Source organism: Callorhinus ursinus, unplaced genomic scaffold (genome assembly GCF_003265705.2).
Source record: "Callorhinus ursinus isolate GAN/ISIS: 27379988/994484 unplaced genomic scaffold, GSC_fseal_2.0 scaffold62, whole genome shotgun sequence".
NCBI classification, from domain to species: domain Eukaryota; kingdom Metazoa; phylum Chordata; class Mammalia; order Carnivora; family Otariidae; genus Callorhinus; species Callorhinus ursinus.
Genome location: NW_027397124.1, coordinates 6,675,250 through 6,747,338, shown reverse-complemented (window position 1 = coordinate 6,747,338; position 72,089 = coordinate 6,675,250). Strand labels below are relative to the sequence as shown.

The 72,089-nt window shown below is 37.3% G+C and overlaps 1 pseudogene; it reads left to right on the top strand.

Moving 5' to 3' along the window:
• The first annotated feature begins 36,566 nt into the window (after nucleotides 1–36,566).
• On the top strand, nucleotides 36,567–50,471 carry LOC112834383 (E3 UFM1-protein ligase 1-like; annotated as a pseudogene).
• Nucleotides 50,472–72,089: the final 21,618 nt, after the last annotated feature.

The following is a 72,089-nucleotide window of genomic DNA, read 5'->3' as shown; positions in this document are numbered from 1 at the left end:
AGGTCATATGATACATGTCTTTCTCTGATTGACTTATTTCGCTCAGCATAACACCCTCCAGTTCCATCCACGTCGTTGCAAATGGCAAGATCTCATTCCTTTTGATGGCTGCATAATATTCCATTGTGTATATATACCACCTCTTCTTTATCCATTCATCTGTCGATGGACATCTTGGCTCTTTCCACAGTTTGGCTATTGTGGACATTGCTGCTATAAACATTGGGGTACACGTACCCCTTCGGATCACTACATTTGTATCTTTGGGGTAAATACCCAGTAGTGCAATTGCTGGATCGTGTGGTAGCTCTACATCCAACTGTTTAAGGAACCTCCATACTGTTTTCCAGAGTGGTTGCACCAGCTTGCATTCCCACCAACAGTGTGGGAGGGTTCCCCTTTCTTCGCATCCCCGCCAACATCTGTCGTTTCCTGACTTGTTAATTTTAGCCATACTGATTGCTGTGAGCTGGTATCTCATTGAAGTTTTGATTTGGATTTCCCTGATGCCGAGCGAAGTTGAGCACTTTTTCATGTGTTTGTTGGCCATTTGGATGTCTTCTTTGGAAAAATGTCTGTTCATGTCGTCTGCCCATTTTTTTTCCCTTTTATTTTTTTTTTAATTTTTATTGTTATGTTAATCACCATATATTACATCATTTGTTTTGGTGTAGTGTTCCATGATTCTTTGTTTGTTCATAACACCCAGTGCTACACGCAGAATGTGCCCTCTTTAATACCCATCACCAGACTAACCCATCCACCTACCCTCCTCCCCTCTAGAACCCTCAGTTTGTTTTTCAGAGTCCATCATCTCTCCTGGTTCGTCTCCCCCTCTGACTTACTCCCCTTCATTCTTCCTCTCCTGCTATCTTCTTCTTTTTCTTTTTTCTTAAAATATGTTGCGTTATTTGTTTCAGAAGTACAGATCTGTGATTCAACAGTCTTGCACAATTCACAGCGCTCACCGTAGCACATACGCTCCCCAATGTCTATCACCCAGCCACCCCATCCCTGCCACCCCCAACCACTCCAGTAACACTCAGTTTGTTCATGAGATTAAGAATTCCTCATATCAGTGAGGTCATATGATACATGTCTTTCTCTGATTGACTTATTTCACTCAGCATAACACCCTCCAGTTCCATCCACGTCATTGCAAATGGCAAGATCTCATTCCTTTTGATGGCTGCATAATATTCCATTGTGTATATATACCACCTCTTCTTTATCCATTCATCTGTCGATGGACATCTTGGCTCTTTCCACAGTTTGGCTATTGTGGACATTGCTGCTATAAACATTGGGGTGCACGTACCCCTTCGGGTCCCTACATTTGTATCTTTGGGGTAAATACCCACTAGTGCAATTGCTGGATCGAATGGTAGCTCTAGTTTCAACTGTTTGAGGAACCTCCATACTGTTTTCCAGAGTGGTTGCACCAGCTTGCATTCCCACCAACAGTGTGGGAGGGTTCCCCTTTCTCCACATCCCCGCCAACATCTGTCATTCCCTGACTTGTTAATTTTAGCCATTCTGACTGGTGTGAGGTGGTATCTCATTGAGGTTTTGATTTGGATTTCCCTGATGCCGAGCGATGTGGAGCACTTTTTCATGTGCCTGTTGGCCATTTGGATGTCTTCTTTGGAAAAATGTCTGTTCATGTCTTCTGCCCATTTCTTGATTGGATTATTTGTTCTTTGGGTGTTGAGTTTGATAAGTTCTTTATAGATTTTGGATACTAGCCCTTTATCTGATATGTCATTTGCAAATATTTTCTCCCATTCTGTCGGTTGTCTTTTGGTTTTGTGGACTGTTTCTTTTGCTGTGCAAAAGCTTTTTATCTTGGTGAAATCCCAATAGTTCATTTTTGCCCTGGCTTCCCGTGCCTTTGGTGATGTTTCTAGGAAGAAGTTGCTGCGGCTGAGGTCAAAGAGGTTGCTACCTGTGTTCTCCTTTAGGATTTTGATGGACTCCTGTCTCACGTTTAGGTCTTTTAACCATTTGGAATCTATTTTTGTGTGTGGTGTAAGGAAATGGTCCAGTTTCATTCTTCTGCATGTGGCTGTCCAATTTTCCCAACACCATTTGTTGAAGAGACTGTCTTTTTTCCATTGGACATTCTTTCCTGCTTTGTCAAAGATTAGTTGACCATAGAGTTGAGGGTCCATTTCTGGGCTCCCGATTCTGTTCCATTGATCTATGAGTCTGTCTTTGTGCCAGTACCATACTGTCTTGATGATGACAGCTTTGTAATAGAGCTGGAAGTCCGGAATTGGGATGCCGCCAGCTTTGCTTTTCTTTTTCAACATTCCTCTGGCTATTCGGGGTCTCTTCTGGTTCCATACAAATTTTAGGATTATTTGTTCCATTTCTTTGAAAAAAGTGGATGGTATTTTGATGGGGATTGCATTGAATGTGTAGATTCCTCTAGGTAGCATTGACATCTTCACAATGTTGGTTCTTCCAATCCATGAGCATGGAACGTTTTTCCATTTCTTTGTGTCTTCTTCAGTTTCTTTCCTGAGTATTTTATAGTTTTCTGAGTACAGATCCTTTGCCTCTGTGGTTAAATTTATTCCTAGGTATCTTATGGTTTTGGGTGCAATTGTGAATGGGATCGACTCCTTGATTTGTCTCTCTTCTGTCTTGTTGTTGGTGTATAGGAATGCCACTGATTTCTGTGCATTGATTTTATATCTGGCCACTTTACTGAATTCCTGTATGAGTTCTAGCAGTTTTGGGGTGGAGTCTTTTGGGTTTTCCACATAAAGTATCATATCATCTGCAAAGAGTGAGAGTTTGACTTCCTCTTTGCCGATTTGGATGCCTTTGATTTGTTTTTGTTGTCTGATTGCTGTGGCTAGGACTTCTAATACTATGTTGAATAGCAGTGGTGAGAGTGGACATCCCTGCCCTGTTCCTGACCTTAGGGGAAAAGCTCTCAGCTTTTCCCCATTGAGAATGATATTCGCTGTAGGTTTTTCGTAGATGGCTTTTATGATATTGAGGTATGTACCCTCTATCCCTATACTCTGAAGAGTTTTGATCAAGAAAGGATGCTGTACTTTGTCAAATGCTTTTTCTGCGTCTATTGAGAGGATCATATGATTCTTGTTCTTTCTTTTGTTAATGTATTGTATCACGTTGATTGATTTGAGGATGTTGAACCAACCTTGCAGCCCAGGGATAAATCCCACTTGGTCGTGGTGAATAATCCTTTTAATGTACTGTTGTATCCTATTGGCTAGTATTTTGGTGAGAATTTTTGCATCCATGTTCTTCAAGGATATTGGTCTGTAATTCTCCTTTTTGATGGGGTCTTTGGTTTTGGGATCAAGGTAATGGTGGCCTCATAAAATGAATTTGGAAGTTTTCCTTCCATTTCTATTTTTTGGAACAGTTTCAGGAGAATAGGTATTAATTCTTCTTTAAATGTCTGATAGAATTCCCCTGGGAAGCCATCTGGCCGTGGGCTTTTGTTTGTTGGGAGATTTTTGATGACTGCTTCAATTTCCTTAGTGGTTATAGGTCTGTTCAGGTTTTCTATTTCTTCCTGGTTCAGTTTTGGTAGTTTGATACATCTCTAGGAATGCACCGATTTCTTCCAGGTTATCTAATTTGCTGGCATAGAGTTGCTCATAATATGTTCTTATAATTGTTTGTATTTCTTTGGTGTTGGTTGTGATCTCTCCTCTTTCGTTCATGATTTTGTGGATTTGGGTCATTTCTCTTTTCTTTTTGATCAGTCTGGCCAGGGGTTTATCAATCTTGTTAATTCTTTCAAAGAACCAGCTCCTAGTTTCGTTGATCTGTTCTACTGTTCTTTTGGTTTCTAGTTCATTGATTTCTGCTCTGATCTTTATTATTTCTCTCCTCCTGCTGGGTTTAGGCTTTATTTGCTGTTCTTTCTCCAGCTCCTTTAGGTGTAGGGTTAGGTTGTGTATTTGAGACCTTTCTTGTTTCTTGAGAAAGGCTTGTATTGCTATATCCTTTCCTCTCAGGACTGCCTTTGCTGTATCCCAAAGATTTTGGACAGTTGTGTTTTCATTTTCATTGGTTTCCATGAATTTTTTTAATTCTTCTTTAATTTCCTGGTTGACCCATTCCTTCTTTAGTAGGATGCTCTTTAGCCTCCATGTATTTGAGTTCTTTCCGACTTTCCTCTTGTGATTGAGTTCTAGTTTCAAAGCATTGTGGTCTGAAAATATGCAGGGAATGATCCCAATCTTTTGGTACCGGTTGAGACCTGATTTGTGACCTAGGATGTGATCAATTCTGGAGAATGTTCCATGGGCACTAGAGAAGAATGTGTATTCCGTTGCTTTGGGATGGAATGTTCTGAATATGTCTGTGAAGTCCATTTGGTCCAGTGTGTCATTTAAAGTCTTTATTTCCTTGTTGATCTTTTGCTTAGATGATCTGTCCATTTCAGTCAGGGGGGTGTTAAAGTCCCCCACTATTATTGTATTGTTGTCAATGTGTTTCTTTGCTTTTGTTATTAATTGCCTTATATAATTGGCTGCTCCCACTATTATTCCATGTTATGAACTATTTGGGTCATTTCCAGTTTGCGACTATTATAAATAAAGCTGCTATGAACATTCCATGTACAAGTCTTTATTTGAATGCATGCTTTCTTTTCTCTTGAGCAAATACCTAAGAATAGAGTTGCTGGGTCATATGGTCAATATCTATTTGGCTTTGTAAAAAACTGACAAATTATTTTCTGAAGCAGTTGTATATTCCTTTCTCATATGTGTTGGCTCCACTTCTTCCTCATCCCCACCAACATTTAATATAGTCAGGCTTTCTAATTTTAGCCACTCTAATGGTGTTTTGGTCACCTGTACTGGTAGGATGGACCTCCAGCTAAAGTTTGGTTTGGATTTCACGATTGATGGTGTCACACACAGACAGACCAAGGAGGTAGGAAAAGGTTTATCACATAATAAGACTTTTCTGAGGAGACCAGGGCAGGCTTCCTAAGCTGCTTTAAAATTAGCTTGAGAGAGCAAGAAAAGGAGAATGGCTTGGGGTTTTAGTGCATGTTAAAGGGTGGGGTTGGGGTGAACGTTTCTCTAGATGGGCTGTGGCTGTGTGGTTTAAACTTCCTGCTGGCACTAATTCTGGGAACACCTGTTTTGTTTGGGTTTTTGTCTTTAAATTCACTTTCCCAGTTGTGGGGCAGAAAGGGAAGAGGAAAGGATGGGCTTGAAAGCTCTTAGCAATCAAACATCAAAATTGAAGTCAGGTGTTTTATTACAAATGATCATGCAATGATATTTTGGTGCTAGTTTGTATTTTCCTAGTAACTAATGATGTTTAACTTGAGCTTACATGCCATATTTATAGTTAAAAAAACATTGGTGAGCCATTTGAATTTACAATTAGGTTTTATGCTTGAAGTTGCACCCCTGGTGAAGTTCCTTTAATACAACCTCTTTATTTTCTTCTTTTTAAACAGTTTTTTTCTTTACAACTCGTTTTATTCCCCCCTTCAGCTTTATTGAGATATATTTGACAAATAGAAATTGTATATATTTAAGGTGTGCAATTTGATGTTTTGATAAGCATATACATTGCAAAATAATCACCACAATCAAGCTAGTTAACATATCCATCCCCTCACATAGTTACTATTTCCTGCCTCCCTCCCTCCCTTCTTTTCTTCTTTCCTTCCTTCTTGTCCTTCCTTCCTTTCCATTCTTCCTTCCTTTTTTGTGGTGAGGATATTTAAGATCTACTCTTTTAGCAGATTTCAAGTATATTGTTCAGTATTAATTATAGTCCCTTTGAAGATATATCTTCAAAACTTACTGATCTTGCATAACCAAAACTTTGCACCCCTTGAACATCTCCCCATTTTCACCTCCCTCCAGCTCTTGAGAACCACCATTCTACTCTCTGCTTCTATGAGTTGGACTATATTAGATTTCACATATACATGAGATCATGCAGTATTTGTCTTTCTTTGAATATATATCCAGAAGTGGGATTGCTGGATCATATGGAAATTCTATTTAATTTTTTGAGGACTCTCCATACTGTTTTACATAATGGCTGTATGAGTTTATATTCCCATCAGTGTACAAGGGATTCTCTTTCTCCACGTCATCTCCAACACTTATTATGTTTTGTTTTTGTTAACAGCCATTCTAACAGGTGTGAGATATCTCACTGTGGTTTTGACTTGCATTTCTCTGATGATTATTGATGTTGAGCACCTTTTTATATACCTATTGACTATTTGTATGTCTTCTCTTGAGAAATGCCTATTCAGGTCCTTTGCCCTTTTTAATTTTGCTATTGAATTTTATGAGTTCTTATAAAATTTGGACATTAACTCCTTATTGGATATATGGTAGGCATATACTGTCTCCCATTCCGTAGGTTGCCTTTCACCTTGTTGATTGTTTCCTATTCTGTACAGAAGATATTTAGTTTGATGTAATCCCACTTGTCTCTTTTTGCTTTTGTTTCCTTTGCTTTTGGTGTCATATCCAAAAAAACCATTGCCAGACCAAAGTCAGGAAGCTTTTCCCCTATGTTTTATTCTGTTTTTTTGGCTTCAGGTCTTACATTTAAATCTTTAATCCATTTTGATTTCATTTCTTGTGTATGGTGTGATATAAGGAACCACTTCCATCCTTCTGCATGTGGATATCCAGTTTTCCCAGCACTGTTTATTGAAGTAACTATCCTTTCCCCGTTGTGTGTTTTTGGCACACTTACTGAAGATCAGTTGACCATATGTGTGGATTACAAATGATCATGCAATGATATTTTGGTGCTAGTTTGCATTTTCCTAGTAACTAGGAATTGATTTCTGGGCTCTCTATTCTGTTCCATTGGTCTGTTTTCTTGTTTTCATGCCAGTGCAATACTGTTTTGATCACGGTAGCTTTGTAATATATTTTGAAATCTGGAAGTGGGGGGACACAACAACATTGTTGTTGTTGCTGTTATTGTTTTGTTTTGTTTTCCTCCAAGATTGCTTTGGCTATCCAAGGTCTTTTGTGGTTTCATATGAATTTTAGGATTTTTTTTTTCTACTTCTGTAAAGAGTGGCATTGGCATTTTGGTAGGAATTCATTGAGTCTTTAGATCACTTTGTGTACTATGGACGTTTTAATAGTATTCTTTCAATCCAAGAACATAGGATGTCTTTCCATTTATCTGTGTCTTCTTTAATTTTCTTCATCAGTGTTTTATAATTTTCAGTGTACAAGTCTCTCACCTCTAAGTTTATTTCTAAGTATTTTATTATTTGTGTTGCTATTGTAATGAGATTTTCTTAATTTTCTTTTCAGACAATTCATTGTTTGTATATAGAAATGTGACTGATTTCGGTATGCTGATTTTGTAGTCCACAACTTTACTGAATTGCTTTATTCGTTCTAACAGTTTTTGTTGTTATTTTTTAAAAAGATTTTACTTATTTTTAGAGGAAGAGAGAGCAAGCGATAGTGGGGGGAGGGGCAGAGGGAGAGAGAATCTCAAGCAGACTCTGCACTGAGTGCGGATCCAAGACAGGGCTTAATCTAACTCACCTGAGATCATGACCTGAGCTGAAACCTGGAGTCAGATGCTTAACTGACTGAGCCACCCAGGAGCTCCTGTTATTGTTATTATTGTTGTCTTTAGGGTTTCCTACATCTATGATTGTGGCATCTGCAAACATAATTTTACTTCTTTTTAGATTCAGATAACTTTTCTTTCTTTTTCTTGTCTAATTGTTCTGTCTAGGACTTTCAGTGCTATGAAGTAGTAAGAGGGGATATCTTAGAGGAAGAGTTTTCCGTTTTTCCACATTGATTATATTCACTGTGAGATTTTCATATATGGCTTTATTGTGTTCAGGTAAATTCCTTATATACCTATTTTGTTGAGAGTTTTTATCATGAATGGATGTTGAATTTTGTCAAATACTTTTTCTATTGAGATGATCGTATAGCCTTTTTCTTTCATTCTATTAATGTGGTATATCTCATTGATTGATTGCATACGTTGAATCAATCTTGAATCCCAGGCATAAATCCCGTTTGGTCATCGTATATGGTCCTTTTAATGTACTACTGAATTTCGTTTGCTAGTATTTTATTAAGGATTTTTGCATCTGTGTTCATCAGGGATATTGGCCTCTAGTTTTCTTGTGATTTTTTTGTTTGACTTTTGTGTCAGGTTGATGGGGCCTCATAAAATGAGCTGGGTGTTCTCTCTTTCTATATTTTGGAAGAATTGAAGAAGGATTGGTATTAATTCTTTGAATATCTGGTAGAATTCACATGTGCAACCATCTGGTCCTAGGCTTTTCTTTTTGGGGAGGTTTTTTGATTACTGATTCAATTTCCTTATTTGTTATTGGTCTTCTCAGACTTTCTTATTTCTTCTTGGTTCTTGGTTCATTTTTGATAGGTCATATGTGTCTAGGAATATATCCATCTCTTCTAGAATATCTAATTGGTTGGCATATAATTGTTTATAATAGTCCTTTATGATCATTCCCCCCCCCCCGAGGCATCTATTATAATGTCTCCTCTTTCTTTTCTGATTTTATTTGCGCCTTCTCTCTTTTTTAACCTACATGGCTAGAAGATCGTTGAGTTTATTTTTTCAAAAAACGAATTCTTATTTCTGTTATTTTTTTCTATTGTTTTTCCATTCTCTTTTATTTCTGCTCTACTGTTTATGATTTCCTTCCTTCTTCTAATTTTGGGCTTAGTTGTTTTTTTCTAGTTCCTTGAGATATTGGGTTAGATTATTTATTCAAGATATTTCTTTTTTAATGTAGGCATTTATTGTTATATAACGTCCTCTTAATACTGCATTTGATGCACACCCCATATTTTGGTATGTTGTGCTTTAATTTGCATCGATCTTGAGATATATTTAAAATTCCTTTTTGATTTCCTCTTTGACCTAATGGTTGTTTGACAGTATGTTGTTTAGTGTCCACACATTTTAAAATTTTCCTATTTTCTTTATTTCTAGTTTTATTAAATTGTGGTCAGAAAATATACTTGGAATGATGTGGATGTTCTTAAATTTGTTAAAACTTGTTTTGTGACCTAAATGTGTGATCTGTCCTGGAGAATGTTCTTTGTGCACTTGAGAAGTCTGTGTGTTCTGCTGGTTTGGGGTAGAAGGTTCTATATATGTCTCTTAGGTCTATTTGGTCTATAATGTTATTCAAATCAACTGTTTAATAATTAATTTTCTGTAGGGATGTTCTCTTCATTATTGAAAGTAGGTGATTTTGTTGCCTACTGTTACTGTGTGCTGTTCATTTCTCCCTTCAGATCTATCAATATTTGCTTTATGTATTTAGGAGCTCTGATGTTGTGTGTGTGTGTGTGTGTGTGTATTTGTTATATCTTCTTATTGAATTGACCCTTTTGCCCCTAGAGACAGTTTTTGACTGTCTATTTTGTCTAATATAAATATAGCAACCCCTGCTTTCTTTTGGTTACCAGTTGCATAGGATATCTTAAGCTACCTCTTTACTCTTAGCTTATATGTGTCCTTAAATCTGAAATGAGTCTCTGATAGCATAGCACTGGATCTTTTTTTGTTTATTTGTTTGTTTTTTATCCATTGTCTTCTGGTTGAAGATTTTAATCTATTTACATTCAAAGGAATTTTTGTTAGGTAGAAACTTACTATTGCCATTTTATTAATTGTTTTCTGTCTGTTTTAGAGAGGTTTTGTTCTTCTCTTCCTCTCTTACTAGCTTCCTTTGTTGTTTGATGATATTTTTTGTGTGGTGATTTGCTTTGATTCTTTTCTCTGTATCTTTTGGGTATATATTATAGGTTTTTTTCTTAGTGGTTACCTCAAGATTTGCATAAAAATCTTGTCATTATAACCACCTATTTTAATTTTTGTACAAAAACACTACATTTTTTACTCTCTTCTCAACACATTTTGTGTTCTTCTACTCAGAGATTCCTTCTTTTTATATTGTGTATTCATTAATATATTTTTATCCTTTAATTTTTATATTTGGGTTAAAAGTAATTTACATGCTATCATTACACAATTACAGTATTCTGTATTTGTTCATATAATTACCTTACCAATGAGATTTATGCTTTCATATGTTTTTGCATTGCTCTTTAGTGTGTTTTCACTTCAATTTGAAGACCTCTCTTAAGCATTTCTTGTAAGGCAGGTCTAATGGTGACAAACTTCCTCAATTTTGTTGGTTTGGGCAAGACTTTATCTCTTCTTCATTTTTAAAAGATGGCTTTGCCAAGTACTCCTCCCCTCTCCTGGCCTGCAAAATTTCTGTTGAGAGACCTGCTGATAGTCTTATGGGGGCAGGGGTCCCTTATATGTGATGAGCCATTTCTTTTGCTGATTTTAACATTCTCTTTGTCTTTGACTTTTGACAATGTAATTACAATATGTTTCATTACAGACCTCTTTGTGTTCAACCTACTTGGCATCTTTTGGGCTTATTAAATCTGGATGTCTGCTTTCTTCCCCAGATTTGGGACTTTTTTGGGGGGGGTCATTATTTCTATAATAAGCAGCTGCTCTTTTTCTCCCTTCTCATTGTGGGACTCCCATAATTTGTATATTGTGTTTCTTACTAATGTCTGATAAATCCTATAGGCTTTCTTCCCTCTTTTAATTTTTTTTTCTCCTCTGACTGGATAATTTCAAATATATCCTTGAGTTCACTGATTCTCTCTTCTGTTTGATTCACTCTGCTGTTGAAGAGCTCTATTGCATTTTTGTTTCATTCATCTCTAGAATTTTTGTTTAGTTCCTTTTTAGGACTTCTCTCTCTTTGCTGAACTTATTTTGTTCATGTATTGTTTTCCTGATTTCATTCAGTTGTCTTTCCATGTACCCTTGTAGCTCACTGAGCTTCTTTAAATCAATTTTTTGAATTCTTAGTCAGGCAATCTATTTCTCTAGGGTCAATTACTGGAAATTTATTGTGTTCATTTGGTGACATCATGTTTCCTTTTAATGTTTTTTCATGTTTCTGTAGCCTTGTGTTGGTGTCTCTACTTTTGAAGTAACAGTCACCTCTTTCAGACTTTACAGACTGACTTTGGTAGGAAAAAGACCCCCTGCAAGTGAGCATGAGGGACTTGGCTAGGTGGTGTGCATGACAGTGGGTCAGTACTGGGTCCAGTATTAGGTCTGAAGACACTGCTTCCAGGAGTGCATGAGGGCACCAGTCCTGGAGGTGGAGGGTGAGGGGGAAGTTGTCTGTTTCAGGGGTAAGTGCAGTATTTCCAGGTCCATAGTGTGTGTATGAAGCACCAGAGCTGAGGTATGGGATATAAAATCTCTGACCCTGGGGATGCATAGCAGTGTCTCTGGCCCTGGGTTCAGGAGTGCAGTAGTGGTTCTGGCTCTGGGTAGCTCTGTCAGCTGGGGTCAGCATCAGTAAAGACTGAGGGATTATTTGACAATGAAGATTTCAGACCGGTATAGCAACATCAAGAGCTGCCAGGGTCCTCAGTGGCTAAGGCTGCTTGAGTTCTCCTGTTCTCCCTTTCTCCTGCAGAGGAAAGTCATGGCTGAGGCAATCTCTTGGTGCCAAGTTATACTGGCTTGGGGGATGAAGTGGCCAGGTAAAATTCCTTCTACACTTTACTATGCAGCCAACCTGTGTTTTTGTGTTTCACTGGGTTACTGCAGCTTCTTAATTGTACTCCAGATCCCTCCCAGATCTTCATTAATCTGTGAGTAGTTGTTAAATGACTGTTTGTGTGAGGAGTTTGGGTTGGACCTCCTAGTCCACCATGTTGCTGATATCCTAGTTCTATCTTCTTTATTCTTATTATTATGTAAATTATACTTAGTTTATCTTTATATCTGTTTTATTTTTATATATATATTCTTTAGTAAAGTGTTTGGCCAAATATTTTACAATTAAAAAATTAAGTTCTTTACATTTTAAAAAGTTGGGTTATAATTGACCTATAATATGTGAGTTTCAAGTGTACCACACAATGATTTGATATTTGTGTATATTGCAAAATGACTGCTACAGTAAGTCTAGTCAACATCTGTCACCAAACATACTTACAATTTTTTTTCTGTGATGAGAACTTTTAAGATATACTCTTAGCAACCTTCAACCTTTTGTTTTCATATTATTGAGTTTTAAGTATTTTATTTTTGGGTTCTGGATAGTCCTTTATCAGATACATGAGCTTCTGATATTTTCTCCCATTCTGTCCCTTATGTTTGCATTATTTTAACAGTATCTTTTTAAATGTTACATTAGCTTTAGGTGTACAACGTAGTGAATCGACAACTCTATATGTTGTGCTATGTTCACCACAAATGTAGTTACCATCTGCCCTGTCACCCTACAGTGTTATTACATTACCACTGACTATATTCCCTATGCTGTACATTTTATCTCCATGAGGTATGTCCCATTCCCATTCATCCATTTTGCCCATCTCTCCACTGCCCTCCTCCCTGGCAACCACCAATTTGTTCTCTGTCCTTATGGATCTGTTTCTGTTTTGTTTGTTTTGTTTTTTAGATTCAACATATAAGTGAAATCATATGGTATTTGTCTTTCTCTGTCTCACTTATTTCACTTAGTATAATACCCTCTAGGTCCATCCATGTTCTTGCAAATGGCAAGATCCCATTCTTTTTTTGGGGGGGGGGGTTGTTTTCATTGGAAAGCTTATTATAATATCCAAAATGTCTTCTGATTCATTAATCAAATAAAGTAATTGTATTCCATAACCAGTTTGCTCTTAGTTTTTATTATACAGTAGTTGAGTAGTTAAGAATGTTCACTCGATGATGACTGAAAATAGGAACAGATTCATAGCTTATTAATGTAGATGAACTCTTAAGGTCTTCCGGTGCAGTACCTTCACCATAGATAAGGAAACAGGTAAACCTCAAATCAGTTTAAAATAATAATGAAACCAAGGCAGAACCATTTGGATTAAAATGTTTATTTCACTCACTAAAAACTTCCTGACAAACTACTGTATGAAGATTTCTAGCTTACATCTGAATTCCCCAAAACATTTTTTAAATTTTCTTTTATTATGTTATGTTAATCACCATACATTACATCATTAGTTTTTGATGTAGTGTTCCATGATTCATTGTTTGCGTATAACATCCAGTGCTCCATTCAATACGTGCCCTCTTTAATACCCATCACTAGGCTAACCCATCCCCCCGCCCCCTCCCCTCTAGAACCCTCAGTTTGTTTCTCAGAGTCCATAGTCTCTCATGGTTCTTCTCCCCCTCCGACTTCCCCCCTTCATTTTTCCCTTCCTACTATCTTTTTTTTTTTAACATATAATGTATTATTTTTTTCAGAGGTACAGGTCTGTGATTCATCAGTGTTACACAATTCACAGCGCTCACCATAGCACATACCCTCCCCAATGTCTACCACCCAGCCACCCCAGCCACCCCAGCCACCCCATCCCTCCCAACCCCCACCACTCCAGCAACCCTCAGTTTGTTTCCTGAGATGAAGAATCCCATTCTTTTTTATGGCTAATATCCATTGTGTGTGTGTGTGTGTGTGTGTGTGTGCATGTGTGTACACACATACCACATCTTTTCAATTTATTTGTCTATTGATGGACACTGGGGTTGCTTCCATATCTTGGCTATTGTCAGTAATGGAGTGCATATATCTTTTTGAGTTAGTGGTTTTGTTTTCTTTGGGTAAATATCCAGTAGAGAAATCACTGGATCATATGATATTTCTAATTTTTGAGGAAACTCCATACTATTTTCTATAGTGGTTGAACCAGTTTATAATCCTACTAACAGTGCACAAGGGTTTTCTTTTCTCCACATCTTTACCAACACTTGTTATCTCGTGTCTTCTTGATGATAGCTATATTTAGAGGTGTGAGGTGAGCTTATTGTGGTTTTGATTTGCATTTCCCTAATGATTAGTGATGTTGAGCATTTTTCAGGTATATGTTGGCCATTTGGATGTCTTCTTTGGAAAAATGTTTATTTAGTTCCTTCACCCATTTTTTAATTGGATTTTTTTATATTTTTGTTATTGAAATATAAGATTTCTTTATGAATTTTGGATATTAACCCTTTATCTGATACATGGTTTGCAAATATTTTCTTCTGTTTTGTAGGTTACCTTTTCATTTTATCCATTGTCTCTTTTGCAGTGCAGAAACTTTTAAATTTGATGCAATCCCACTTCATTAATTTTCTTCTGTCCCTGTTGCCTGTCTTCTTTGTTTCTCATCCAAAAAATCATTACCAAGACCAGTGTCAAGGATCTTCTTCCTCATGTTTTCTTCTAGAGGTTTAGTTTCAAGTCTTATGTTTAAGTCTTTGATTCATTTTGAGTTAATTTTTGTGAATGGTGATGGTGGGAGTCTAATTTCATTTTTCTGTATGTGGTTTTCCAGGTTTCCCAGCACCATTTGTTGAAGAGGCTATCTTTTCTTCATTAGTGTACTTGATTCCCTTATCAATATTAGTTGACTGTCTATGTAGGGGTTTAATTCTGAGGTCTCTATTTGGTTTCACTGGTCTGTCTGTTTTTATGCCAGAACCATAATGTTTTAATTATTATAGCTTTGTAGTACAGTTTGAAAGCAGGAAGTGTGATGTTTCCAGGTGGTTTTTTTTTTTTTTTTTCTTCTTCTTCTTATGATTGTTTTTGCTCTTTGGGGTCTTTTGTGGTTCCATATGAATTTTAGGATTTTTTTTCTCTGTGAACATTGCCATTGGGATTTTTATAGGGATTGTCCTGAATCTGTAGTTGGCTCTGGCTGGCCTGGACATTTTAACAATATTAATTTTTCCAGTCCATGAACACATGATGTCCTTGCATTTGTTTTGTCTTCTTCAGTTTCTTCAGTAAAGTGTTACAGTTTTCATTCTACAGATACTTCACTCCCCTGGTTAAATTTAGTCCTAGGTATTTTATTGTTTTGATTCTTTTGTTCATGGAATATCTTTTTCTATTTTTTCACTTTGAGTCTAAATGCATCCTTAATTCTGAAGTGGGTCTCTTATAGTTAGTAGTTTATAGTTGGGTCTTGCTTTCTTTAAATACATCCAGTCACTTTGTGTCTTTTGATTAGTGAATTCAATCCATTTACATTTAGAGTAATTACTGATATATAAGCACTTACTAATGCCATTTTATTAACTACTTTCTGAGTGTTTTATATTTCCATTGTTTCTTTTTCTTTGTTTCTGCCCACTTTTGTCAATTGGTTTTCATGGTGGTATACTGTTTCCCCTTTCTTTGTCTTTTGTGAATCTACTCTAAGTTTTTGTTTTGTGGTTACCATGGAATTTACATAAAGCATCTTATAGAAAAGACTGATAACATTTTAGACTGATAACAACTTATCTTCAGTCACCTATAAAGGCTTCAGCCTTTTCCTCTTTGTGTTTGTATTAATGATGTCACAATTTACCTCTTCTTATGTTGTGTTTTTGTTAATAATTTATAGTAGCTATAGTTAATTTTACTACTATTTTCTTTTAATATTTGAACTATAGTTGAGTGGGTAATACACTATCCTAATAAAGAGTTACATTTTTCTAAGTCTGACTATATTTTTCACCTTTACCTGTGTGTTGTGTACTTTCATATGTTTTCTCTGTGTTGTTGCAAATAGCAAGATTTCATTCTTTTTTTTATGGCTGAGTAATATTCCATTGTGTATATATACCACATCTTTACTATTCATCTATGGATGGACATGTGGGTTGCTTCTATAATTTGCTATTGTAAATAACGTTACAATAATCATAGGGGTGCATATATCTTTTTGAATTAGTGTTTCTGTATTCTTTGGGTAAATACCCCGTAGTGAAATTGCTGGATCATGTGGCATTTCTGTTTTTAATTATTTGAGGAATCTTCATACTGTTTTCCAGAGTGGCTGTACCAGTTTGCACTTCCAACAACAGTGCACAAGTGTTCCTTTTTCTCCACATCCTCTCCCGTGCTTGTTGTTTCTTGTGTTTTAGATTTTAGCCATTCTGACAGGTATGAGGTGATATCTCATTGTGGTTGTGATTTGCATTTCCCTGATGATGAGGGATGTCGAACATCTTTTCATGTGTCTGTTGGCCATTTGGATTTCTTCTTTGGAGAAATGTCTGTTCATGTCTTCTGCCCATTTTTAAATGCAATTATTTGTTTTATTTTTGGTGTAGAGTTTTATAAATTCTTTATGTATTTGGATACTAACCCTTTATCAGATATGACATTTGCAAATATTTTCTCCCATTAAGTAGGTTGTCTTTTAGTTTTAATGATTGTTTCCTTTGTTATGCAGAAGCTTTTTATTTTGATGTAGTCCCAATAGTTTATTTTTACTTTTTCCCCCCCCCTTGCCTCAGGAAAACATATCTAGAAAAATGTTGCTACAGCTGGTGTCAGAGAAATTACTGTCTGTGCCCTCTTCTAGGATTTTTATGTTTTCAGGTCTCACATTTAGGTATTTAATCAATTTTGGGTTAATTTTTGTGTATTGTGTTAGAAAGGGTCCAGTTTTGTTCTTTTTTTAAATTTAATTTAATTTAATTTAATTTTTTTAAAGATTTTTTATTTATTTGCGAGAGAGAAAATGAGAGACAGAGAGCATGAGAGGGAGGAGGGTCAGAGGGAGAAGCAGACTCCCTGCCAAGCAGGGAGCCCGATGTGGGACTCGATCCCTGGACTCCAGGATCATGACCTGAGCTGAAGGCAGTTGCTTAACCAACTGAGCCACCCAGGCGCCCTCCAGTTTTGTTCTATTGCATGTCGCTGTCCAGTTCTCCAACACCATTTGTTGAAGAGACTGTCTTTCCCCATTTTATATTCTTGCCTCCTTTATCAAAGAATAATTGACCATATAATCATGGTTTTATTTATGAGCTCTTTATTCTGTTGCATTGATACATGTGTTTATTTTTGTGCCAGTACCATACTGTTTTGATTATTACAGCTTTGTAATATATCTCAATATCCAACTTGTTCATGGTAATGGTTTTTGTAATGTATTCTTAGATTTGGTTTGCTAATATTTTGTTGAGGAGTTTTGCATCTATGTTTATGAGAGATATTGGCCTGTAGGTTTTGTTTTGTTTTGTTTTGTAGTGTCTTTATCTGGTTTTGATATCAGGCCAACCTCATAGAATGAATTTGAAAGCTTTCCTTCCTCTTCTATTTTTTAGAATAGTTTGAAAAGAGTAGGTATTAACTCTTCTTTAAATGTTTGGTAAAATTCACCTGTGAAGCCGTCTGGTCCTGGACTTTTGTTTGTCATGAGTTTTCTGATTATTGATTTAATTTCATTGCTGATAATTGGTCTGTTCAAATTTTCTAATTATTCCCGATTCAGTTTTGGGAGGATTTGTCTGTTTTTTTTTTTTCTAGTTTGTCCAATTTGTTGCCATATAATTTTTCATAATATTCTCTTATAATCCTTTGTATTTATGTGGTGTTGGTTGTTATTTCTTCTCTTTCGTTTCTGATTTTATTTGAGTCTCTCTGTCTCTCTTTTTTTGATGAGTCTGACTAAATATTTATCAACTTTGTTGATCTTTTTAAAGAACCAGCTCCTCTTTCCATTGATCTGCTCTATTGTTTTTTTAGTTTTTATTTCATTTATTTCTGCTCTAGTCTTTATTATTTTCTTCTACTGGTTTTGGGTTTTGTTTGTTCCTCTTTTCCTCACTCCCTTAGGTGTAAGTTTAGGTTGTTTATTTGAGATTTTTCTTGCTTCTTGAGGTAGGCCTGTATTGCCATAAAATTCCCTCTTAGAACAGCTTTCGTTGCATCCCAAAGATTTGAGACTGTTGTGTTTTCCTTTTTCATTTTCTCCATGTGATTTTGGATTTCCTCTTTGATTATTGGTTGACTCATTCATTGTTTAGTAGCATGTTATTTAACCTTCATATATTTGTATTCTTTCCAGATTTCTTCTTGTGGTTGATTTCTAGCTTCATAGGGTTGTGGTCAGAAAAGATGCATGGTATAACTAAGATCTTTTTGAATTTGTTAAGACTTGTTTTGTGGCCTATTATGTGATCCATTCTGGAGAATGTTCCATGTGTCCTTGAAAAGAGTTTGTATACTGCTGTTTTAGGATGGAATATTCTGAATATGTCTGTTAAATAATGTGTTATTCAAAGCCACTGTTTCCTTGTTGATTTTCTGTTTGGATGATCTATTTATTGATGTAAGTAGGGTGTTACAGTTCCCTACTATTATTATATTACTATTGATTACTTCCTTTATGTTTGTTATTAGCTGCTTTATGTATTTGGGTGCTCCCATGTTGGGTGAATAAATATTTACAATTGTTATATCTTCTTGTTGGATTGTTCCCTTTATGATATATACTGTCCTTCTTTGTCTCTTGTTACTGTCTTTGTTTAAAATCTGTTTTGTCTGATATAAGTATTGCTACCCTGGCTTTCTTTTCACTTCCACTTGCATGTAAGTGCTTTTCTACCCCTTCACTTTCAATATGCGTGTGTCTTTAGTTTCTGAAATGAGTCTCTTGTAGGCAGCATATAGATGGATCTTGCTTTTGTATCCATTCAGTCACCTTATATCTTGTGATGGGAGAATTTAGTCCATTTACATTCAAAATAATTATTGATAGGTATGTACTGATTGCCATTTTGTTACTTGTTTTATGGTTGTTTTTGTATTTTTTCTCTGTTCCTTCATTCTCTTGCTTTCTTCTCTCACAGTTTGCTGGCTTTCTTTAGTGATACACTTGGATTCCTTTCTCTTTATTTTTTGCATATCTATTGCCAGTTTTTCATTTGTGATTATCATTAGGTTTATATATAACATCTTATGCATATAACAGTCTATATTAAGTTGATTGTTGCTTTAGTTCAAACCCATTCTTTACTCCTCTCCGCCAACATTTTAGGTATATGGTGTCATATTTTACATCCTTTTATTTTGTGAATCCCTTGACTGATTTTTATAGATATACTTACTTTTTTTTTTTTTTTTTTTTACTGCCTTTTACTGCTTTTGTGCTTTCTACTTTTCTTACTCCTACTTATGGTCTTTCCTTTTCACTCAAAGCGTTCCCTTCAACATTTCTTATAGGGCTGGTTTAGTGGTGATGAACTCCTTTAACTTTTTTTGTCTAGGAAACTCTTTATCTCTCCTTCTATTCTGAATGCTAGCTTTACTGGTTAGAGTATTCTTGACTTCAGGTTTTTCCCTTTCAGCATTTTGAATGTATCATGGCACTCTCTCTGGCCTGCAAAGTTTTGGCTGAAAAATCAGCTGATAGCTTTATGGGGTTTCCCTTGTATGTAACTGTTTTCTTTTCTCTTGATGCCTTTAAAATTCTCTATCACTACTTTCTGCCATTTTAATTACTATGTTTCTTGGTATGGATTTTGTTGGGGGCTCTCTGTGCCTCCTGTATCTGGATTTCTGTTTTCTTCCCCAGTTTAGGGAAATTTTCAGTTATTATTTCTTCAAATAAATTGCCCCCTTTTCTGTCTCTTCTCCTTCTGGGACCCCTGTAATGTGAATGTTATTATGCTTGATGGCGTCACAGAGTTCCCTTAGTCTGTTTTCATTTTTTATTATTACTTTTTCTCTCTCTTGCTCAACTTGATTGCTTTCCATTACTCTGTCCTCCAGGTTCACTGATTGGTTCTTCTGCTTTCTCTAGTCTACTATTTATTCCATCTAGTGTGTTTTTAATTTCAGTTATTGAGTTCTTCATCTTTGATTTTTTAAAATGTTTTCTATGTCTTTGTTGAGGGTCTCACTGAGGTCTTCACTCTCTTCTCAAGTCCAGTAAATATCTTTATGACCATTATTTTAAATTTCCTATCAAGCATATTATTATCTCCATTTCATTTAGCTTTCTTGCTGTGATTTTGTCCTGTTCTTTCATTTGGGACATATTCTTTTGTCTCCTCATTCTGTCTAAATCTCTGTGTCTGTTTTTATGTGTTAGGAAAGTCAGCAATGTCTCCTGCTCTTGAAAGTAGCGGCTCTATGAAGAGTTCCTGTAGTGCCCTACAGTGGAATGTCCCCTTCACCAGAACTTGGTGCTTCAAGGGTGTCTCCTATGTGTGTAGTGTGTGCCCAGTGTGTGGCTGAGCTGCATTTGCCTTCAGTTCAGTCATCTGCAATGGCTCTCTTTGCCTGTTGTGGGCAGTGTTTGGTCCCTATGTCATCAGTGGGTCAGTCTGGTCCACCTTGGGCTTGAGCTGTGTCAGACTAGGCGTTTGCCAATGTTGCAGTAGCACTGAACTGCAAGGCGCTTTCCCTGTATTGTACCTTGAGAAGCATTTGTTTTTGGGCAGGTCCTGTAGTCAGACCAGATGTCTGCCCCCAACCCACTGCTGGGGCCAAAGTTGGATTGCCGTGTGATTATCTTTCCCTCTCCCCAGGGCAGGAGTCACTTTGGAGCTGGCCCCTGTCAGGGCTATTTGCACACTGCCAGGCTTATGGCACTGCTTCGGATGGGCTCTAGCCAAAGGCATATTGAAGGGGGGGCAGGTCTGCTGCATCTTAGTGGGGCTGTTTGTTGTGCTCTCTCTTCAAGGGCAGGGACTCTGACTTCCCAGCTCTCTCAGAGCTGAACTCACTGATTTTTTAAAGTTCCAGGTGTTAAGCCCCACTCATTATTAGACCCCTTTGGTTTTCAAAGGCAAATGTTATGGGGATTCATCTTCCCCGTGTGGGCCCCCTGTGGGGTTACTCTTCTCCCCTCTCTGAGCCTACAGCATCCCTCCCTCCTGCAGACAGTCCTATGGGACTGTTTAGCTCCCCACCACATCTCCACCTTTCCTACCCTCTGAGATGTGGCCTATTCTCTACATTTAGCTGTGGAGAATCTGTTCTGCCAGTCTTTAGGTTGTTTTCTGGGTTATTTACACTGATGCGGGTGTTATCTAGTTGTATTTGTGGGAGGAGGTGAGCTTAGAATCCTCCTACTCTGCCATCTTTCCCGGAAGTCCCCTCAGCTGTTATTTCTTTAAATAGACTCTCTGCCCACTTCCCCGCTCTTCTCCTTCTGGAACCCAAATTATTATTATTTTGTCTTTCTGATGGAATTCCATAGCTCTTGTAGGCTTTCTTTACTCTTTTAAAATCTTAGTTCCCTTTTTTCTTCTATTTGTGTTATTTCAAAATTCCTATTCTCCAAGTCATTTAATTTTTTCTTCCTCCTGGTCTGCCCTGCTACAGGCACTTTGTATTACATTTGTCTTCTCATTCATTGAATTCTTCAGCTCCAGAATTGCTGTGTGATTCTTTCAAATAATTTCAATATCTTTGTTTAAGAACTCATTTTGTTAATATACTTTATTCCTGATTTCATTGAATTGTTTTTTGGAGTTTTCTTGTAGCTTGTTGAGTTTCTTCATAACAACCTTTAAAAATAATTAAGGTTATTTAATTTTCTTTTTTAAATTTATTTTTATTTTTTTAATCTTAATTCCAGTATAGCTAACAGACAGTATGATATTAGTTTCAGGTGTACAATATAGTGATTCAACACTTCCATACATCACTCAGTGCTCATCACCTATTTCACCCATGTCCCCTACCTAACTCCCCTTAATATTTTCTAATAGCCACATTAAAAAGATAAGAGGGAAAAAGTGAAATTAATTTTAATAATATATTCATATACATATTTTAAAGATAATTGAATTTTTATTTCATTTTTAGATAGTTATGCATCACATACCTTGTAGGTGCTGGGTGATATAAGGGTGACAAAAGCAACATGGCTTCTGCTGTCATAGAACTTACAATTTTGGGGGAGAAGATAGACATTAATTGAAGGTTTACAACAGAAAAAAGTCCAAATATCTAAGTGGGAGTGTTTCATTCAAGACCATAACAACTATTTTGAATTTTTAATCAGTTAGATCACAATATTTTGTGTCACTGAATTTGTTTGCTTAAGAATTATCATTTTCTTTTTGTGATGCCATATTACCTTGATTTTTCATATTCTTTGTAGTTATGTGCTTATGCTTTTGCATTGGAAGTAGCAGACACCTTTAACTCTTTGCCCTTTTCCTTTGGCAGATGGAGTGTTATGTTCTATGGTGTTGTTATTATCTGAGGGTTTTTTTTTTTTCTTTCTTCTCTATCTCTGTGAAAGGGTATCTGCCTCACTTTTCTTGTCCCCTCTTGTGGATGAATTTTTAAGCTTTTATGTCTACTCTGGTTCTTATAATTCACCCTGCTGGATATTGGAAACCTCTCGTCTTTTCCATCAGGTGGCACTATAGTTCCAGTTTGTGGTCTGCCCCTTGCCCACCAACCTTGGCCTGTTTTCTTAGCCAGCTCCCTTGTTCTCCCAGGTGAACTCCTGATCATGCACAAAGAGCTGGTAGCAGAGCAGGGGGAGGTGTGAGTTTAGCACTTCAGCACTTCATGCATTGGGGTACCCCTGGACCTAATAGAGAGATCTCCAGAGGTGGTACTCCCAGAGGCTTGTGGGTGGACTTTCTGCTGAGCACAATCTAACACTGTTTGAAATTCATATCTGCCTCTTTCTCAATATGCTCCCTCCCCCCCCACCCCTCTTCCCCTTCCACCTCCCCTCCGCCCCCCCGCCGTTTTAGAGCTTCCACCTTAGTACTGTGGGTATTGATGGGGGAGAAATGGGTTTCTTCAGCTGAGTTCCACCCAACTGGTATAGTTAAGCTGTCACTCACCACTTTCCTATTTCCCTGTGGGAGAGGTTACTTCCTGATTAATCAGTCCGTGTCAGAGTTTCCTTGAGAGAGGGGTGGCACTGGGAAAGTTTCTCTTACTGTCTCCACTGCAACCAAATTTGTATTTTTCTTTCTCCCCACAACCACCCTCTGCCCAGTGGTGTCCTACAGTCTCCCTTTGGGAAGCCTGGACTTCTGTAGATTCTCTCTCATGCATCAGTACCTGTCCAGGATGGCACTAACCTGGTTTTTGTCCTGACAGCAATGAGAGGGGTCTATGCCATCTCACTGGCTCCATGGTTCTGCAGCCCTTACAGAGGTTTGTCTGTATCTTACAGGCTGGGCTGTACTCAGGGGCAAGATTCCTAAAGAGTCTCTTGGGGTAAAGTATTGGGTCCAAAAATACCCACAAAAGTACTTTTGTTGGTGTATGGATGTTTAAGTCTTTAATTTAAAAGGGTGATAAAAAGCAGGAATATCTTATCCCACCATGTTGCTGACATCACTCCCTATCCTATGTAACACTATCTTTTGAAGAGCCAAAGTTTTACATTTTGATGAAGTCCAGTTTACAAATATTTCCTTTATGGATCATGCTTTTGGAGTCATAGGTAAGTAATCTTTGCCTAATCCAAGGAAACAGATTTTCTCATTTGTTTTCTTTTAGATATTTTATTATTTTACATTTTAAACTTGGTTTATCTTTCATTTTGACTTAATTTTTATATATGGTATAGAGTATGGATTGAAATTCACTGTTTTGCATTAGGATATCCATCAAATTGACTTTGTGCCTTTGTCAAAAATCAGTTGTCCATGAGTGACATTACTCCTGGTCAACCATCATTAAAATGGTTTAGTAAAGAAATCCAAAACTCCATCCCTTTCCTGAAACAGTGATTAAGCTAGAGAAAACTTTCAGAATCAACTTTTCTGGAAGTTTGCAATCTAACAAAAATTTTATACAATGTACTGAAGGATGCATAATAAAGAAGGAAGCTGATCAATTTCAGTAAGAGAGCTCTGTGACATTTTAATTCACCTGCTTGCCATTCTGTAGTCTTCAGCTTGGCAGTGGCTATGAAAACAGCAGCCTGCATTCTTAGTGTAGCTTCCTGGTTCAGGGGGAGTGTTATGGACCCTACTCTCAAAGAGTGGTGTTATGTGTTTAGCCTTGTTTGGTGACTACCTGAAGAATCATCTCAAGGGCTTGGCTTTCATTCATTTTCCTGAGAGCTTTATCTGGGAAGCATTTGTCAAAACACTTAATAGCAAATATACTAGCTACAGTTGCCTGGCGCAGGAGATAACAGTCAGGGCAAAGAGTAGATATACTGAAAAATCCTGGGGGAAAGACTGGGAAAGGGGATATGTAGGTATATAAGAGCTATGGAAAGCTCTCAGGTATACAGAAAGTCACACACATGCACAGGACTGGAGGCTTGCTCATAAAAGACCTGAGCAGATCCTGAACTTTCATCTCTGGCTGACCTTTAGGCTCCATAGAAGCAGAAAATGAAGAGTTATATACAGCTTGGCTAAGAATTGAAGGAGTGCCCAAGTGGAGCCAATCTGCAAAGACTGGGAAATGAGGAGGATGGGGATGATGATTACTGGCTAAAGTCACTTACAGAAATCTCTGACAAGTCACTAGCTGGCCAATAAGCTTATATAACAGAGACTAAAGTGGCCATTAATGACAAAGAATATAGGTCTTTACAAAATTAGTTTAGAAAAGTCACTAAACAAGCCAATAAAATCATGGGGAGGGAGAAGGACCTGATTTCCAGTTACCTCATTATAATGTTCAAAGTGTCCATGTTCAAAAAATTATGAGGCATGTAAAGAAACAAAGTAGCACCCATTATTAGAAAGAAAAGAAATTAACAGCAAGTGTCCCCAGGGAAGTAGAAATTGTACTTACCAAATACTTTAAATCATCTTATACTGCTGAAAGAGATAAAGGAAATCATAAACAAAGAAGTAAAGGGAATCAGAAGAAGTGTCTTACCAAGTAGAGAATATCAAAGAGATAAAAACCATAAATAGGAATCAAATAAATAGAGCTTAAAAATTATAACAATTAAAATAAAAATTATCCAGAGGGGCATAATGATAGATTTGATCAGGTAGAAGAAAGAATCAGTGAACTTGAAGATGGTTCAGTTGCGATTATCCAGTCTGGAGAGCAGAAAAAAAAAAAGAAGAAGAAAAGGAGACAGAATCTGACTGACTTGTGGAAACTTACCATGATTGCCAACCTACACATAATAGAAATCCAAAAAGGAGGGGGGGGGCACAAAGATTATGTGAAGAAATAATGACTGAAAATTTCCTCAAATTGGTAAAAGATATGAATCTATACATCCAAGAAGGTCAACAAACTTTGGGTAGGATAAACTCAAAAGAGATTCACACCAAGACATATTACAATTAAACAGCCAAAGCCCAAGAGAGTCTTGAAAGCACCAAGAAAAATGTGACCTATTGTGTAGATGGAACCCTCAATCAGGTTAACAGCTAATTTCTTATCAGAAACCATGGAGACCCAGAGGTAGTGGATGATTAATTTAAAATGTTGAAAGAAAAAACCTGTTAAACAAGAATACTAAATCTGGCAAAACTATCCTTCAAGAAGAAGGAGAAATATCACTTGCCTAGATAAATAAAAGCTCAGGTAGTCACCTGTAGACCTGCCCTACAAGAAATGCTAAGGGGAAACTTAAGGCTTAAATGAAAGGATACCAGACATAATTCAGAGCCATATGAAGAAATAAAGAACACCAATATAGATTAACTAGATGGGCAATAGAAAAGCCAGAGTTATTATATTTTTTGTTTGTAATTTTGATTTTATTTTATGTATGATTTGAGACAAATGCATAAAATAATAATTATAAATCTATGTCATGGGCACACAGTATTTAAAGATATAATTTGTGACAATTACAATATATAAGGGACAAAGCTATATAAGAGCAGAGATTGAAGCTACTCTTCTACTATTGAAGCTAAACTGGTATTAATTCAAACTAGTTATATTTTTAAGATGCTAATTTTAAACTTTAGGATAACCACTAAGAAAACAACTAAAAGGTATACAGAAAAGTCAGTAAGACTACAATAAAAATTGTATCCTAGAACAAATAAACACAAAAGAAGGCAGTAATGGAGGAATTGAAAAAAAGATATGACATATAAAACAAATACCAAAATGGCAGAAGTAAGTACTTTATCAGTAATGCTTTAAATGAAAATTAAAAGGCAGGGATGGCAGAATGAATTAAGAAACAAGATCCAACTATATGCTGTCTGTGCACCAACAACCTAAGTATTCTGCCCTGTAAACTGTAGTGCCTTGATTCAGGAGGTCCTCATGTTTCTGCCTGACTTCCCTTTCCTAGAACTTCAGCTGGAAACTCTCAAGGCAGTAAGCTGGGAAAAACTTAGGGCTCACTTCATATCCTTCCCATCTCTCAGAGCTCACTTCTTTTTTCCTTTAGGTCTGAAGTCCTAAAAACTATTTTTTTCGTTGTTGTTTTTGTTTTTCCCCATATAGTTTGTCTGGTATTTTAGTTATTCTAAGCGGGAGGAAAAAGTCCTATCCTTGTTACTCTGCCTTGGCTGGAAGCAGAGGCCATTATTAATTAAAATTTATTCATTTATAAAAGTCACATAATGGGTTAGGGTTATAATTTTTTTTACCTGTTAAATTTGGATTTTATTAGTAAACTTGGGTTTTTAACAATTACTCTACAAACTAGACTAATATTGATAACCATATAATTGTTCAAGACAAAAGTATTTCTTTGGCCTTTAAAAATCATTCTAATGATGAGAAATATGTTAATTGAAAAGACATTGAAGTCTTTTTTTTGGTATAGTATAAAATAACAGTGCTTTAACTGATCTTAATAAATAAAGTCATTTTTTATCATTTACTCTCTCTCATTTTTTAAGTAGGCTCCATGCCTAGCATGAAGCCCATGCAGGGCTTGAACTCACAGTCCTGAGGTCAAGACCTGAACTGAGATCAAGAGTTGAATGCTTAACTGACTGAGCCACCCAGGTGCCCCTGTCTTTTTTCTCTTTAAGAATAAGAGGAAAAAAATTAATTTGGATGTCTTGATAAGTATTCATTGCCAATAAGCTGTTTCTCATGTCTCAAGAAAATACCTATTGTGTGTGCTTGTCTATTATGGACTTCTAACTTATATTAACTACAGCAGTTACAGTGGGAAGGAAAGAAAGCTTCATCAGGCATTCTAATTACTGACCTGGAAACAGTACAGCTGGAAATGTGGTTCTAAGTTCACTTTAAAAAATAAAATGCTTTGATCTAAAAGCATTAATTTAGGTAACAGGAAACTCCCAAATTTGGACATTTTATATATATTTTTAGGTTTAATCAAAGTAATTTTGTGCATCTATGTCTATGCTTGACCTCTCCCTCTGAAAGTTGCTTTAGATTAGAATACTCTGTTCATTTAAATGAAATCTTTAGCCTTCAGTGATGGCAAAGTAGAAATTTGATGGCTCACTAATGTTGATATGGAAAAAGAATACAAGAACAACGGTGGATATTGTTTTCATTTTGCCAGTATAAGTTACAGTTAGGATGAATAACAAGATTATATATACTCTAGATGTGATACCAGAAAAAAATAATGCTTCGTACATTATAAAGTAATAGTACTTGGTCCTGTATCAATCAGCCATAATACATTTTTGACATAATATTTATTGTGATGTATATTTCCTGACATAAATATTAAACTATGAAGAATTTTTGGTGTGATTAAGAAAATGACTTACATAATTAGTCTTTGATAGGAAAATTTTAGAAATGAATTTAATAGAGTATTTGCAAATAAGAGTTATAATGTAGTAAATCCCTGCAGAATGGTATTTTATGCTTTTTGACAGCTTACTTTTGGGGCAGACAATAAGGTTGGATATTGGTCAATAGATCAGAATCCATAATGTCAGTTTATGGACAAATTGAAGCTATTATTCCAGTTTTGATTAGGTAGTTTTAGAATGGTGCGTGGATGGATGAGTGAATGAATTTTGAGCCAAATCAGACATATAACAGGAGAATAGCAGATTGCTTCATTTAAGAGTGTCTTAGTACATCTCTTCCCCCAACCTTGATACTCTTCTGTCTTGGCTTTCTACCTCCTAGCCAGGAGGAAAGAGAATTAGACTTAAAAGGACACATCTTTTTCTGGGCAGAGAAGGCAAGTCAGAATGCATCTGGAAGGTTAATTGTGTTGTTACATTACAAAAGTTATTCAACATGACCAAAACAAAAGCAAACTTCTGATAATAAAAAAATTCTGTATAAAAAAATTACTTCTGTTTTTCTCTGCTGTTAAAGCTGGTGGTACTTCTTCTGTGGACTGGAAATCTTATCGTGTGTGTGTGTGTGTTTTTTTTTTAAGATTTGATTTATTTATTTATTTATTTATTTATTTATTTATTTATTCATTTATTTATTTATTTTAGAGAGTGAGAGAGAGTGCGCATGAGGAGGGGAGAAGCAGAAGTGGAGGGAGAGAGAATCTGAAGCAGATTCCGCACTGAGTACAGAGCCCAGTGCAAGGCTCCATCTCATGACTGAGAGATCATGACCTGAGCTGAAACCAGGAGTTGGACACTTAACTGACTGGGCCACCCAGGCACCCCAAGAAATCTTATTCTTAAAAGGGCTGGTATTCCCTGAAAATACAATGGCAAAATTAGGGGTGTCATTAGGCTCCCAAGTAATAGCTTCACAGAGATTTCTGGGAGTTCATTAAAATGATAATTATTCTCATATGTGCCCAAGTGAGTTAAGAGCAATATAGACCTATGTCAGAATGTAACTTCTGAGGTGATAAAACACTTGTTACTGTGTGGAGGAAACGTAGGTGAGACCTTATTTTGGGAGTTAGGGGGAGATGGCTTATATCTCTTTTAGGTGTTGTTACCCTAATGTACTTTGAGATTGTAGGATCCTGTTATATTATAAAAAAATATATCACATAATACTATAAAATGATAATTTAGTACCTATATAACCTCAATTTTGTTTCTATCTGAAAATATCTTCTAATGCCTCTTCAAGCTTATTTCTATTTTCTAGCCAAGTGATTTTTTTCTTAAAGTCCAAACTAAAAATGGAAAGTTGGCCCGATTTATTTGATTGTATATATATATATATATAGAATTTGATTTCCTTTAGTTTTCTCATCCTCTTGCTCCAATCCATTGGCATGTCCTGTGGGCTACTCTGCAGAGGCTAGCCCAGATGTGTGTGCTTCCCATGATCCCTACTGTTATGCCCTAGCTCAAGCTGCCATCATCTTACTCTTCTCCTTACTTCCAGTATTGATTTCCCCTTTCCACTTACCACAACAGTCTACTAGGACTGCCATAACATAATACCACAGACCAGGCAGCTTAGGCAACAGAAATTTTTTTTCTCATAGTTCTGAAGTCCAAGATCAAGTGCCATCAGGATTGGTTTCCAATGAGAGCTCTCTTCTTGGCTTGTAGGTGGCTGCCGTCTCACTCCATCCTCACATTTTGGGGGGAGAGAGAGAGAGAGAGAGAGAGAGAGAGAAAGAGATCTGGTGTTTTTCCCTCTTTTTATAAGGACAACAGTCCTATCAGTTTAGGGCCCCACTCTCATGACCTCATTTAATTTAATCCTAATTAGAGGGCCCTATCTCCAACTATAGTCACCTTGAGGGTTAGGGCTTCAATATATGAATTTGAGGGGGAACACAATTCAGTCCATAACAGATGAATCTTTAAAAAGTTAAAAGCAGATCATGTTTCTCCCTATTTAAAACTTCCCAATGGCTTCTCATCACTTTGAAAATAAAATTGAAACTCCTTACTTTGACTTTCAAAACTCTATGTAATCATGTCCCCTTGTCTACCCCTCTCACCCAGGGCTACATTGCACCACTCCAGGAGTCATGGTTCCTGCATGAGAGAATCAATAATGCAGAGACCCTCATCTGTACTCCTTTCAGTACATCTTGATGTATCATCAGGCATCCTCCCTGTTTGGTCACCTGCAGAGGCCGCTAGACCTTCCTCACCCTAAATTCAGTTCACATGTCCAAACAGATGATGCCACACACACACACACACACACACACACACACACACACACACACACACACATCCTAAGAAGGTATAACAGGGTTTATCACTTACCTATCTGAGATTTTGAGGGGAGCAGGACAAGCCTGTCAGGCAGATCTGAAGTGGCTTTCAAGAGCAAGGAAAGGAGATTGGCCTGGATTTTTTTATTATGGAAAGGGGTAAGGCTGCAGTAGCTAGGAAAGGGGCATGCCTTGTTTGAATCTCCTGCCAGCAACAAAGGAGGGAGTGCCCAGCTTTTGTTATCAGCTTGTCCAAATATCGAACACAAGGGAAGAAGGTGGAGTGAGGCTCTCATCAATCAAATACCAAAAATCAGTAAGAATTATACTTCCCTAGCTTCTTGTTCTTCAAGAGGTTTTGACTCTTTTTGGCCCTTTGCTCTTGCATATGATTTTAAGAATCATGTCAAATCCCATAAAAAGCCCTGTGAGGATTTTTATTAGAATTGCAATGAATCTATGTATGAGTTTGGAGAATCATTGACATCTTTAGGATATTGAGCCTTTCCATCCAAGAACAGTGTGTATCTATTTAAGTTTTCTTTAATATTTCAATAAAAATAAATAATTTTCTCCATTCAGGGTTTTTGTAATATTTACTCATGTGTGTGTTACATTTTTTGTTGCTTTTATAAAATTGTTTTATATGAAATTACATTCCTAACTAAATTATACCTTATCAGGTAAGATAATGCTCCTTATCAGGTTAAGGAAGTTGCCTTGTATTCCTAGTTTGCTAAGAATTTTTATCAAGGATAGGTGTGAACTTATCAAAACTGTTTTTTTGCATATTACTATACTTAGTACTTTTTTTGCTGAAAGCCAGACATGATGTACTGAGTAAAAAGAACTCTGGCAAATAGTCTTTTAGCAATATAGTGATAAAGTATAGGAGGAAAGGTGTTCTAGAGTCCTGTGATTAGATCTCAGCTTGTGACCCTGGGCTGTGAAATTTACAAGTAGTTCTCAGATTTCCCTTCCCATCTTAGAAGGGACAGGCTGGTTTGAGACGTCTGAAGGTGTGTATTTTTGCATCCCCTACTTGGAATAGTATAGGGGGGCTCAATTTGGATTTTTCTCTTGTCTCACATAGGAAGGCTAGAGCCAGGTGAAGTTGAATATTTCCCTTCCCCAGGTTGGTTAGGCTGAGATGAAATCCCCAAAAGGTTGGCCTTTGGTAAAATAGTTTCTTTTGAGGGCAGGCCTTATTATGAAAAATAAAATGCTCTGGTGTATTTCAAAATGATTATTTTTCCTTTCTCCCTGTCAGAAACAGGGAGTTTTTTCTTTCTCTTATATTCAGTATGGGAACTTGGTAGGGCTTCTGGAGGTAAAAAATCACCAGGGTGTGGGGGCCCCTTTGCTGACTGGGTCCCGATGGAGTTTTAAATTCTCAGACTTGTCCACACTGAGCCTCCAGCAATTCATCAATTATAGTTTAGATTTTTTTTGTACCCTGGTACTGGTTCTTGTGGATGTTTCTGCTCCAGTAAGTTGTGATTTTCTATATTCACCTATCTTTCTCTTCAGTTTTTGGGAGCAACAGTTTGGTGTGACCTCACTTTTCAGACAGATCTAAGAAGTGTTGTTGATTTTTTAGTTTGTCTATCTTTTACTTGTCATTAGATTGAGGCACTGACTTCCAAGTTCCTTATATGACAGACTGGAAAACAGAAGCTGTTTATGTATTTTGATGCCACTTTTTAGTTTGCTTAAACTTTAGAATTATTATACAAAATTTACCTTTATGTAGTGACTCGCTTTTGTCCCTAATGATACTTCCTGTTCTAGTGTATTTTGTCTAATGTTAGTATAGCCACCTCGGGTTTCTTTCTTTTTTAAAAAATTAATTAATTTTTAATTTTTTTTGAACAGTGTTATACTGGGATATAATTTTCCATTCTTTTATTTTCCATATTCCTGTGTCCCTGTATTTTAAGTATGTTACCCGTAGACAGCTGTATTTTTTTCGAACCTTGTTGTCTGTTTATTGACTGATGAGTTTAGTTAGTCCATAGGCATTTATTGTGATTAATTATATATTTAAACTTGTTTCTATTATTTTGTTTTTGTATTTCTTCTGCTCTTTTTACTTTTCCCCTTAAAAAATTGAGTATTTGTTCTTTGTTTTTAAATATAATTTGCTTTTATCTACTCTGGCATTTATATCCTATTTCTATTTTTTTAAGTTTACCCTTACAGTTTTGTCACATATATGTAATTTGCCAAAATCTAAACTTGCCCAAACCACACAAACTCTTTAACTTAGTTTATTCTTCTCCAACTTATACTCTTGTTACCCAGTATTTTAGGTCTCATTCTTATTTAACCCTACAAATGAACTCTTATCATTTTAGATAGGTGGCATTTATTTATAAAACATGTTTATTATTTTACTTATTCTACATTCCTGCTTGCACTTCAGAAATGCTATAATTTTCCATCTTTCATAATATAGACCTCTTGATAGAATTCTATCAGTGTTTGACTATCTGAAAGTATCTCTATTTTACCTTAATTCTGAAAGGATCATTTTGCTTAATTCTGGAGTATTATGATTATATTCTCTCAGCATTTTGAAGACATCCCACGGTATTCTAGTATCTGGTGTTACTACTGAAAAATTTGTTTGTCATATTTCCAATCCTTACTGATTGATTTGTTTTTCCTTGTCTTTCCATTTGTTTTAGATGGATTATATGGATGGATGTTTTAGATGGATCCATTATAACAGTTTTATGCATGAATTTTTCTTAAATTTATTCTCTTTTGGAATATATTGTATTTCTCAAATCTGTGGATTCATGTATTTTTATCAATTCTGGAAAATTCTCAACAACTTCTAGCCAAATAGTCTCTCTTTGTTATCCTTGTATGCCCCTTCCTTCTAATGAGATTTTTTAGATATACAATGGACATTCTCATTTCCATCCTCCATATTTCTTAATTTCTGTGGTAGAACTAGCCACTTGCTCCATTTTCTCACTTTCCCTTGTTATTAAGTTTGGTCTGAGTTCTGGCCAATGAGTTTAGATAAGGCAGTGTAATAAGCCCTTCCTGTACATAAAAATTTCCCATATAAAAACTAATAAACAAATATTGGCAAATTGAATTCAGTAATAAATAAAAAGTATAATATAATAAGTGACTATAGGGCGCCTGGGTGGCTCAGATGGTTAAGCATCTGCCTTTGGCTCAGGTCATGATCCCAGGGTTCTGAGATCGAGTCCCGCATCGGGCTCCCTGCTCAGCAGGGAGCCTGCTTCTCCTTCTGCCTCTCTCTCTCTCTCTCTCTGTCTCTCATGAATAAATAAATAAAATCTTAAAAAAAAAAGTGACTATAATGCACTATGGCTAAGTGGTATTTATACCAGAAATGCAAGGTTGGTTTTACATTTAAAAATCAGAGTAAAGAAGAAAAAAAATGTATGGTTATCTCAATAGATACAACAAACTACATCCAACATCATCCTTACGTGAAATATTGAATATGCCCCCCCCATTATAGAGCAAATCAAGAATGTAGACTATTAAAATTTCTATAAAACATTACCCTAAAAGTCCTATCCAGTGTAATTAGGCAAGATAATAAAATTTTGAAAACCTTGGGGACAAACTAGTTAAAGAAGTAGAATCTTGATAAGCTGCTCAAATTTGAGAAGAATTTGTATCAAAAACACCCTGATTTGTCTAGGTACACAGCATCATAGGCAGAGGCTTACAGAAGAAGCAAGGACATTATAGATAGACATCATAATAACCAGTTGGATTTCTATACACTAACAATGAACAATCTGAAAGGAAATTAAGAAAATTCCATTTATAATAGCATCAAAAAGAATAAAATATTTAAGTAAAAATCTAACCAAGGAAGTAAAAGTATTTTACACCAAAAACTATAAAATGTTGCTGAAAGAAATTAAAGACACAAATAAGTGGAAAAACATCCTATGGTCATGGAGTGGAAGACTTCATATGGTTAAGATGTCAGTACTACTCAAAGAAATCTACAGCTTCAGTTCAAACCCTATCAAAATCCCAATGATGTTGGGTTTGGGCAGGGGGAGGTTGTTGGTTTGTTTTGTTTTGTTTTTGTAGAAATTGAAAGATCTATTCTAAACTTTCATAGGGAATCTCAAGTGACCCTGAATCCCTAAAACGTCTTGAAAAAGAACAAAATTGGAGGACTTACACTTCCTGATTTCAAAACTTATTGCAAAGCTACAGTCATCAAAACAGTGGCATGAAGACAGACATATACAGCTATGGAATGGAATAAAGTCTGAAAATAAACCCTCACATATATGGTCGATTTATTTTTGACAAGAGTGCCATGAGCAGTGTATGGGGAAAGGAGAGTCTTTTCAGCAAATGTTGGGACAACTGGATATCCACATGCAAAAAAAAAAAAAAAATGAAGTTGGACCCTTACCTATACCATTTACAAACATTAACTCAAAGCAAATAAAGACCTAAATGTAAGACTAAATTCATAAAACTCTGAGAAGAAAACATAGGAGAAAACCTTCATGAAATCATATTTGGCAATGATTTCTTGAAATGATAACCAAAGCATAGGCAACAACAACAATCCAGATAAATTGGACCTCATCAAAATTAAAAAAAAAAACACAACTTTTATGCATCATAGGACAGTATCAACAGAGTGAAAAGGCATCCCACAGAATGTGAAAAAAAAATTTGCAAACCATATATGTGATAAAGATTTCATATGCAGATCATATAAAGAACTGCTACAACTGCTACAGCTTAAGAAATGGGCAAAGCACTTGAATGTACATTTCTCCAAAGAAGTTATGCAAATTTTCAATAGGCAGATAAAAAGATGCTCAACATCACTAGTCATTAAGGAAATGCAAATCAAAACCACAATGAGATACTACTTCAAACCCATTAGGATGGCTATTATATTTTTTAAAAAATGGGAAACATGTATTTGTAAGGATGTGGAGAAATTTGGTACAATGGTACGATGCTGGTGGGAATAGAAAATGGAATGGCACTATGGAAAAGAGTTTAGTGGTTTCTAAGAAAGTAAATATAAGATGATTATACCATATGACCAGCAATTCCATTCCTTGGTATATACTCAAAAGAAATGAAAACAGAGACTTAAACAGGTATTTGTATACCAATGTTTACAAAAGCATTATTCACAATAACCAAAAGGTCAGAACAATCAAGGTGTCCATGAATAGTTGAATGGACAAACCAAAAGTGATATATACATGCAATGAAATATTACTCAGTCTTAAAAGAAAAGAAATTATGATGTATGTTACAAGCATTATGCAAAGTAATATAAACCCAACACAAAAAGTCACATATTCTATGATTCTACCTATTGGCCTAAAATAGGCCAATTCATAGAGACAGAAAGAATAGAGATAATCAGGTGCTGGCTAAAACTAAAGATTGACATTACCAAGAGTTGACAAGAATGTAGAACAACTAAAACTCGCATATATTTTTGGTGTGAGTCTAAAATGATATAGCCCACTTTGGAAATCTAGTTGACAATATTAACTAAGGCCAAACATATGCTTAATCTATGACCCAGCTTCTACTGGGTCTATTCTAGGATATAGAGATCTAGAAAGATCTTTACTCTCACCATTACAACACATCAACAACAAGAAACTTGACAAATTTCAAGTTCACAACTTTTTTGAACTCATTAGAGAGTTGAGATTGAAGGACAACCAACTAGACCAAAATCTAAAGAGAAGCAAGTGCATGTAGGGAGAGACAAGATGTGAGCACTTGCCTATTAGAGGAAGATGCAACCAAACATCAGTAAGAAAAATTTAGCCAGAATTCTTAGAGTTGGTAGAGGCCAAGTGTGAGCTGGGGAGAGAACTTGGGTGTGCAGATACAAGGGAAAATTGTATCCATTTGTATACTTTTCTTCACAAACTTCATTAAGTGCTCACAGAAAGGATACATGAGAGTTCAGAGAATGAATCCCTCATTGTGTCAGCCTGGAGTGTGGGAATAGCAGCCAATGTGGGAATGGTTTAAAACCCCACCAAGATCTGTTCCCACTTAAACAGAACCCTAAACTACAGAGGAAAGAAGACAAATATTCACTCTTGGGATATTGATGAAACTTCACTGCAGCTGGGGAAAGGGAAAAGAAAAAAACATCTCCCCATTGGGAGGGCAGTAATACATGCGGGGCCCAAAACTTTAAGCTGTGGGGACAGAGAAGCACTGAGAAGACCATATCCCTTGACCCAGAGATATAGTGCATGCCTAAGACTGCAGCTTAATCAGAGCAACAGGGAATGCTTCTTCCCCTTAGACCTCTGCCACATGGCTAAAAAGTATCAAGTTACAAGTAATAGTGAAATATTGCTGGAAGAATTGTAAGAATATGGAGCAAGAGGTGCAGCCCAAAAGGATAGCTTAAAGTTGGAGGAAGAACAGACATTGGCAAATGATCCCCACCCTAAAAACAAAGTATTTATGGAAGAATTTGAAGACTATGGTGCACCACAAACCCTAAATCCAGCTCAATTGCTGACTAGATTGACTCAAAACCCCACACTAAAGGATTAGAGGAAGGAAAGTCACGTCCATTTCCAGGCATAAAAACAATTTATCTGAATCATTACTAATATAAGAAGAAAAACTACAAAGCATGTGGAAAAACAAGAAGTAAAAAACAACACACTGTCAATAAACAAAGTGAACAACAGACCAGATTCAGATATGACACAGATGTTGGAACTGCCAGACAGGTAATTTAAAATAACCATAATTGGAGTGAGCCCAAGATGGTGGAGCCGTAGGAGACCTTAATTTCGTCTGGTCCCAGGAATTAAACTTGACAACTATTAAATCATTCTAAACACTTGTAAACTCAACCTGAGATCTCAGAAAAGAATAGCTGCAACTCTACAAATAGGAAAGCAACCACCTTCTGCAAGGTAGGAGGTGCGGAAGTGAATCTGAGACAATATACGGGAAGATAGATTCCAGGGAGAGGGAGCCTCTGTAAGCCGGCTACCAGAAAGTGATATAGCAGGGGAACAAAAAATCGGAACTTTTAGAAGTCTGCTCTGGTAAGGGACATCCCTGCCTGAAAGGCGCTTGGGTGGTGAAGCAGGGCAGAATCTTAGGTGAGACAGTGTGGTCTCAGGATCCCTGGGGTCACAGGGAGACCAGAGGTGCCTGAGTATGGCAGAGTTCCCAGGCATCAGAGCAGGGAAGCCGGCTGCAATCATTGAGTCCAGGAGTGGGCTCTCAGCTTGGTTGCCATATACTGTGAGAGACCAACCCCCCTTCCTCCTTGGGGAGAAGTGGCATGGGTGCATGCTGTAGGAGTTTGTAAGCTTTGGAGACTCAAAACAGGGTTGTATGCCTGAGTTAGAAGTGCTCGATCACAGGCTGGGTGAGTATGGAGGGCAGAGGAGACCAGGGAGACAGGAGTGATTGACTGCTTTTCCCTGAGGGTGCACTAAAGAATGGGACCCTGAGCTTTTGGCTCCAGGGCTGGAGATTGGGAGGTCACCATTTTCATTCCCATCCTCTAAAGCTGTACAGAAAGCCTTCAGGGAACAAAAGCCACATAGAACAATCTAAGGCAGCTTACTTAGCCTGGTCCCCTGGCAAGGGCAGTGCAAATCTGCCTGGGGCGAAGACACCTGAGAATTGGTGCAATAGGCCTATCCCCAGAAGATCGGCAAGAACATCGGCTAAGAACAAGTTTACTGATCACAGAGAACTGTAAAACTCTGGCACTAAGGGAAAATAGTATATAGAATTCATGGTTCTTTCCCCCATGATTCCTTAGTTTTTAAATCTTATTTTTTTTCTCTTTCCTTTTTCAACAAATTTCTTATTTTATCAACTCTTTATTTTTTAATTTTCATTTTTGCAGGTACATTCTGTGTTTTCATTGTATTTAATTTTATTTTTGTACATATATAAGTTTTTCTTTCTTTACAATTTTGGGATGCAGTTTTGTCTAACAGACCAAAAGACACCCAGAATCTAGTATATGGCTCTGTTCTCTTCACCTGTCTGATTATATTCTCTCTCTCTCTTTCTTTCTTTCTTTCTTTCTTTCTTTCTTTCTTTTTTGTTAAAGTCTTTTTTAGTTTTCCTCTTTACAGTTACATTCTATCCTTTCAATGTATTTAATTTTATTTTTGTATATATATAAGTTTTTCTTTCTCTACAATTCTGGGATGCAGTTTCTTCTAACAAACTGACCAAAATACACTCAGGATATAGTGGATTGCTTTATTCTGTTCCCCTGTCAGTTTATATTCCTTCATTTTTTTTTAAATTTTCATTTTTACAGTTACATGTTATCCCTTCACTGTATTTAATTTTATTTTTGTACATAAATAAGTTTTTCTTTCTTTACAATTTTGAGGTCTGGTTTTCTAACAAACAGACCAAAATACACACAGGATCCAGTGTATTGCTCTGTTCTGTTCACCTGTCTGATTATATTCTCTCTGTTTTTTTTTTTTAATTTTTTTTTCCAGTTTTGGGTCTTTTCTGATTTGCTTAGTGTATATTTCTCTGGGTTTGTTGTTGCCATTTTCATATTTTGTTCTCTCATTCATCTATTCTTCTCTGGACAGAATGACAAGATGGAAAAACTCACCTCAAAAAAGAGAACAAGAGACAGTACCAACTGCCAGGCACCTAATCAGTATGGATATAAGTAAAATGTCAGAACTAGAGTTCAGAATAACGATTATAAAGATACTAGCTGGACTTGGGAAAAAAGCATAGAAGACACTAGAGAACCCCATTTTGGAGAAATAAAAGAGCTAAAATCTAATCAAGTCAAAATAAAAAAGGTTACTAATGAGATGCAATAAATAATGGAGGCTCTAACTACTAGGATAAATAAGGGAGAAGAGAGAATTAGTGATATAGAAGACCAAATGGTGGAGAATAAAGAAGCTGAGAAAGATTGATAAACAACTACTGGACCACAAGGGGAGAATTCAAGAGATAAGTGATACCATAAAGCGAAACAATTTTAGAATAATTGGGATCCCAGAAGAAGAGGAAAAGGGGGAGGTAGAAGGTATATTGGAGCAAATTATAGAGGAGAACTTCCCTGATCTGGGGAAGGAAACAGACAATCCAGTCCAGGAGGCACAGAGAAGCCCCCTCAAAATCAGTAAAAATAGGTTAACACCCCGATATATAATAGTGAAACTTGCAAATCTCAGAGGCAAAGAGAAGAATCTGAAAGCAGCTCAGGCCAAGAGGTTCATAGCCTACAAGAGTAGAAACAGTAGACTGGCAGGAGACTTATCGACAGAGACCTGGCAGGCCAGAAAAGACTGGCATGATATATTCAGGGTGCTAAACGGGAAAAAATATGCAGCCAAGAGTACTTTATCCAGCTAGGCTGTCATTCAAAATAAGAGAGATAAAAAGCTTTCAGGACACAGAAACCAAAAGAATTTGTGATCACTAAACCAGCCCTGCAAGAAATATTAAATGAGATCCTTTAAGCGAAGAGAGAGCCCAAAAGTACAGAAACAGTGACTTTACAGGAAATACAATGGCACTAAATTCGTATCTTTCAATAGTTACTTTGAATGTAAATGGGCTAAATGCCCCAGTCAAAAGACACAGGGTATCAGATTGGATTAAAAAAGTAAGACCCATCGATATGCTGTCTGCAAGAGACTCATTTGAGACCCAAAGACACCTCTAGATTGAAAGTGAGGAGGTAGAAAACCATTTATCATGCTAATGGACATCAAAAGAAAGCTGGGGTGACAGTCCTTATATGAGAAAAACCAAAAAAAAATTTTTAAAGATTTTATCTATTTATCTGACACAGAGAGAGACAATGAGAGAGGGAATACAAACAGGGGTAGTGGGAGAGGGAGTAGCAGACTTCCTGCTGAGCAAGGAGCCCGATGCAGGGCTTGATCCTTGATCCCAGGACCCTGGGATCATGACCTGAGCCGAAGGCAGACGCTTAATGACTGAGCCACCCAGGCCCCTAGAAAACACAAATTTTAAACCAAAGACTGTAATAAGAGATGAGGAAGGACACTATATCATAACTAAAGGGTCTATCCAAAAAGAAGATCTACCAATTATAAATATTTGTGCCCCTAACACGGGAAGAGCCAATTATATAAACCAATTAATAACAAAATTAAAGAAACACATCAATAATAATACAATAATAGTATAGGGGAATTTAATCCCCCACTCACTGCAATGGACACATCATCTAAGCAGGAAACACATCAACAAGGAAACAAGGGCTTTGAATGACACACTGGACCAGATGGACTTCACAGATATATTCAGAGCATTCTGTCCTAAAGCAACAGAATACACATTCTTCTCGAGTACACATGGAAGGAACATTCTCCAGAATAGATCACATACTGGACCACAAATCAACCAGTACCAAAAGATTGGGATCATGCCCTGCAAATTTTCAGACCACAATGCTTTGAAAGTTAAACTCAATCACAAGAGGACATTTGGAAAGAACTCAAATACATGGAAGCTAAGGAGCATCCTACTAAAGAATGAATGGGTCAACCAGGAAATTAAGGAAGAATTTTAAAAACTTCATGGAAACAAAAGAAAATGAAAACACAACTGTTCAAAACCTTTGGGATGCAGCAAAGGCAGTCCTGTGAGGGAAGTATATAGCACTACAAGCCCTTCTCAAGAAACAAGAAAGATCTTAAATACACAAACTAACCTTATATCTAAAGATGCTGGAGAAAGAACAGCAAATAAAGCCTAAACCCAGCAGGAGAAGAGAATTAATAAAGATTAGAGCAGAAATCAATGAACCAAAAGAACAGTAGAACAGATCAACGAAACTAGGAGCTGGTTCTTTGAAAGAATTAATAAGACTGATAAACCCCTGTCCAGACTTATTCAAAACAAAAGAGAAAGGACCCAAATAAATAAAATCCTGAATGAAAGCGGAGAGATCACAACCAACACAGAAGAAATACAAACAATTATAAGAACATATTATGAGCAACTACATGCCAACAAATTAGGCAATCTGAGAGAAATGGATGCATTCCTAGAAATGTATAAACTTCCAAAACTGAATCAGAAAGAAGTAGAAAACCTGAACATACCAACCAACCCATAACCAGCAAGGAACTTGAAGCAGTAATCAAAAATCTCCCAACAAACAAGAGTCCAGGGCTGGATGGTTTCCCAGGAGAATTCTACCAAACATTTAAAGAAGAATTAATACCTATTCTTCTGAAGCTGTTTCAAAAAATAGAAATGGAAGGAAAATGTCCAAACTCTTTCTATAAGGCCAGCATTACCTTGATCACAAAAACAGACAAAGACCCCACCAAAAAGAAAAATTACAGATCAATAGCCCTGATGAACATGAATGCAAAAATTCTCACCAAGATTCCAGCCAATAGGATCCAACAGTACATTAAAAGGATTATTCACCACGACCAAGGGGAATTTATTCCTAGGCTTCAAGGGTGGTTCAACATCCACAAGTCAATCAATGTGATACAATACATTAATAAAAGAAAGGACAAGAACCATATGATTCTCTCAATAGATGCAGAAAAAGCTTCACAAAGTACAACATCCTTTCTTGATTAAAACTCTTCACAGTGTAGGGATAGAGGGACATACCTCAATATCATAAAAGCCATTTATGAAAAGCACACAGCAGTATCATTCTCAATGAGGAAAAACTGAAAGGTTTTCCCTAAGGTCGGGAACATGGCAGGGATGTCCTCTATCACCATTGTTGTTCAACATAGTACTAGAAGTCCTGGCCTCAGCAATCAGAAAACAAAAAGAAATAACATGCCTCCAAATCAGCAAAGAAGTCAAATTCTCACTCTTCGCAGATGACATCATACTCTACATGGAAAACCCAAGAAAATCCACCCCCAAATCACTAGAACTCATACAGGAATTTAGCCAAGTGGCAGGATATAAAATCAATGCACAGAAATCAGTTGCATTTCTATACACTAACAATGACACAGAAGAAAGAGAAAATAAGGAGTCGATCCCAATTACAATTGCACCAAAAACCGTAAGATACCTAGGAATAAACCTAACCAAAGAGGCAAAGGATCTGTGCTCAGAAAACACTAGAACACTCATGAAAGAAACTGAGGAAGCCACAAAGAAATGGAAAAACGTTCCATGCTCATGGATTGGAAGAACAAATACTGTGAAAATGTCTATGCTACTTAAAGCAATCTACACATTAATGCAATCCCTATCAAAATACCATCAACTTTTTTTACAGAGCTGGAACAAATAATCCTAAAACTTGTATGGAACCATAAAAGACCCCAAATAGCCAAAGGAATGTTGAAAAAGAAAACCAAGCTGGTGGCATCACAATTCCAGACTTCATGCTATATTACAAAGCTGTCATCATCAAGACAGTATGGTACTGGCACAAAAACAGACACATAGATCAATGGAACAGAATAGAGAACCCAGAAATGGACCCTCAAATCTAATCTTCAACAAAGCCAGGAAAGAACATCCGGTGGAAAAAAAGGCAGTCTCTTCAACAAATGGTGTGGGGAAAATTGGACAGCCACATGCAGAAGAATGAAACTGGACCATTTCCTTACACCATACAAAAAAATAGACTCAAAATGGATGAAAGACCTAAATGTGAGACAGGAATCCATCAAAATCCTGGAAGAGAACACAGGCACAACCACTTTGACCTCGGCCACAGCAACTTCTTGCTAGAAACATCGCCAAAGGCAAGGGAAGCAAGGGCAAAAATGAACTATTGGGACTTTTGCACAGCAAAGGAAACAGCCAACAAATGCAAAAGACAACTGACAGAATGGGAGAAGATATTTGCAAATGACATATCAGATAAAGGGTTAGTATCCAAAAATCTATAAAGAACTTATCAAACTCAACACCCAAAGAACAAATAATCCAATCAAGAAATGGGCAGAAGATGTGAACAGACATTTTTCCAAAGAAGACATCCAAATGGCCAACAGACACATGAAAAAATGTTCAACATCACCTGACATCAGGGAAATACAAATCAAAGCCACAATGAGATACCACCTCACACCTGTCAGAATGGCTAAAATTAACCACTCAGAAACAACAGATGTTGGTGAGGGTGCAGAGAAAGGGGAGCCCTCTTACTGTTGGTGGGAATGCAAACTGGTGTTGCCACTCTGGAAAACAGTATGCCAGTTCCTCAAAAAGTTGAAAATAGAGCTACCCTATGACCCAGCAATTGCACTACTAGGGATTTACCCCAAAGATACAAATGTAGTGATTGAAAGGGGCACTTGCACCACAATGTTTATAGCAGCAATGTCCACAATAGTCAAACTATGGAAATTGCCCAGATGTCCATCAACAGATGAATGAATAAAGAAGATGTGATATATATATATATATATATATATATATATATATATACACACACAATGGGATACTACTCAGCCATCAGAAAAATGAAACCTTACCATTTGAAATAATGTGGATGGAACTAGACTGTATTATGCTAAGTGCAATAAGTCAATCAGAGAAAGACAATTATTGTATGATCTTACTCATATGTGGAATTTAAGAAACAAAACGGAGAATCATAGGGAAAGAGAGGAAAAAATAAAACAAGACAAAATCAGAGTGGGAGACAAATCATAAGAGACTCTTAATCATAGAAAACAAATTGAGTTTTCCTGGAGGTGAGGGGGGTGGGGGATGAGGTAACTGAATGATAGACATTAAGGAGGGCATGTGATATAATGAGCACTGAGTATATATAAGAACTGATGAATGACTGATCTCTACCTCTGAAACTAATAATATTTCATATGTTAATTAATTGAATTTAAATTAAAAAAAATTAAAAAATAAATAAAATTAAGGAAATGAAGCAAGAGATTTAAAAATAAAATAAAATGACCATAATTTATATGTTGAAGGCTGAAAGGAAAAGGTTAACACCATTCAAGATCAGATGGACAATTTTATGAAAGAGCTACAATAAAAAAGAATTAAGTGAAAATGCTAAAAGTGAAAAAACAGTAAAAGAAATGAAGAAAACATTCAGTGGACTTGCCAATACACTTATGCAGCTAAGGAAAGAAGAGGTGAATATGAATATGGGTCAATAGAAATTATCCAAACTAAAACAAGAAGAGTGGAAAATAAAACAGAGCATTCAGAAGTTGTGGGACAGAAACAAACAATCTAAAATGTGTAACTGGAATGCAAGAAGGATGAGAGAAATATTTGGTTGAGAATTTTCTAAAATTAATAACAGATACAAATATCAGATCAAGAAGCTCAGAGAATATCAAGCAGGATAGATACCAACACACTACATACACACTCACTTGTGGCCTCTCATATTCAAACTGCTGAAAACCAAAGACAAAGAAAAAATTCTTAAAGACAGCTAGAGAAAAAAGATGCATTAGTATAGAGGACCAATGCAATGAATCCCAGGACTTCTCATCAGAAACCACTCCAGCTGGAAGACGATGGAATGGAAATCTTTAAAGTGCTCAAAGAAAAAAACCTGTTAACTCAAAATAATATACCTGTTAAGATACTTTTCAAAAAATATGATTCCTTAAAAGTCATTAAAATTGATAAACCAGCAAACCATGAAAAAAGGATAGAAGACACTAATCACCAATATCAGGAATGAAAGGGGCAATAGAATTCCATTGAGGGAATTCTACCAACAAGTCTATGCCCATAATTTTGACAATTCCTTGAAAGACACAATCTACCAAAATTTACTGAAGAAGCAATCGATAACCTGAATATCCTATCAAAGAAGTTGAATTCATAGTTAAAAACTTCCAGCAAAAAAGACTCCAGTCTAAGTGATTTAACTGGTGAATTCTTTAAATATTTAAGAAACAAAACACTTTCCTATTCATTATATGAGGCCAGCATTACCCTGATACTAAAACCAAAGTTGTTACAAATAAAGAAAGCTATAGACCAATATCCCTCGTAAACAGAAATGTAAAACCACTCAATAAAAATAAAACACAGCATGTCCAAGTGGGGTTTGTCCTGGGAATGCAAGGTTGATGCAACATTTAAAAAAATCAGTATAATTCATTGTATTAACAGACTGAAGAAAGAAACCAGATGATCATCTCAGTAGATGCAGAAAAAGCACTTGTCAAATTCAACATTCATTCATGATAAAAACTCTCAGCACACCAGGAATAGCATGGAATTTCCTTAACCTGATGAAGGGTATCTACAGAGGCTAATACCATCCTTAATAGTCAGAGACTGAATGCTTTTCCCATAAGACCTGACATGAGGCAAGGATATCCCCCTCTCACCATTAACTAGAAGTTTTCACCAGTACAATAAGGCAAGAAAAAGAAATAAAAGGCTTATAGATTAAAAGGGCAGTAATAGAACTCTCTATTCACAGATAATACAATTGTCTATATGCAAAATACAAAAAAATCTACAAAAAAAAGAACCCCTAGAATAAGTGAGTTTACCAAGAACACAGGATACAAGGTTGACATGTAAAAGTTACCTGTATTTCTCTATCCTAGCAATTGGAATCAAAATGTTCAGGGGATATATGCTGAAAACTACAAATACTGATGAAAGAAACCCAAAGAAAACATAAACAAATGGAGACATGGACCTTGTTCACGGATTGGGAGTCTCACCGTGTTACAAAGTCAGTTCTCCCCAATTTGACTGATAGATCCAATATAATCCCAGTCAAAATCCCATTAGGATTTTTTTTTTTGACAAGCTGACAGGCAAATAAATGGGAGGAGTCAAAACAATTCTAAAATCCAAGAAAAACTACTACTTCATTAAGACAGTGTTGTATTGATGAAAGGATAGGCAAATAGATCGATGGAACAGAATAGAGAGCCCAATATAGACCTATCTTTGAAAAAGATGCAAAAACAGTTAAAGAAAGGATAGTCTTTTCAACAAATGGGGCTCAAAAAATTGGATGTCCATATACAAAAAAAAAGCCCATAATTCATACCTCATACGAAAGTTAATTCAGAATGGATCATCAACCTAAATGTAAAACATAAAATTATAACAGTTCTAGAAGAAAGCATATAAGAAAATCTTTATGACTTTGAGTTAGGGAAAGAGTTCTTAGATAAGACAACAAAAACATGATCCACAGGAAAATAGGATGAATCAGACTTTAACAAAATTGAAAGCCACGCTATCAAGAGGAAGAAAAGACAAGCCACAGACTGGAAGAAATATTTGCAAATCCCAAATCTGACAGATAAATAGTATCCAGAATATATGAAGAACTCTCAAAACTCGACAATAAGAAAACAACTCATAAAACAAATTGGCAAAAGATTTGAATGGACTTTTCATCAAAGAAGGTATACACTTGCCAAGTAAGATGCTCAGCATCCGGAATCACTAGGGAAATGCAAACTTAAAAACATATTGATAACACTGCTCATTAATTGGAATGGTTTATTTTTTAGGCTGACGTGGTTAGTTCTTCAGCAGCTGGGTGAGTAGGGAAAGGACACCTGTGAGGAGATCTGGTGGTTGGTGGCTGCCGTCTCTTGGACGCAGCTTGCAGAGGTTGTCAGCGCGGAACTGCATTGAGATTGTGAATGAGTTGATTGCTCAGAAACAGCTAGAAGTAGTTCACATGCTTGATGGCAAGGAATATATTACTCCAGCACAAATTAGTGAAGAAATGAGAGATGAACTCTATGTCCGAGGTGGTCGAGTAAGCATTGTTGATCTGCAACAGGTGATCCATGTGGATCTGACTCATAGTGAAAATACAGCTGGTGACATTGTTAAATCAGAAAAGCATGTTCAGCTAGTGTTGGGACAGCTGGTAGATGAGAACTATTTGGATCAGTTAGCAAAAAAGGTAAATGATAAGTTGCAAGAAAGTGGTCAGGTCACCATGTCAGAACTGTGTAAAATCTATGATCTTCCTGGAAACTTTCTGACACAGGCACTAACTCCATGACTAGGTAGAATTAATGGACACATCAATCCTAATAACAGAGGAGTAATATTTATTGAAGCTTTTGTAGGTGCATCCGTGGACTATTCAGTGTTTTTACCTGGGTAGAGCAGTGAACTCTCTGATTTCAAAATATGATGTCAGGAACAGCTGTTCTACCCTCTGCTTGAGGAACTTGTTAACAGTGGACGCTTACGAGGCAGTGTGGTAGGTGAGAGACAGGCCACGGCAGTGTTTGTCCCTGACATTTACTCCAGAACAGAGAGTACTTGGGTGGAGTCCTTTTTCAGGCCGAACGGCCATCTAGAATTTGATGCTTTGTTCAGCTTGGATTCCCAGGTGCTACGAGCTACATAAAGAAAAGGTAAAAGACTACACAACTTTTGTTTTTTGAAAGCAGCTTGTATTGGTCATGGACCTGCGGATCACGAGAAAAACATCAGCAGAGGAAGCCATCAGCTCCGGAACATGGTTAATATTGCACCTCTGTTGCCCAGTCCTTTATCAGCTGAAGCAGCAGCAGCATCGCTTCCACAGGTGATGAGAGCCTTCAGCAAACTGGCTTTGGCGGTGGTCGTTAGTGACATCATTGTCATCAGCGGAAAACTTATAAATAACTGCACGAACTGGTCAGTGAATTGATGCACCGAAACACTGAAAAGGAAATGAAAAATAATCCTGTTCATTTAATCACCGAAGAAGATCTGAAACGGGTCTCCATTTTAGAAGGCATTAATATGGGCGCCTGGGTGGCTCAGTTGGTTAAGCGACTGCCTTTGGTTCAGGTCATGATCCCGGAGTCCCAGGATCGAGTCCCACATCGGGGCCCCTGCTCAGCGGGGAGTCTGCTTCTCCCTCTGACCCTCCCCCCTCTCATGCTCTCTGTCTCTCATTCTCTCTCTCAAATAAATAAATAAATAAATAAATAAAATCTTTAAAAAAAAAGAAGGCATTAATACAAGTAAAAGGGATAAAAAAGATGAATGAAGGAGAAAAGCAACAGAGGGCTGTGGAAGTGTGGGAGGAGATGGTGGGGGCAGGGCCAGAGGGTACAAAACTTAAAACATCTAGAAGAAAAGATAATGCTAGCGATGATGAGTCATCTCATACTGGTAAGAAGAAACCAGAGATCACTTTTATGTTCCAGGATGAGATTGAAGAATTTTTTTTAAGAAAACACGTACAAGATGCCCCTGAGTTTATTTCTGAACTTGCTGAGTACTTAATAAAATCTCTTAATAAAATTCATCTCAAGGTGGTATGTTCAGTGTTCATGTCTTCAACTTCTTCTACCTCTGGAACTAGTAGAAAGGTCAAGGACTTGCAAGAAGATTCTGCTCTTATTCTGCACCTCACACTGAGTCCTGTTTCAGTTCTCAACCTACAGTATCCTCCATGCAACCAGATGTGTCCCACAGATCACTGCTCTTCCAAATAGGAAAATCCCAGAGGATCAGAATATGCTTTTGGTAAAGTATCAAGGTTTAGATGTAAAGGATTTAGCTAGTTAAAATAAGAAGACTAGGCAAGGAGATGATCCCTGGAGTGATGAATTAGACAAAGAACAACAAGATATCACCAATGCTACTCATAAAGAGCTTCAAGAACTTTCTTCATCCATTAAAGACAGGCAGAGGCCTCGCTTCTGTGACCAGGGGCAGAGTCCCCATCCCAGATGGCAGTGCTCACTCATTCTTCAACAACCCTTTGTTGAGCACCTGCTGTGTGTTATGTATTTTATATAAAATTACCACCTCTCACGCTGCTCCTGAAATGAGCTCAAAGATCTACCCCTTTTAATATAATTCAATTCTTTAGTATATACCTTAGTAACATATATTATTACCATAGATCTGGCTTTTTTCTGTTAGGGCTTACCAGAATCTCAAGGCATGACCGAACACACTCTCATTCTATCGATGAGGAGAATGATGCAGGGCTATCAAAGAGGTGACTAAAATTTATAGGTGAAAGAAGAAAAAATAGATTCCACATGATTCTGTCACTTCTGTTTTACCAGTTCCTTCTCTGTGAAGCAGCTTGAGAACATGAGGGAGGCCTTTGTCCGTCAGAGCTGGAAATAATGTCTTGCAGCCCTGATTTTGGCTTTCTAATTAGTAATGCTATTTTAATCACCCCCTGCTGAATTTTTTTACATGGAACTGAAATTACAAGGGCTGTTTCTATTTCCTATACCTGTTTATATGCTGTTTTGCTCTGCTACTGTAGAATGCACAAGAGAAAGGTTTTTAATTTTATTGTTATTGCTATTATTTTGGTATCAGTACATTTCATTTCATTTTAAAATAACTGCAGTTTTGTTGATGAAGGTCTCCTATTCTTTCAAGGAGACCGAGAATGGAAAGCAGGCCAGCTAATTCTATCATTGACCTGCAGAGGGAGCTCAGTGGTTTTTTTTTTTTTTTTTTTTCTCCCTTGTTACTGGTTAATGTAGGAGATTTTAGAGCTGTGTATCCATCACACTGTGACTTATGAACTATATATTTTTAGAGAGTCAAGGTAGTTTTTGCTTCACCTATTGCTTCCCTATGTAATGGATTACCACCCTGGGAGTGGGCGTTAGCGCATAGCGGGGTTTTAGTCAAATGTGCTCCAGAGGCTTCCAGAGCTTCTGAAAGGCTCTGGAAAATCTCTCTTCTAGGGATAGGCCACAGGAAGTCTGGCTTGCAGAGACCTCAGTATTTTTGGGGTCTCTAAGAAAAGCCATTGCCCTTTCTGTATAGTTTGCCATCTGCCCTTTAAATTAGTTTTTAAAAATTATATGTGTAATACATGTTTGCTGTAGACAATTTTGAAAATTGAAAACACATTACAGAAGAAGAAAAAGAGTCACTCATAATATCCAAACCAAAGCTACCTCCTGTTAATGTAGTTCGTTCTAGTCTCGTTATAGAAGCCTTACTGCCTAAAACATTTTAGGCTGAGCAATTTTACTTGAAAAATCATGAGCATTTTCCCACTGAAATCCATGTCAGGAAAACTTCCTGAGCTGGGGAGGGTCAGGGCAAGAATGGCTTGGCATCCACAAGAAGATTCTGGAACTCAGCTTAACTGAAAATAAAAAACCTTCTCTCTCAGTGCCCTGAATTCAGCTGACGATCTGAGTTTGAGTGGTTTGCTCTAGGGATGCCTGTGGCTCAGTTTCCCAGCCTGTCCTACCCAGATGTTGGAAGTCCAGTTCTTGATCTTTATGCTGTCTGTATGATGGCAAAACACAGTGTTGGCCACAACCCTGAGGTTCCACGTGACATGGCAGGACACACCTAACTTTTGAGGCAACAGATGTTGCATTGGGAACTGTACATTGGACACAACCCACCACAACTGCCCATGGTGCCATACCGCCTGTCCACTCTTGTGTAGAGGAGGTAAGCAGGGTGGAGACCATACCGCTAGCACTCGCTAATGTCTCCAGGGAGAAAAATGTGAATTGTTCAAAAACTTGTTGCCCACACTTTTCTCAGGGAGGAGATATTTCTTTTCCTCAGGGAAACTAGAGGTTAGAAAAGAATTGAGCCTTGTGGTCTCCTGGTGAGAATTGAAGTACATGCAGAAGCCCCCCAGTCCCATGACAATTGTGACCTGTTGTCTGTTTGTCTTCTAGCTTTGAGTGAGTGGACCCTTAGACCACTGCGAGCAGGAGGCCTGGGTCTGATTTCCAGATGCCCGTTCATTTCTTTATATGAGAGAGAAATGGAGACAGGGAGACAGGGGTCAGCAAGGATCATGCTTCCTGATCCTTTAGCCCAGTTAAACACCATACAGGACTTGGCTTCATGGGGCTTCTTTCAGTATTTGCTGTGTAAGAAAACCAATTTTATTTTAGTTAAAATCACTTTATATGAATCCTTAATAATTATAGGGAACTACCCACCTCGCCCCCCCCACAAAAAACAAAAACAAAAACAAAAAACCAGAAAAGCAATAATCTACTCAGAGCTCAGTTTAGACCAATGTACAGGTTCTAAGAAAGTAGAGTTTATGATGATGTCAATGTTTTTAAATTGCTTAAATGAAATCAGTCAATAAATATAATAATATTAAAGGATAAATGTAGAACACAGGCCCAGGGAAAAGGAAAAAAAATCATTTAATACATTTTATTTGCATCTTCTCAGATCAATTTCTTGTTGAAATGCTTCCCTGCTTTACTAAGTGAGGTCTGCTGAGCATCTCAACAATTAAATAGACTAGAATTCATAACAGATAAAAAGCTAAACTCCATTTTCAGAGCAGCATTTTAATTCAAGGAAAAGCACACCTGTTGTAGAGTTTTGGATGCTCTTGATCTATCTACTGTTTTTGTAAGAACTGCTACAAGGTCCTAGATGAGCCTGAAAAGGTGAAAAAAAAGGGGATGCTCTCAGAATGTCCTCAGGTTTGCATCCAAAAAGGCTGAGGGTATTTCCTGAGGGTGTGGTTGAACCTGAAAGGGCTGTCAGCCTCCTTCAGACTTGGGTGACTTGGAGATGAAAAATGTGCTTTCAGCAGGAAGCATTTTCTAAACTTCCATTATACTGGATATTTCCATCCGAATGACACTGATAGTTCGCCGCTTAAAAAGTGAGACTAGAAAGTAATATTGTAGGTGAACAGTTCCAATGAGCCCCAGCCTTAATTTCATTTTAGTGAAGGAACGGATGTTGGAGAGTTTAATTAAAGACTGAGGAACTTAATTAAGAATCTAAATGAGTTGCAATCAAATAATTACTTGAACATTTGTTAGTATGCATGAGCTTATCTATGGATCAGAGAAGTCTTACTCTCAGACATAAAACTTTTATATCTTGCCAGAGGAGATTATGATTTTATCTATGTCAAAGGAACTTTATTGTTGTGATCTTTATTTAAAAAAAAAAAAAAAGGCACCAGAGGAGTGTATTGGAAGAGGCTTATTTAGTGGACTTCCTTGAATTCAAGGTTGCTTGACCTGAAAGATGGTGTCTGTCACATGATAGGAGTTCAATAAACATTTGTTGATGTATTTAATGAATTGCTATTGTCTCCCGCTGTGGGCTGTACACCTGGACCCATTTCCTCCCATGACATAAAGGAAATACCCATGTGACCCCCCCCCCCAAGTAATTTAGTGTCTTCTTGGATTAGATCAAGGGCAAGAGGCTAGGCAGCTGACCCAGGATAACAGCTGCCAAGAGACACAGCTGGACACACCGGGGGTTGACGGAAAAGAACCTGGCTAGCTTGGGTGCTGGGGAAGTGTGGCCGCAGGTTAGGAGGGACCAGGAAGCCTCAGAAACAAAGAAGCTTCCTACCAGGCAGGGCAGGCGGAAGATGTCTTCTCCTCCCCCCACCCACCCCATCAGCCACATCGATTTCTTCATCTTTGAAATTACAATTTCTTTGTTTCAAATTGCATGAGAAATATATGTTCCTTGTAGAAATATGAAGAGAAAGCAGAAAAAGCCTTCTATAATCCTGGGATTATAGATTGTTAGTATTTCAGCATATGATGCATCCCGGCTTGTTCCTGCGTCTAAATATGCCTCTGTATAAATAAGATTTTTATACTACTATACATACGTGTGTGTTTACAATATTAGGATACATGCTGTTTCATATGGTTAGTGTTATTAAAATACAATACTCCCTAGAACATGTTTTTTTGCTGACCGCATAATGTAACAAACATGTATACCATGGTGGTTTTGGAGAACTCAGCCAAAGTCATGAAGAGAGGACATGGATTTCTTCTCTTGATGGGGGAGTGGCAAGGTTCTGGAAGAACATACGAAGTGGGAAAACCTTGTGGTGGTCATTTATGGAAAATCTGCCCCACTCAGTGTTCACTGTTTAGATTAGCTATCATACCTGCTACATAATCTTTTTTTTTTTTAAGATTTTATTTATTTATTCATGCGAGACAGAGAGAGAGAGAGAGAGGCAGAGGGAGAAGCAGGCTCCTAAGGAGCAGGGAGCCTGATGCGGGACTCAATCCCAGGACCCTGGGATCATGACCTGAGCCAAAGGCAGACGCTTAACCATCTGAGCCACCCAGGCGCCCCCTGCTACATAATCTTAACCTGTTTTCCAAGTTCCTTCTGTCTTCTATGAAAGGTTAATCAGCAGAATGGTGTAAGATTAAACACAGGCGATGAAAATAGAGCAGCTGAGTTCAGATTGAGGGAGGAAACTCAGAGAGGCTGCGTACATACCATGGTGGTTATTACCAAATTTTCAGCACCATCATCTGTTCCCATGGCCTTTGGCTCTCAACTGTGATGAGTGTCCCAAAAAAATATTTTGAAATTGGAAGAGACAAACCACTAAAAATAAAACCTTCTTAAAAAGAAAAAAAAAAAAAAACGGGAGGCTCTTTGATTGCTGAGTGACTTTAGGCAAGTCACTAAATTTGCTGTGCCTGAGTTTCCTTATCTGTAAAATGAGGATGATAATAATGCCTAGCTTATATAGTTATAATGGAGATTAAAATGTGTCAGTAAAGCATTTAGAACAATGCTTGCTACATGGTAAACTCTTAATAAATTTGATCTTTTTGTTTTTTAAATCTTTTTTTTTTTAATTTGATAGAGAGAGACACAGCAAGAGAGGGAACACAAGCAGGGAGAGTGGGAGAGGGAGAAGCAGGCTTCCTGCAGAGCAGGGAGCCCAATGCGGGGCTCGGTCCCAGGACTCCGGGATCATGACCTGAGCCGAAGGCAGATGCTTAACGACTGAGCCACCCAGGCGCCCCTAAATTTGATCTTTTATTATTAGTAGTAGTAGCTGCACTGGTAGTAATTTAACAACTTTTAATAATTACTGGATATTTAGATTTCAGGTTTTTGATATTATACATAATTCATTAGAATATCCTTATTGATAAATTTTTGCACACATCTGATTATTTCCTCAAAGTGTAATTGCTAGGTATGCATATTTTAAGCCTTTTGCTCTATGTTACAAACTACTCCAGAAGATTTGTACCAATTCACTTACAGTCAACATTTTAAAAGAATGCCAATTTACCCACTCCCTTTCGCACTAAGGATTGTCATTTTAAAATCCATATGTGAATTCATTTTTTCTTTACTAGTGAAGCTGAGAATTATTTCCATATGTTTATAGTTAGTTGTATTGAATCTTTTGTAGGTCACATTCTTTTTCATGGGTCGAATTAAATCTAACATTAGTTTAATCCATTCATATTTACTTATTGTTATATTTTAATACATATTTTATATATCCCATATTTACTGTGATTTAAAAACTTTTTTCCTACCATATTGTGTTTTCTCTTTATAATATATATACATATTATATGTAAATTTATTTTTAAAAATTTTTCCTGCTTTCTGCTGGAATGATTGAGTTTTCTTAGTTCCCTTTCTTATTTTGCTGCAATTCCTTTAGAAGTAATATATTTTATTTCTATTCTTTTAGCACTTACCTTCCAATTTTTAACTTGTACCTCAGTTAACAAAGTCTGGTGCTTATTCTTTCTGCCTTCTTGCACCATGCTCTGTCCTTGGAATGCTTTACTTTTTATCCCTCATCTCAATCAAACGTCATTGTTGTCTAGCATTTTATCCCACTATGCCTCCTTCCTAAAATCTGTCATTGTTTTTTATACCGCTGAGTCTTGTTTAGGTTTACCTGAAAGCTTACCAATGTCATTGCTTATCATTACTTCTTATATCATATTCGTTTCTTCTGGATTTGATTGCTTCTTCTTGAAGAAAATCCTTTAGTGATTCTTTCAGTGAGATTTTAATGAACTAACTGCTCTCAGTCTTGGTTTGTCTGAAAATATTTTGAATTTTTTCTCACTCTTCAACAGTATCAACAGATGTAAAAATCGACACTGAGAGTTCTATTTTATCAGTATTTTGAAGATATTATTCCATCGTCTTGGTTTTTGTTGCTCTTATTATAGTATATCTGCTATCAGTCTAAAGGATGCTCTCACTGGTTATTTTAAGGTTTTCTCTTTGCCTTCTGATTTGCAGTTTTACCATGATGTGTTCAGGTGTGGACTTGTTTTACCTATTTTGCTTAGAGTATGTTGTACTTCTTGAATCTGCAGATTCATGTTTTTAATGAATTCTAGAAAATATTCAGCCATTCTCCACAAATACTGGCTCTTTGCAGTCTATTGATTCTGCAACTTCTGTTAGATATGTTTGGATGTTTTCATTTTATTTGAATATCTCTTAACTTCTCTTTGATATTTTTCACCTCTTGATCTGTGTATTACATTTGTATAATTTCCTTACATTTTCTCTCCAGTTCACAGATTCTCTGATCAGTTGTGTCTAATCAGATGAAACCTATCCACTGAGTTTTTAATTTCAATTACTAGATTTTTATGTCTGAAACTTTTATTTGGTTTTCATTTTTGATCATGTTTTGTTCATGTCAAATGTCTTGTGTTCATCATGTCTGCTGGCTCTTGATTATAGCAGGTTATTTCGTCAGACATTTTAAGGCTTTTGATGGTGAGCTCATCCTCTGAAAATATTGTGCAGCCTGACTTCAGTCCTCTGGGGGGTTTTATTGGCTGGAACAATTTTCATATTCTTTTCTTAAATCAGGTTTTCCTGAACCATGTTGTTAGTATGAAATAGAATCCAAAATCTGCATGATGTAAGTAATATATTTTCCCAGGAAAGATTTCTTTTTTCTTCTGACTACGAGGGCAGTAAGTAACATACGAGCTTTTTGTTTTTGTTTTTGTTTTTCCTGTCTCTGTGATCTTATGTGGATATTTATCTAGTTTAATTTTTTATTGAAGGTGTTGTTCTTTAAGGGCCACCACTTGCTATGGGAATCTTGAACTTCCTTACTCATATGGGACCAAAACTCTGCCTCCTTTCTTGGCAGGAGTATTGAAATTCAAGCCTCAAGATTATGGAGACTGACAACCCTTCCTCTGGGGTAGTCACAGTGTCAGTTCACATGCTCCCTGCTCTGGTGTTAGCTTATTCTTTATTTTTGACATCTGGGATTTCCTTTACTTTTTTTTCAAGCTGCATTTAAAATCGTATTTGTCCTATTTTATCTTGCATTACCAAATATTTGAAATGGCTTGCTTTCTCAACCATTTACCTAAAAATCAAAGTCCCCTCACTTTTTGTTCAATTGCAGCTGTTATAACTTAACCTGTAGGATGTAACTGGAGCTTGAAGAACTACTTGTGCATGCTCTCCAAAGACCTGGAGGCCTGAATTCACCTGCTGTCTTTTTGAATTTGTATGAGAAAGGGGACCTTCACATTGCACAGAAAGCACAGTTATGTGCTCTGGAGTTGTGGAATGTGGTGGCCTTGGGTAAAGATCAAAAGGTGCAGCTCAGGACTTTATGTGGGGCTGCGAAGTCACTAGGAGGAAGGAAAAAGCATTGACAGACAAACTTTTCTGAGCTCCAGTGCTTTGAACAAAAGTACTGTGAGGAAACTACAAATCCAAGCTGTCCCTCGGCTTTGGACAGGGGAGGTTTTATAATCTGCCTGGTGAAGGACACTGCTTGAGAGATGCAGGTACAGGACATTCACCTTCTAGGCAGAAGTTGCCCTAACAGGTCACATCAGTCCTGGCTCTGAGTCTGAGTATGAAGTGTTTCAGTTCAGAGAAACATTGGTTATTACTTTGTCATACTGTTGTTATACAGTTGACCCTTGAACAACATGGAGGTTAGGGACACTGACCACCCTTGAAGTTGAAAATCCAGTATAACTTTTGCCCCCCCCCAAACTTAACTACTAATAGCCTATTGTTGATCAGAAGTCTTACGGATAATATAAACAGTGATTAACACATATTTTTATGTTATATGTATTATACACTGTTTTCTTACAACAAAGCAAGCTAGAGAAAAGAAAATGTCAAGAAAATTATAAGGAAGAGAAAATATATTTACAATATTGCACTGCATTTACTGAAATCCACGTGTAAGTGAACCCACACGGGTTCAAACTTGTGTTGTTCAAGGGTCAACTGTATTTTGCAAAAAGAAAAAAAGTTTTTGCAAATAATTATTCTAACTTGCAAAACCACAAGCCACATTTATGCTACTCCAACCAATGAAGTGAGGAAGGCAAACTTAGTATGAGAAAAGATCGTAAGTAAAGGACCATGGGATTATTTGCTATTTTGAATTAGTCTCATTGGTACTTCCTGTGCTCCAGAGAAACGCTTATTAATACTTAATTTCAAAAGGTTAAAATGGAGACAGTTTTAGGAAAAAAAATTAGGTCTTAAAGTAACAAGTATTTTTATTAATTGAATTACAGAAGGCCTGGAATTAACTGAACAAGATCAAAGCTTGGAACAAATTAATATTCAGAAAAAGTGCCAGTAAACTTTCCAATAGCTCATTGATTTGGGGCAGAATCTCTTTAACATAACTAGAATATTGAAGAGGGCCTAGAATCCCCCAGAAATGGGCTGGTGTCCCACGTAGAACTATCTCATTATTTAATCTATCTGAAATTAATGTACAGAGCTTCATGGGATTTTCTGGCCTCAGATGTTGTGGCAAAAACTGCTATTCTACAAAGTCTGTGTTTCCTTTTTCTTCCTGAACATATACATAGGTTCCCTTTCCCAGGCTCCTTGCAATTCAGTGTGATCATGTGACTGAGGGGCAATGAGTGGAATATGAGCAGGAGCATGGGGCTGTCCTACCAGACCTGGCCCTATAAAAACTTTGCATTCATTTTTCTGGTGTGTTCTTTTCCTCTTCTGGGTGACTGAGGCAGCAACCCCCAGGTGACCTTGGAAGTCACATGTTAAAGATGGCAGAGCCACCCTCAGCCTGGGTTCTTGTACAACTACACAGAATAGAACCACTTACCTGAACCTTTGGGACTGTTCTATTTCTATTGTGTGGAGCCATTGCATGTTTGTGTCTGTTTTGTTAGCATAGCCTAGCCTACCTGAACTAATGCAGACTGTAACAAGGACCCCAAGGATATTAGCACCCCAGGAGACCCCTGTGTGTGTACCCCCAGATAGAATGCTTTTTTCTAGTGTGACTTATGAAAGGTATTCTGCAGTGTCTCTGACCGTACTTTTTTGAAGAGAGGTTCTCTGCAGTCCCTTTTTCACCCAGAGCCCTGGATCTGCACTTGCTGTCTCTGTCACCCAGGGCAGCCAGATTGTCAGCCAACAGTTGCTCTAAATGCACATGGATTCTGGATACCTGATTATTTATATCCCTGGGCATATGAAACTGGGCCATGTGTTCCCCTGCCACACTTTCCTGGGGCACTGGGTTTTACTTGAAAATTTTGGAGGAGAAAATATTATTTTCATATTAAAATAAACATTAATGGGCAGAATGCCCATTGGATGAATTTCAAAGACCAAGCATAAGACTTCAAAGAGATTTCAAGCTTACATTTGCAGTTTTGGATCAAGTGCTCAGACCTCCCCTGGGGTACTCATTCACTGAGCTTTGTGTTGTCGGCATTGTACTTTATTTATTGTTATTCTAAGGGTTTTTAGGTCTTAATCCAATTGCCAAATATTTTCTTCCAATACAGTGCAGACACCTAATTCAAGTGTTGTCAAATATTATCAGGACATCATTATTTGTTATTGGCCTCCCTTCTCTATCTCCCACACCCTGAAAAAAAGAAGGAGAGAGATAAATTTACTATCCAAGCATATAAATGATGTAGTAAATTTTAAACATGAGTCTCCCAGCCAAACCTGGCAAGGGCCAGGCTCCCTTTCGGCCTGTGGCCTCAGAGGCCTACTCCCTTCCCCTCCCAGCTCTCCCACTCCTGCCGCCAACTTTTCATGAAGGTGGGAGTAGTTTTCAGGCCCAGGTCCCTCAACCCAGGCAAGCCTTGGGTTTGTGAGTTGGAGTTGTGTGTGTTCTGACCATCTGGCATAGAGTGGCCATCTTCTGCCCTGAGTGGTCTTATGTTTAACACCTATGCTGGGCATTTGTTTTGTTTCTCCTCAAGTGTGTGTCCTTTCTGATAGCCAGTATATTTTCAGTTAGCAGCCACTTGGGAAGGAAACAAGCTCTGAATTTGGCAGCAGTTTAGCAAAGTTCTCGTTTTCTGGGAGTGGACACTCACCAGTAGCTCATTTCAGGCTCATGACCCACATTCCTCTTGCTGCATTCACAGTCCTGCCTTGTGGCGCCCTCTTGAATTGTTGACGTGTGGCTTACTTGACTCTAGTAAGGAAAGTACTCCAGGGTCACATTTGCTTTCAGAAAGAGCCAGAATGAAGCTTATGGAAACGGGCCAGTGGCAGGAAGGGTTCTGGGGGACAGCTTCTTGCCTTGGGCTCCCTGAGGACTGAGAGGTGAGCCAGGCCACTACCAGAGGAGCTGGGACCAGTCTCCTGTGCTAGATCCCAAGGTGCAAGTGCTCTGCTTAGACAGGAGACAAAAAACTAGCAGACAGGAGAGAGGGGCATCAGGATCAGGTACAGAAATAGAGGCCATGTGGGAGGGCTGGAAGGGCAGGCACTGGGAGACAAATGGAGAAGCCAGCATCTAGCCCTGGGATTGGCCAGCCAGAAGGTAAAGTTGGGATCATAAGACTTTTTATGAGTTGTAAATAAGAAATCTTAGGTAAAGTGCCTAGTATATCATTAAGGCTAAATAAATGTTAGTTATCTAAATGAAAAATTATATAAAGAGGGGAGTTTGGAATTGCTACCACTTCCAGAGCAAAAAAATACTAATAAGAATGAAAGATTAAAAAAAAAAACAAGCCTTCTATAAGAAACACGTACTTTACAGAGTTAAAAAAATAATGTCTTTTAAAAAACACTTTTTTAGAGCAGTTTTAGGTTCACAGCAAAACTGAGAAGATACAAAGATTTCCCATATATTCCCTGCCCCCACATATGTATAGACTTCCCCATTAACAACATCCCACAACAGAGTGATACATTTATTACAACTCATGAATCTACATTGACACGTCATTAATACCCAAAGTTCGTAGTTCACATTAGGGTTTACTCTTGGTGTTATATTTTCTATGGATTTGGAAAGTCTATGATGACATGTATCCATCATTATAGTATCAAACAGAATATTTTCACTCTCCTAAAAATTCTCTGTGCTTTGCCTATTCTTTCCTCCCCATTTCAACCCCTGGCCACCACTGATTATCCTACTGTCTCCATAGTTTCACCTTTTCCAGAATGTCATATAGTTGAAATCATATAGAATATAGCCTTTTAAGATTGTCTTCTTTCACTTAGTAATATGCACTTGAGTGTCCTCCATGTCTTTTAGTGGCTTGATAGCTCAATTTTTATTTAATGCTGAATAATATTTCATTGTCTGGATGTACCACGATTTATTTATGCATTCTCCTACTGAAGGATGTTTTGGTTGCTTCTGGTTTTGGAAATTATGAATAAAACTGCTATAAACATTCATGTGATGATTTTTACATGGAAACAAGTTTTCAACTCCTATGAATAAATACATAGGAGCATAATTATTGGATCATATGGTAAGAGTATGTTTAATTTTGTAAGAAACTGCCATGATGTCTTCCAAAGTGTGCTAGTTTGCATTCCTATGAGAGCTCCTATTGTTCTGTATCCTTGGCAGCACTTGGTATTGTCAGTGTTTTTGATTTGGCCATACTAATAGGTATGTAGTGGCATCTCATTGTTATTTTAATTTGCATTTCCCTGATGACATATGATGTGGAGCATCTTTTCATATGTTATTTGCCATCTGTATATGTTCTTTGATGAGGGGTCTGTTAAGATATTTTGTCCATTTTTAATTGGGTTGTTTGTTTTCTTGATGTTGAGTTTTAAGAGTTCTTTGTATATTTTGGATAACAGTCCTTTATCAGATGTGTGTTTTGCGAATACTTCTCCTAGTTTGTAACTTGTCCTCTCATTTTCTTGACATTGTCTTTTGCAGAGAAGTTTTTAATTTGAATGAAGTCTAGCATATACATTCTTCCTTTCATGAATTGTGCATTTGGTGTTGTATCAAAAAAGTCATTGCCATATCAAGGTCATCTAGGCTTTCTACTATGTTATCTTCTAGTTTTATAGTTTTGTATTTTGCATTGAGGTCTATAATCCACTTAGAGTTAATTTTTGTGAAAGGTGTGAGGTTTGTGTCTAGATTCACTTTTTTTTGCATGTGAATGTCCAGTTGTTCCAGCACCATTTGTTGAAAAGACGATCTTTGCTCTTTAGTACTGCCTTTGCTGCTTTGTCAAAGATCAGTTGGCTGGATTTATGTGGGCCTATTTCTGTGCTCCCTATTCTGTTCCTCTGATTTGTCTATTCTTTTGCTGTTATCACACCGAACTGGTTACTGTAGCTTTATAATAAGTTGTGAAGTTGTGTGATGTTAGTCTTCCAACTTTCTTCTTCTCCTTCAATATTGTGTTGGCTATTCTTCATCTTTTGCTTCTCCATTTTAACTTTAGCGTCAGTTTATTGATATCCACAGAATAACTTGCTGGGATTTTGATTGAGATTGCATTGAATTTATAGATGAAGTTGAAAAGAACTGACATCTTGATAATATTGAATCTTCCTATCTATGGACATGGAATACCTCTCCATTTATTTACTCCTTCTTTGAGTTTTTTTTTTTAAGCAGAGTTTTGTAGTTTTCCTCATATAAATCTCATACATATTTTGTATAAGAATTTTGGGAGTGTATACTAATATAAATGGTATTGTGTTTTTAATGTAAAATTCCACTTGTTCATTGCTGGTATTTAGGAAAAGAATTACCTTTTTTATATTAAGTTTGTATCCTGCAACCTTGTTATAATCGCTTATTAGTTCCAAGAGTGTTTTTTGTTGATTCTTTGACATTTTCAGATAAATGATCATCTCATGTGCAAAGACAGTTTTAATTCTTTCTTCCCAATCAGTATGCCTTTTATTTTCTTGTTTTACTGCATTAGCTAAGACTTCTGCTATGATATTGGAAAAAACGTGGTGAGGGGGTACATCCTTGCCTTGTTCCTGATCTTAGCAAAAAAGCTTCTTGTTTCTGACCATTAAGTATGATGTGAACTGTAGGATTTTTTTGTAAATAGTCTTTATCAAGTTGAGGAATTTACCTTCTATTCCTAGTTTACTGAGAGTTTTTTTTATCTTGAATGGGTGTTGGATTTTGTGAAATGCTTTTTCTGCATTATTGATATGATCATGTGGATTTTTCTTTTTTAGCCCATTGATGTGCGGGATTACATTAATTTATTCTTGAATGTTGAACCAGCCTTGCATACCTAGGATAAATCCCACTTGGTCATGGTGCACAATTCCTTTTGTACACTGTTAGACTTGATTTGCTAATATTTTGTTGAGGATTTTTCCTTATGTTCATGAGAGATGTTGGTCTATGGTTTTCTTCTCTTATAATGTCTTTGTCTGGCTTTGGTATTAGAGTAATGCTGGCCTCATGAAAGAGTCAGGAAGCATCCCATCTGTTTCTATCTAGGTTATAGAGAATTGGTAGTATTTCTTCCTTATGTTTTGTGTAATTCAGCAGTGGCCCCACCTGGCCTGGTGCTTTATGTTTTATAAGGTTATGAATTATTGATTCAATATCCTTAATAGATATAGGCCTAGTTAGATTGTCTATTTCTTCTTGTATGAGCTTTGGCAAATTGTGTCTCTTTCAAGGAATTGAGTTATTTGGTCTAAGTTATCAGGTTTGTTGTCATAGAGTTGTTGAAAACACTTTTTAAACTATGAAGAACTGAATAAATCTGAGGATATTTTGTTATTTTCATTGTTATGGCATTGGTCTGAGTTTTATCTTCATTCTCTAAAAGAGATTCACTCATTCACTCATCAGACATTTTTTGAGCATCTGCTCTGTGCCAGGCATTGTTTAGACTTTAAGCAGCAACCAGTGAAGATGTGGCGTCTGCCCTTATGAGTCTAATGGAAGAGACAGACAATAAATAATCATGTGGAGATACAGCAGAACTCCATAACGGAGGCCCAACTCCCTAGGGAAGTCAAGAGGCCTTCACAGAAGTGTTGACTTAACTAAACTAGAAGAACTACCTGGCAGTCAAAGCCAGGAAGAAGACCTGGGGGCAGGCAGGTATTCCAGTGTCCTGGGCAGAGCAAACAGCTTATGCAAAGGCTTGGTAATAGGAGAGAGCATGGCATAGGTAAGAAGTTAAAGAGACCAGCATTAAGAATATCAATATAGAGGGGAAAAGGGATCCAAAAGAAGGAGGAAAGGATTGGAGCTTTATTTAAAAAAGAGGAGCATAAAAATTCTCTTTGGAAGGAAAGGTAAATGTTTTTAGGACACACCTCCTGGAGCTGCTCTGAGGGCTCTGAGAAGGGAAAGGTACAAACTCTGAAGTAGGTTCATTGAGGACTCCCCAGGGTACTCCAAGTGTTGTTGCATTTACTGGCCAGTGTAGTGCTCACAGTGTGCTCTGGCTTGGAACCGCAGCTCCTTGGGTAGGAGGAGAGGGCTTTCCATGTCCCACTTCCCCTGGGCTCAGAGCTCCCTTATGAGGCTGATAGTACAGGGTACTGGCATCACACCGTGACCACCACAGTGGTGGGCCCCACTGCAGTGCTTAAATGCTGTGGTCACCAACATCTGGGGCTTCTCTAGAGCTTCCACAAATTTTTCTGACACCCGTGTATGCCAGAGGGAAAGATCTGTTCTTTGACATTCATTCCCCAATTCTCACGGGACCCCCAATCAAACCAGGTGGTCATCTAGTAGTTCCTTGGCCTCATTTCACATAGTTTTATGTTCTTCATGTTCTTTTCTTCCAAAGGATTAACATTCTTTATAGATGTCATGTAGCAGCCTCATCAGGGATCAGAGCAGAAGTGGCATTTTGGCACATGACATACGGGGAAACAGAGGCAGGGGCAGCCAACTGGCCCTGCAGGCTTGCTACAATAAGGCAGCACCTTGAATCAGACCCACCAGGGTTGGAACTTGTGCTTTGCTATTTACTTGCAGCTTTGTGACATATTCTAGGAGTCTCGTTTTTTTGTGTGTGTATGAGTAGCGTAATCAGGTTCTACTACAGAGTTGGTATAGAAAGTATGTGCTTAATGTGTATCAAGTGCCCAGCACAATTAGTCCCCATTTCTCTCTGGTTCCTAGGCACAGTTTGTACATCACAAAAAGGTGTGCAGCACTGCATTGTTCCCTGATACAGTGTGTACATCCGAAGAGCCAGGGGGCTGGTTTCATTTATTGGCTTTGCCATCTGAGAGCTGCTCTCCAGGAACTTGATCTTCTTAGAGAACAATAGTGAATTTGGGTTCAGGCGTGGTGGTCTTTGGCAGGTTACCTTTGATTATTGGCAGGACATCCTGGGGTCCACTACAAAGGAGAACATCCTAGAGCCTGAGCAGGAGCGGCCTCTGCTATGTTTTAGGTTCGGCCAGGGTTCCCTTCATCCCAAAGATACCTCCTCGTTCCGAGAAGGATTCAAGGCAACTTACAGAACTATAACCCGTGTAATGTAACGAATCATCGGGATGCAAAAATGGTGCCCCACATGCAGGATACAGGGTTTCGATTACTCTAGTAGAGCTAGGTTTCAAATTTGGCTCTGAACATCTTAGCAGTGTGAACAGCAAAGCAGATTTAGCCAGCTTGTGATACCATCCAATAAGTATTTATCTAGAAAACCATGGCCCCAGGACAAAAAGAAGTCTTTTAGGTTGTATTACGTGTACATATATTTAGTACCCACTGGGCACTTGAAACTTTTATGGAAGTAGGTATTTGTTGGATTATGCAAGAGCAACTATTTTATGCCCAAACTCACTACCTTTACAATCTGATTTTTCAAGGAAATGTGCAATGGAAGATATTTTGAACAGGTTTCATGGGAAGAAATAAAGTGTCAGGGTACCTTGGCCAGACATTCTGTCTCTGGCCCATTTTCCTCTCTGGATTTTCCAACTGGTATCAACAAGTCTTAGCTACCCTCCACTGCATAGCTGAGCATAGGAATACAAATGCAGTACCTACTACCCAAAAGATGAATGCTGCATCTGTATATATTTTAGAACTGCCTGCTTCAACCACACCCTTTCACAGCTGTAAGGTTTTTTTCTTGTAGTAAACTCAAAAAAGTCAATCTAAGCAAAGAACTTGAAAACTAAGTGATTCCAGTTCGTGCTGTGAAACCATGGTTCTTTGTGCCTCATTGGGAAGCTCTAAGGGTTACCTGTGTTTCTTTCAAATCCCCAGTAACAGAAGAGGCTGGGCCTGAAAACCTGAGTGAGCACTGGGAAAATAGCAGCCAAGCATTTCATCTGAGTGCTGTGGGAGGACCAGGGGAGCAGAGGTCTTGAAGATAATCAAGTACTGGGGGAATGGTGAGGGTAGAGACAGACGAAAGAATCAAAACACACTGAGAGGCTACAGAAAGTCTTCCATTAACAATAGCCAAAACACTCTCCCAGAAATTGGAAAACATCACACTCATGCATTAAATTATATTAAGCTTCATCTCAGAGCCCACATTTCTTCCTTCAGCCACACATTTATTTTTCCTGCCCCCCAACCTCCGCTGGTTGCCACTTTCTTGTCCTGGTTGTGCAACTGGTGCATGCCCTGCTCCATCTTTCCAAGGCAAGCCCGAATTTATTTCCCTGCCTGCCCTTTCTTCTGAAACAAGATCCTCTCATCCCCCGAGGTTTGCCTCCCTAGAACCTTGGCTGCCCTGGAAAAGTGCTCCTTGCTTTTGTAGACTGCTTGGGAGGATGTAGATCAAGTTTGCCCTTTTAATTTAATGAGGTGCACACAGAATCACAGAGTGAACCTTGACAGTGACAGTGATGGGCGTTCCTTCCCAGCTGTGGGGGAAGTTACTATTCTTAGCTAAGAACAGGGATCAATCATTTTTCTTTCCTGCAGCAATTTAACTTGATTTTTGCAAGGTATTATCATCAATACTCCCTCTACCCCCAAGTTCTTATTTTGAAAATTTTCAAACAGGCAAAAAAAAAAAAAAAGGGAAAAATTGAAAAGTGAAACCCATATACTCTTGGCCTAGATTCACCAATTTTGCCCCATTTGCTTGTTGTTTCTCCTGTGCACCTTTGTGCTCTCCCCCGGCCCCTGCTCTTGTTTTCTCTGTGCATGTGTATCCATACATCTGCTTTCTTCTGCTGCGCTGTTTGAAAGTGGATTGTAGTCATCACAGAAGTTCACCTCTAAATCCTTCAGCACAAATCTCCTTAGCTATTCTCCTATGTAACTAATAATATCATTATCATACCTAATAAAGCGAACATTTCATTTTCTCATCTCAGATATAGTCTATATTCTTTTGTTCAATTCAGGATCCTATTAAGGCTCAAGCCTTGCCTGTGGCTTCTTTATGATGGAACAGTCCACTTCCTTTTATGTCTTTCATGACCCTGTATTTTTTGATGAGTTCAAGCCAATATTCTCATACAATATCCTACCTTCTAGGCTGATCTGATCACCTCATTATGGTGTTACTGAATTTGTTCCTGGTAACTTCTGTGTTTTTCTTGTACTTCAATGTAAAATCTAAATGTATGATTACATTCAGGTTAGTTAATTTTGGTAAGAATATTACATAGGTAGTTTTGAAGGCTTGTTACTTCATCACATCAAGGGGCTGTGATGTTAGACTGTCTTAATATTTGTGACATGTTTGATTTTTTGGCGAAGGTTGTGGCCATCAGATCTCTCTACAGTATAGATAATAGATTTCTTTTTGACATTAGTAAATAAGTGGGAAGATTATGCCTTCCTTAGTCTACCAATTCAAACGTTCAATCTCATCAGAAACACCCTCACGGGCCTATCCAGAATGTTTGGGCACCTTGTGGCCCAGTCCATTTGAGATATAAAATTAACCATCACAAATGCTAGTATTACTAGTCTCAACATACCTAAGTAAAATTTCAGGTTTCTTAGCTATTCCTCTTGGCATTATAATATATCCCATTACAGATATCAGAGATAAGAGTGGCTTGAATTAGTCAGAATCAAAAGTCTCTTGAAATCAACAGTTACTTGAAATAACTCTTTTCTTTGGTTATTTCATCAATTTGATATATTTGTTTGCTTCTGTTGGTATTCAATTTTAGGGTTTTTTTTAAAGATCCATTTTGATTTCATTTTGTGTTTTTGAATATATAAACCACTTATATGGTTCAAAAATCAAAGAGATATAAAAGGTACACTGTAAGAAGTCTCACTTCCCTCTCTAACTCCCAAGCTGTTCCGACCCACTCAGTTTCAGGTTCATCATTCTGGTGTTTCTTTTTGCAAAAACAAGCAGATACACTGTGTACTATTTGCTGGAAGCCTTTCCTAACTGAACCTTTTCCATTCTTGATCACCAAACTATTATAAATTTACTGTAGACATTTCACAAAATGCAGAAAAGTGCCTAAACAGTACAAAACATTTTGGACCCATTTTGTCTGATAAATTCTTGTTAATTAACTGAGCTTCACTCAATATTCATATGATTAGATTTAGATTTCATTGGAATTTTCTTTAGTTTCTTTTTTATTTTGTCATTTCACATGACTTAATTATTATTTCTATTTTAGCAAATACACTTCCTTTCACATTTCAGTATTTCCTTACAAGGATGAGACCCCAGAGAATAGAATACAGGAAGTCATGTGGTACTTTCTTTGTCTACTTAACAGAGAAAATGCTTCAGTTGTACTAGTATCATCAGGAAAGACCTCCTCCTTGGCCCCACCCTGATTCATGGGAGGAAGTGCTCATCCCCACATGCCAGGATGTAGTCTGACAGCCAACTCCCTACAGGAGAAAAGGATTCTTTGAAAACATGCTGAATTTCAGTAGTATCTTGGTATTGCTTTTACCCAAGCCAGGTGGTATAGAGTTGCAATCAGTCATATTTCTCAGGCTCAGTATGACAGCCCAATTAGGTTGTACAAGGGATGGATGTGTTTAAAGGAACAGAACAGAAAAAGACGATAGAGCCAGCCCTGGCTTTTAAAAACTACACTTTTCATGTTCGTACAGTGCTTTACTTGTTGGAAGTTTTTTTTTCACATTTTAACTGTGGGCAACAATAACTCTGAAAAGTATGGCAGGAATTATTATGCTTTTAAAAGAGGAGGAAACTGAAGGTGGTTAACCCAGAGATGCCTGACCAACCAGCCATGGAGTTGGGACTCAGGGGAAGATTTCCTGACTCTTTCTGGGCTGGAGTCATTGAACTTCCCTTTGTACTTTGTGGTCAAATATGGACAAAGTTTTCAGACAGTGCAAACACTGTTTAAGCCAGAGTCCTACATAAAGCCAAGTACCTTGTATTACAAATAGTCAGTGTGTTAGTTACGTATTGCTGTATAACAAATAATCCCAAACCAGGGTGGATTAAAACAACATGTATTATCTCAAGTTTCTGTGGGTCAAGAACCTGAGTAGTTTAGCTGAGTGTCTGAGTCTCTGTCTCTAAGATAAAGATATTTTGTATTTCTATAAGAGAAAACAAATAAGGTCTCCCACAGACTGAAATCAAGGTGTCAGCCAGGGCTCTAGTCATCTCAAGGATTGACTGGAGGAATCTCTGCTTCCAAGCTCACTCGTGTTGCTGTCAGCAAGCAGGAGGGCCTCCCTGGCTGTTGAGCAGAGACATTAATTCCTTGCCATATGGGCCTTTCCATAGGGCAGCTTTTGCTGCTTAGCAACTGGCTTGACCCATAGAAAAAGCAGAGAGAAACAGAGAGAGAGATTGAGAGAAATACCAGGGAATAAGAGAGAAACCAGAATCTTTTTATAATAGCCCAAAGTAACAGCCCATCACTTTTACCATATTCTGTTTTGTTAAGAAGCGAGACACAAGATCCAGCTCACACTCATGGGGAGGGGTTTATACAAAGGTGTGAATACTAAGAGGTGGGAATCGTTAGGCATTTTAGAGGCTGCCCACCCCACTCAGTGATTTACTTGAAGATTTTATTTTAGGCCAGCCCTTGCAGTGATGTTTTTCAGGATTTCAACAATGCAGTAGAATCTTTTTCAAAGAGAATCTAAAATATTATTGTCATTAGACAGAAAAGACTAATACCATATGATCTTACTTGTATGCAGAATCTTTAAAAAGGAGCTCATAGACAGGGAGAACAGATTGGTGCTTGCCAGAGGCAGGTGGTAGGGGGTGGGAAAATGGATGAAGGGGGTCAAAAGGTATAAACTTCCAGTGATAAAATAAATTAAGTTCTATGTATTCACATTTTGTTTTATGTTCTTCAGTGATATTTGACAGTTATATTTATAAGCATACTGACCCTTTTTATTAAATTTGTCTCTAAATATGTTACAGTTCTTTTGTACGTATAAATGGTATTTAAAGAATTTTTTACTTCCAGAACACCTGGGTGGCTCAGTCAGTTAAGCATCTGACTCTTGATTTTGGTTCAGGTCATGATTTCAGAGTTGTGAGATCGAGCGCCATGTCAGGCTCTGCGTGCAGCCTGCTTAAGATTCTCTCTCCCTCTCCCTCTGCTACTCCCTCTCCCCCAGCTTGCCAGCTCACTGTCTCTCCAAAAAACAAAAAAGTAACTTCCTACTTTTTATTGTTAGCATAAACAAAAGGTATTAATTTTGTAAACTTTGTATCTGGCTATCTTATGAAATTCTTTTATTAATTCTAATACAAGGATCCCTTTAATTTTCTGGATATACAGGCCTCTCATCTGAAACAAGGTTACTATTGGTTCTTCTGTCTACAAAGCCATAGGGTCAGTCATGCCCCTCCTGCCTCTGGTGTATTCCCATATACAGGTGTCAAGGACAATTTCTCCTGGGATAAAACTCAAGAATCGATCCCTAAACACAGTAGATGTAGGGAAGGGGATTTCCAGCATGGACAATAGGGTCATATAGTGAAGGATAGGAGAAACCAGTTAGAAAAAAGGAGGCCAGGAAAAGGTGATATGACGTCTTTAAATACTTTCTGAAAGAGGAAAAAAATAACATGGACTTCTATATCGACCTCAAATATCCTTCAATAATGAAGGCAAAATAAAGACACATAAAGCAAAACGAAAAAGGAGAGAGAGAGAGAAAATTTATTGTCAGCAGACCTGGGCTATAGTAAATGCTAAAGAAGTTTCTTCAGGATGACAAGAAATGGTAACAGATGGAAATCTGGATCTTCATAAAACAATGAAGAGGACTAGAAATGGTAAATATGTTATGTGAACATAAGGCCAGTTTTTCCTCTTAATTTTATAAAAACCCATATGATTATTTCAAAGCAAAAAAATTGAAACATTGTATTTTGGAGTGTAAAATGTGTATAATGTGTTGTATTACATATAACAACTAGCATAACAGATGTGGCTGGAAGATGGGCTATACACTTGCAAATTTCTTACATTTCATGTGAACTGGTATAATATTAACTCTAAACAGACTATAAAAAATAAAGAATATATACTACGATGCATACAGCAACTTCCAAAAAGTCAGTAAGAAAGAAGGGTCTGGGGCTTGTGCTTGAAGATTATAGGTGTGGCAGACTATATTTCTCCTCCCCCTCACCTTCATGAGAGGGGTAGCTGACCTGCCACTAACATTGGACTTGACTTGTGATCAGTGATCAGCAGAATCAGAGCAGAAGAACTAGTTCTGAGCCTAGATCTTAGACATATCACATGCTTCCACTTACTCCTCTAGGAATTTACAAACTTTGCCATAAAAGTAACATGTTCCACATTGTTATAGCTCCTCCAAAAGAATAAAACATGTGGATTAAACTTGACTAATCCTCAGCCTGAAGGATATCTGCCCCAGCCTACCAACATACATGTGAGTGAAAAATAAAATACTCATTGTTTTAGGATACTGAGATTTTTATGGCTGTTTGCTATGTAGCAAAAATGGACTCTAATACCATAGAACTTGAAAATGGGAATGGATGTAATAAATACAGCTGATACCACAGAAATATGAAAGATTATAAGAGACTACTATACACCAACAAATTGGATAACCTAGAAGAAATGGGTAAGTCACAGAAACATACAACTTAACACTAGTGAATCATGAAGAAATAGAAAATCTGAAAAGAACAATAATGAATAAGGAGATCGAATCTGTAATCAAAAACCTCCAAACAAAGGCAGGCCCAGGACCAAATGGTTTTATTCATGAATTCTACCAAACATTTATAGAAGAATTAATACCAATCCTTCCCAAACTCTTTCAAAAAATGGAAGAGGAAGGCACACACTTCCAAATTCATTTTATGAGACCAGCATTATTTTGATACCGAAGCCAGCCAAGGACACTGCAAGAAAAGAAAATAGAAGACTCATATCCCTAATGGATATAGATGCAAAAATCTCCAACAAAATACTAACAAAAGGAGTTCAACAATACATGAAAAGGATCATACACCATGATCAAACACAGTTTATCCTTGGGATGCGAAGATGTTTCAACATATACAGGTTAATAAATGTGATATACTACATTTAAAAAAATGAAGGATGAAAAAGCATATGGTGATTTCAGTAGATGTTTAAAAAAGCATTTGACAAATAAAACATCTTTTCATAATAAAAACAAATCCATGATCTCAACAAATTAGGTATAGAAAGAGTTTACCTGAACATAATAAAGGCCATCTCTGATGAGCCCATAGCTAACATCACACTCAATAGTGAAAAGCTGAAATCTTTTCCTCTTAGATCAGGAACAAGGCAAGGATGCCTGCTCTCATCATTCCTATTCAACATAGTATTGGGAGTCCTAGCTGGACCAATTAGGCAAGAGAAAAAAAAAAATCCAAATCTGAAAAGAAGTAAAATTTTCCCTGTTTTCAGATGACATGATCTTATATGTAGAAAATCCTAGACTCAACTAAAAAAACTATTAGAACTAATAAATTTATTAAAGTTTCAGTATACAAAATCAGCATATAAAAATCAGTTATGTTTCTATACATTAGCAACAAACTATCTGAAAAAGAAATAAAAAGAAATCCCATTTACAATAGCATCAAAAACTATAAAATACTTATGAATAAATTTAACCAAGGATCTGAAAGATCTGTACAGTTAAAACTGTAAAATAGTGATGAAAGGAATTGAAAACACAAATAAATGGACATATATCCAGTGTTCATGATTGGAATAATTAATATTGTTAAAGTGTCCATATTCCCAAAAGTGATTTAAAGATTCAATGCAATCCTTATCAAAATTCCAATGGAATTTTTCAGAGAAATAGAAAAACTTATCCTAAAACTTGTATGGAAACACAGAAGA